This window comes from Polyodon spathula, chromosome 26 (genome assembly GCF_017654505.1).
Source record: "Polyodon spathula isolate WHYD16114869_AA chromosome 26, ASM1765450v1, whole genome shotgun sequence".
Taxonomy (NCBI): Eukaryota; Metazoa; Chordata; class Actinopteri; order Acipenseriformes; family Polyodontidae; genus Polyodon; species Polyodon spathula.
Genome location: NC_054559.1, coordinates 19603136 through 19672908, shown reverse-complemented (window position 1 = coordinate 19672908; position 69773 = coordinate 19603136). Strand labels below are relative to the sequence as shown.

The following is a 69773-nucleotide window of genomic DNA, read 5'->3' as shown; positions in this document are numbered from 1 at the left end:
CAGGTCCTGAACAAGAGCGCATCGGTTTGGTCTTGCTTTTTAATTGTAAATATTTGAAATGTTAAATCATTTCCTTGCTCAGTTGTGCTCATTTTGAGGAATTTATTTCCTGATTTGGATTTATTTTTTAATGTGAGCGGCATTTTGAAACATTATCATCTTTTACTGTTTATTGCATCCAAGGGTTGATTTGTAAACAAAAACAAAATGTACCAGATTTTCTAAATAAGGAAGAGGGATAGCATTTTCGCTTCTAGACCTAATGTGCTAACCTTGATTTACATTAGCTCTCATATATGCATTTTATATTGTGCATGTTATATATATATATATATAATTAAATGCATATGAAAATAAGAATTGTGTCAACAGATGAGTTAATTTCTACGTACCTCCATTAAATGTGAAACAAGTTCCATAGTCAACATTTCAGTGTTGTTTTTGTAGGGCACTTACCCATTGTTTAAACCCTGACCTTGATTCTGGAGTGATAGATTTAAATTGAATACTTAAGGCATTTTCAGCAGCTTGTCAACAGGCGGTTTCTCTCCCTGGAATTAGGCCAATATTTCTGGCCACATAGCCACTCTCTTTCTAAGTTCAGCCCTGCATATTTGAAATGAATAAACTAATGCAATTTTTTCTTTTTTTTTTTTTTCAGTCCTGGTATCTGGGCAACTGAATGCTACGGATAACCCTGAGAGAACGGACACAGATTTGGGATTTTGTTTGAGGGGAAAAAAAAATAAATTGTGAAAGATGCAAGAGGGAATATATTTAAAGATACTTCAACTCGCCTTTAAGAAAAAGAGGAATGACGAAGAAGAGGAAGAACAAGTCTTCAGTCTCAAATCTTCCCTGGGCTGCTTGTATAAGGTGCCACATTGGTCATATATGCAAAATGATAATCCTTTATTTTCTTAAAGTAGAAAAATACTAATGATCGTTTTCAAAGAAGTGTAAAGGTATAGGAACAATATGATACTTTTAATGGGGGGGGGGATAAAAAATGAAATATGATCTAGCCCAAATAGAGAGAAAAAAAGTTATTTTTCATTAGTTTTCTCAGACAATCATGAATATGTTTTTTTTTATTTTTTTTTTTAAGAAATATAACACACAAGAATATTACTTCTTGATTTTACTCGCTGATTAATGAAATGCTGTGGGTTTTGCACAGGAATATTGACTGAATATATTCGATAATATAATGCCTGTGTGTAACGACTTCTAATTGTGGTCTTTATAGATAGTTGGTGCGTGTGCATGATAAATGCATCAGTGGCCTGTATGTACAGTACAAACACAAACAGAGTTCCAACTTTCTAATGCTGTCTTGGTGGCAAAAAAAATTACCTGCGTAAAAATCATGTTTATAACCTGTTCATTTAAAAGCTGCTAAGTGCATTTGTAAATGTACTGTTCTTCAAATTTCCACTGAAAGCACTTACATATCCAAATGCATGTAATTGCAGATCAAATAGTCCAATCTAATGTTCTTTAAAAACACACAGTGTGTGGATGCGATGAGATATCCATGCCAGTTTTGAATCTGTCGTACGATGGGCTGCGCATTAGAGTCAAGGGGTCCGCTAAAAACCTGGCAACCTTGACTAACAACACAAAGATCTAGAGTTGCACACTATTCACAGGTTTCCGGCTGCAGTCGGGGTTACATCTATTGTAGACACAGTCTGCCGTATTGGAAGATTTACAATAATGCAGTAGCAGCTATTAACTGGGGTTATTATACTACTGTGAAGACATGTGAGGTATCACGTTAAAGGACAAAGAAGCACTCCTTTGACTTTCATTTGACCTTTTTGCTGCGATTCTAGCTGGAGCCGTTGAACCCGGTCTCTGATGTGTCAGGGCACTTGGTAGAGCAGAGGAGCAATCCAAGCGCATCAGAGATTTCTAAATCAAGGGGGCTGATCATTTCAGTTGTTCTGGATCCCTGAAAGCCCGTGGTGCACCCAAAAAACACCCAGGCCGCTTCTAAAGAAGCTTAATTGTGTAGGACTGAAGCATCTTCAGCCACTCACGCGGTGGGGAAAATCGCTTAGAAATGTCACCTGCGAGCAAGCTGATTCGTAAGTCTCCCCGGGTTTCAGGGGCTTCAGCAATAGTTAGGAAGAAGTGAGCAAATATAGGGACGTTTAGGACGAAACAATATGCAAACGTGCTTCTTTGTTCTTTAATGTGGGAATGTCGCAAATTCTGGCAGACAACCGCCATGAAAAAAACAATATGGGGGCCAGCTATACTAGCCCCAGCTGCATGCAGGTTTGACTGTTGCTATAGGAACTTGCAATCTGGTCCCCTGCCATCATGTAACCAGATTATAGTCAGCTGGGGGTGGTAGAACCTCACGCAGTCAATATCAATACCATTGAGCAGTAATATTGATATGGTTTAATAAGGGCTAGTGTTATAATATTAGGGTCCTCTTCACAAAGCCTGTGTGTTATTGGGAACAGGGCCCAGTATTTCAGTCAGATGTTTTTACTTTTAAATCATCATATAACCAACCCCCTTCCAAGGGTTATAAAGCAGAAAAGAACTAGCCAGGGGTTATTCTTTACAGTACATTTCAAAGAGAGGTGTCGTTTTATCCCTCTGTTGCTTAGAATACTGTTACATTTATGTTGTTGATGCAGAGTATAAAGACATACACAGCTGACTAATTTTATCAAGGCAGTCTCCCACCACGCTCTGTCAAAATATCAGAGCTGTCCAGCCATCACGAACCACACCAGTGACCCTGCAAAAACACAAAACTGCAGCATTGCAGTGGAATGAAATCAGATGCAAACATTTACACATGCAGACTGTAAAACCTGAACGCGACCCGAAGCAGCAAAACTGAAAAACAGATGACGCACACAGCAGGCTTTTATAATGGCTGTTTCCATAGAACTCATAAACTTGCTTTGTGCACTGCAGTGGTATTAATAGGAGGATCAATAAATCACACCAGCAGATAATAAAAGGTGTGTTTGCAGGTATTAAGTTCACACACCTTGATTCCCTATTAGCACCTCCTGGTTTATTTCACCAGTGAGCTTGTAACCTTAAGAATCCTTATTTATATTGTTTTTTTAAAAAAATCCCGGTTTTAAAAGCCCCCCCCCCCCCCCCCCCCCCCCCGAGAAGTGTAGCAGGTTTTGCATGACAGTAGCTACTCGGCTCATAGTGAAACCTGTGTATAATGGTGCAAGATCGCGAGTTGCTGCAGTGTTAGGGGTAAAGAAAAGAATGTTCTTTTCATTTTTTTTTTAAATGTAGTATACATTTCTTTGAAAATGAAAATCATTGCACTACTATTTACATTACTTTTAGCAGCTACATAATCAGAGTAGACTTTTTAGATTTTATTTTTTTCTTTTGACGGGGGTGGGGGGTGGGGGATGTTATGATATTATAATGTTCATTTTCCTAAGCTATACAAGGTCGGAAATGTTTTTCACGTGCCCTTACGTTTTAGATACAGAGCAGTAGATCTAGATATTAAATATCTATGCATACAAGCTAGTTTCCAGGACACAGAACCGCACCGGATTTGGAAGTGTAGGACCCCGCGGATTGCCGGCCGCTTTGGTTAGTCGAGTTGTTTTTTATTTTTATTTTTGTAATATACTTTCCAGTTCAATGTGTATCAAAAGTTGTGGAAGCCAATGAGCCAAGTTCAATCGGAAGAATCGGCTATTTTATAGGAGGTCCACTAACCCCAGGACAGTAATTGCAGGGGTATTTTAACTTGTATTTGATTTTTCGCAAAGCGATTATTTCGTTTAGAGTAAGTGTCTCCCCTCTCCTTTGTGTAAGAACAGAACACAGATGCCTTACTTAAGAACGACATTGTTCTTCGTTATTAATGTCGCTCTGGTTTAGATTAAGCCTGTTTTGCCGTACAGTGTGTGTATTTTTGTTTTGTTTTTAAAGCGAGAATATTCAATATTAACTATCTAGAACAAAATAACGCAGTGATGCTTATAAAGGCTGCATGCGCTATCTCACACACAGGGTGAATTCCTCTTTCTGTGCGCTGGCGTGTTTAAAAGTTGTTAATGACAGTAGGGGGCGCCATTGGGGCCCGTGGTAGTACATACTCAAGACTAGATACCCAACCCAATCGTTAGCCAGGAAAAGTGCCTATGAAACAGCGACATTATTTTTTAAAGCTGGCAGTTCATTAGCCCCATATTGACAAATACTACATTAACCCATTAAGCACCATTGTCCTCGTTTGAGGGCAAGCTACTTTGTAATCTTTCGGAGGATTTTTAATTGACAATCTACCTGTTGTTTTATTTTTTCTCTTTAACTATACTGTTATGAGAACTTACTCCGACTGTGTTCATTCTAACCCTAAAGTACCAAATGCCAGAAATACAGCTTGTGTTCTCATTTGGTACTTAACGGGTTAATGGAGCAGTCAGTCAAACATTGGTCTCCTCCACAACTAGACTGGAGAAGTGGACACCTTTGTTGCTTAAAAAACAAACAAACAAACAAACAAACAAAAAAAAAAAAAAAACAGTGAATAACATTTGGAAACATGGGGTTAACATTGACAGCAACGAAAGGGGGATGAAAAAGAGAAAAGGTGTGGAGCGCACGAATCACACTCTGTTAGGCTGAATCTTTTATACCCTTTTTATAACAGGAGTCTCACTCGGACATTTAAAATTGCAAAAACACGACAAGCAGTAAACTGTGCCCTGTACTCGTGCTTTTAGCGCTAACATAATAAAACTGACACATATCATTTAAACAAGTACCTTAGTCCACGCAGGTTATTTTTTGATAACCTACCGCTTTGCTACTACAGATTTTAATCAGCAAGGACTACTGCACCCTAAACTTGTATTTATTAATAGAATACAAATTCTCATTGCAAAGATGCCGAGAATAAATAATAATGCATGTTGCTTTCAGCAAGAAACCATGTCATTCAGATAAATCTGGTTACTTGCCGGTGTGTGTGTGTGTGTGCATGGCAGATTTGTCCTTCAGCCGACTACCGCACACCGGGCTTCCTTATCAAAAGTCCGGTTTTAGTTTTTTTTTAGTTTCCTGTTGTTTTACTTTCCCCAGTTTTGCACGAGATTTTCTATACCACATTACGTGCCTTGCCTTTGAACAGAAATAAAAAAAACTTTCTTGAAATTGAGATCACTGAACAAACAGATGGGAAAAATGTGTTATTGCACGTCATTTAACAGAAATTTCCATTTATATATATATATATATATATATATATATATATATATGACATGGGGCGATATATTATATTTATTATAATATATATATATTATAATATATATATATATAGAATAATAAGGGGGGGTTAATTTCATAGGATATCTTAGTGGCATACCGATATCAGTATTGGGACAGGGTTTTGTTTTGTTTTGTTTTTTAAATCTATTTGTTTTGCCATTCTATAGAATCAGTACTTCATTGTGAAATCAATTGTTATTTTTAAGTTGATTTCCCCGTACGTGTCTTCCAGCTTATATATTGTAATAATATATGAAAATATGCAATACCAGTTTTGTCTATACTCATAGAAGCATTTATCTATGGTAAATTGTTTTTTGTTTGTTTGTTTGTTTTTTTTAGCTAATACACAGTAACTAGAAAAGCATGTTTTATTTTTAGTTGGAATTGACCAAACTGGGCCCTCTATGCAGTTAGAAAGGTCCTTACCCTAAAAAAGATAGAAGTTTGATTTTTATTATTTTTTGTATTGTGAGAGGGCAAATTTGATACAGTTCAAAGGCCAAGGGTTAATAATTGAGGGTGGGAAGGGTAGACGTTTCTAGGGAGAGTCTGTGAGGCACTGTGCTGGTCCAATCAATACTGAGAGCTCCTTTTTTAATTTTAATTTTCCAAACACATTGTCGTTCCTTTCTATTTCTTTCAAACAATAGCAAAAATGCTACAGAGAGATAACCAGCAGAGCAAACTGGAGTACAAGACGTCCTTGCTTGGTCACGTCTTCATGTGTTACTTTGATTGTGTCTCTGCTCTTGAGCTCTGGAAAGGAAGTTTTTGTCGATGACCACCTCTCAGAGTTGAACCCGTGTTATACTGGATTTACTGGAAACCAGTGAGCATAAGCTGCATTCAGGAGAACTGATACCTTCACTTGTGTCAGCCTTGTTTTAGAAAAACGACTTTGCTGGGTGTGAATGAGTTCTAATGCTAGATCTCGGTTTCCTGTCAGCATTCCTGGGTTGTATGTAATAGCGCCCCACTTACTAAGGCTGGTTCGTACTTCCAGCTTTTGACGTTGTGCGACGCGACCAGCTGGAGCTGAGGAAAATTCAACTTTGGAGACCAGCTTTGCTTGAAGCGCCAACGACTAGAGGGAGTAGAAATCTTCCACTGCACAGTGGAAGTAGTCTTAAGAGCCTCCTGCAACTCAGGAACTGAATAAACAGAAAAACTGAGTTCCGCCTTCAGACCTGTGGGTTTGTGGTTCAATAGCTTCACCCATGTCAAAAGAGGAAAGAATGAGGAGCAAAAATGTGTCAATAAATCTGCATGGATTTGATCTGGGGGCTTTAGCATTTTGGCAACAGCTTCTGGGCTTCTAAAATGTGGGGTCTTTTGGCCCGTTCTTACATAGATTTACGGTCAAATTTAGATTTTTAGTTGGGATTGAGTTTTTTATTTTTTTTTTTCTTGTCGTCGTTGTTTTTGATTGTGATAGAGTTAAAAACACATATCCCCCAGCTAACGCTGACACAGGCCTTGTATTGTTTTTTTAATTTTTTTAAAAAATGTTTATGATTAACTTGATATGCAGATCTTTTATTGTGCACTATGAGTGGTAGAAAATCCAGGTCATGAGACAAATTCTTTCCCAAGAACGCAACCTCTTCAGTTCCAATTGCACTATTACCAACCAGACAGAAGTGCTTCACAACTCGCAGGCTTGTTTTTATTGTTGGCTTGAGCTGTTTATCAAAGAAGCTTGTTTTTTTTTCCTGCTTTTTCTTTGACAGTTCTTTTCAGATTGTACATAGAGGATTAAAAAAAAAAAAAACAACTAGAGAGTTTAACAAAGCAATAGATTCAGGGGGTTTGGCAAGGCAGCGTGGCTGAATGCTTCTTGTGCCTGGGGAGGGCAGTAGTGAGGGGGTGGGGGGGGGGTGACATTACTCCAAGCTCTTTTCTATGTTGTGTGAAAGGCCCTCCAACTAGGGAGGGGTGTAGGGATTGGGATAGGATATGTTATTTGTAAGATGTATAGTTTTGTTAAATACAATTTACCTAATCTTCCCTGTTTGTAAGATGAAAAAAAATACAAAAAAAAAAAGTTCTATTACACTGGCTTACAGGATTGTTAAGGGTTATGTACCATTTTTAGACTTTCTTGGTGAAATCAGTGGGTTCTGGAGTTTAAAGCGCACCAGCTTTCCACATGTAATCCAAACTACAAAAAAAAAAAACGGAATTATGGTTTTGCATAGTCAGTATAGGGTATTAATGCAAGAGCCAAGTGTACACAGAGAACAAAGCAAAATGCAGGAGAAAAGCTGTATTTATCTTCATAAGAAAAACGAACAGGTGTTTTAATGAGTGTTTTACCTACAAGCAATTTAAATAAATAAAAAAAAAATTAAAAAAAAACACAAGAAAAAAAATTAGCAACTAGTTGATTTGTAAGCGCTTAGCATGACGAGAGTTTGAGAAAGGGGGTGTTTTTTGCGTACTTTGTTGTAGGGCTGAGAGAAAAGGCCATGTGAGCTGTTATTATGCAATGTACAGTCTTGTTTCTGCAGTTGACAATGCGATGCTCTATAGATGTTGTTTACTTGCCTGTCTTAAGACTTGCCGATGACGGCTCCCACGCTCCACTGCCGCCCCTCTCGACATGACAGGCGGCCTTTTTAAGAAGGCGTTCCTGACAACCCATCAGCCAATCAAACAAGAGAAAATGCTGCCCGTACTCAGCAAGCAACTTTGATATTGTTATACAGGGCGTGAGGTGAGGGAGGGGTCTGCTGGCGGGCCACTAAGCCGTTTTACTTTGTTCTTGTTCTCGCTGACAAGTAAGAACGGTTTAAACCAGGCAGCGATTAGTAGCCTTTCACATCAGCAGATTACATCGAACTGGTTTCCACCGCTGTATTGTTTACACAGTTAAATTATTCCCTCAAGAAGGCCTCCTCGCCTGTAGGTGGCGATGTTGGCTGCCTCATTAATCCAGATGTCCCTGAGGCCATGCAACGTAAGACATTTCCATGAGCATGAACCTAAATATAATTCCCATTCCACCAAGACATTAATATTAGCCATCTAATATGTTATAAATGCCTTCAGAAGACCCCAGATCTTTTTATATAGTTTTAAGACTTTATGCACTAAGAAAAAAAAAAAAACTCAATATGACAGTCTTATATTAAAAAAGGTAATAAATAAATAAATCAGTCAATAAACTATATGGGATGTAGGATAACATTGAGGAAAACACTACATTAAATCTGGATCAAGCACGGTAGAATTCCTGGTTCTGTGATTTAAGTGGAAAGGCTTTCAGGTCCTGTCACGCTCACCCACAAACTTCGTCCCCCACCTCAAGCCCTGTGAAAATTTGCACTGTTCCACACTTCCATCTTCGATAACAATAACGCCTCACAGGGGCGGCCCCCTGGTGGAGAAGTGGGATGCTTGCCATCGTCAAGCGCCACAGCATTAGTGAAGACAACACAGTTCATTAGTTCGAAGTGCAAGTTTTATTGTCATTTGCACAACTTGAGACATACTAAGAACAAGAAATCAACACGGGATTCCACAGACCCCTATTCCAAGCTGTGTCAGTTGCTACAGTTAGCCTGAAGGGAATATGCAAATCCCATCACCATTTCTCCATTATCATTATCTTTTTCTGCTGTGTGATTTTTTTTTTTTTTTTTTTTTTTACAATGCAAGGCATGTCATGGCCATGTACACTTGCAGATTGCACTAGATATACTGGTATTGATGTTTCATGCCACAAATCTTCACTCAAGTTGTGAATCTCCAGAAATATCTTTAAAATGTATACCTTGAGCAGAGAGCGAGAGAGACAGAGGGAGGGGAGGGGAGGGGCGGGGAGGGGGAGAGGTAAACAGAGAATTCAAGCAGTTTTTTTTTTTAATAGGATGGTAACAGGACTACCGGAGCGAGGTAGTCTCTTTTATTTTTTTTGCAGGCTGTTATGCTGATGCAGATTTTGTTTTCGTTTATCGGGCTGGGCTGGCAAATGCAAATTTGCTTGTATCAATCTTTGACAATCATCACAGCCGTCACGTTTACATGAACGTGGCAGCGCTGCGTCTAGCCCCGTTCATTTGCTGATGCTGCGTTCTAACAGCTGTTGCAGAGATGGCAGAGAGTCAAAGCCCTTTGAAATGGGCTTAAACCATCACTTTCTTCAATGCACATTCACCTTGAGATGTATTCCATCTGTGGGAATGTTTATAAGTAGAGAAACATTTATTGGGAAAAAATTTTCCATGCCTGTCACTAAAAAAAAGAAAAAAAGTAGTTTATGATGAATTGGTAAAAAAAAAAAAATCTGAAACATAATGCGGAAACTGGTAATTTACAACTAAATTTATTTTAAATGTTGACTTACAACTTTGAATGCCTAAAAGGTCATTCAGGTTTATTTCTAAATCTCCACATTCAGCCTAATCTTCAATAATTTGGACTGGCAATTAGTTGCAGGAATGCGTTTCTTTTGGTTATTTTTTCAAAGTGTAAAATAAAGAGTGACTATGCAAGTGAAGATGTAACCAGAAGCCTGTTCGAGAAGCTAATCATGGTTCAAAGTACAGAGTGCGTTTCCTAAATGCGAGCTTCGAAGAAGGTTTTTTGAAATGGTCCTCCAGTCTCAAGGGCTATATACCCAGTCTCTTCACAATAACTCTTTTTTTTTGCCTCAAAAAGCCGTGGCTCTTAAGGGGGGTGTAAACAGAAGCGAATTCCAGGCTACTTGTTTTCTGGTGACTGTCGAAGCAACTTTCTCAAAGCCATTCTAGCCTGGCGCAGCAATCAAACAATGTGGTTAAGCCAGTTCCTTGAACAGTTGCCAGAACAGGTTGCGTTAACATTGCCTTTGCTGCATTGCTGTTTGGAGATGGCAGTGAGGTACAGCTTGGGCAGGTGGCTATACAATGTCAACCCAGGTCACAAACTGAGAGGCAGATCTAGGCCTTGTCTTCTTACCAAGCCAGAAGGTAGATATCAGAATGCTGCACACTTCTATCTGTTCTGGTGTATTTGGGGCTATAGGGAGATTTTCTTCTGGGGTCATTGTCAAAGGCAGTCTAATGCTACCCTGAAAATACATGTATACAAAACTAAAACCATGACAAATAATTGCCGCGTGATTTATATAAGAATTATTTTCAGACAAACACACATTGTAATGAGTTATTCATCCAGACTTCCAGCACGTGGGTTTATTAAATAACTCTTTGTTGTTCTTTTTAGGATGGATTTAAACTTAATATTGAGGAAAACATGGCCCCCCCCCCCCCCCCCTCCATCCATTTCTCATTTGGTTGGGGTAGCATTAGATTCCACTAGGCCCTGTTGTCGTGGCAACTACAACCAACCATTTCAAGAAGCAATCCTTTGTGCCCAGGTTCCATTTCAGAGCCCGAGTCTCTCTATAAAATCTGCTTTATGGAGTGGCGATATGCTCAGCAGCTGAAAAGCTGAAAAGAAGAAAAAACTATTTTTTTTATTATTCCAGCAGGATATAATATATATATATATATATATATATATATATATATATATATATATATATATAATATATATATATATATATAAAAAGAAATACCAAAAAATAATTTCAACAAGCAGTGCCTATCATTTTACTGCTGGTTCCTGTTCTTTATCTATCCAGGGATTCACCCTGTTGCGTGGTATTTCATTCTCTGTTTCTTCAGCCCTGTGAACTTGTGTTGTGATGATATGTCCTGTCAACAAAAGCTTGGAGACACAACAAGCTAATTCAGTTGCCTTTTCTGTCTTGTACCTTGGAGGCCTGGGCTCGAAGCCAGCTCAATTAAAATTGTGTTCAAGATTTTTATTTGTTTTTAATTTTTTTTTAAACAAACTCTGAAATGACCTAAAGAAGTTTGTTTAAACTACGCTGTCAATCTCTGGAACTCACAAGTAATTCAGAATGACTCCCTATCATAACAATACAAGTGTTTTATTTTTAAAGCATGCTGTTTTTATTTCTTGAAGTGTTTTCAGAACATGAACTGTTTGAAAGGGAGGAAAGGTCGCAGGGAGGTTTTCGAGATATTTCTCAGAGAACAATGATACAGTGTTAACTTTTAGGGTTTTTTGTTTTTTCTCATTATACTTTTACAACTATTACCATAGTAGTGTATCATTTATCGCTTGCTTGCTGCACAGACATACACACTACATGCCAGTGAACAACATGTGGCTTTTTAGTTTGCACGTTGCAGAAAATAAATCTGGTTGATATAACTGTATAAAACATTTCTTTAAATTAATTTTTTTTGTTGCAATAATGCTAAACTTTTAGAAATCAATTTAAAAGCTCTGCATTGCTGACTTCCAGTGGCAAGAGCCTTTTTTTTCTTCCTGTTGTCAGTTGGTGAGTCTTTGCATGAACTAAATTACCACTTGTTTTCAACTGGTGTGCAAAAAATACAAAAAAAAAAAAACAAAAAAAAAACAAACAGCTTTGACAATATTTGATTATATCATTGTATTCAGCCATTATGCTCATAACTACATACAATTACTGGAAGTGACTATGTTTCCCTATGCAAAAAAAAAAAAAAAAAAAAATGTGTACAAAAATAAACAAGCTATGCTACAACTCAGAACCAAAAGTCTCCCTGTGTTTTTTGAGTTTTGATCTACAGGCAATTCAAATTCGAATCAGGCGTTTTTGTTCTGCAACAGCGCTGATTTTAGGTGGTATTCATACAAAAAGCATCCTTCCATCACACATTCTGTGGAGTTTCAGAAGTTGACCTGCCATAACTTGGCAGCACCATGTTACTCTCTAATAAAGCTTGTTTTTAAAAGTCAGCCGTTTTCATGATTAAAAAGCCCTGTAACCTCCACAAGGTTATGACACAGGTGATCCCAACGATGATAATAAAAAGCAATCCACAGTTCTGTCTTTTGCACCCTTTAAGGTGCAAGAGACATAAGTATCCCACAAAAAAAAAAAAATTGCAATGAGGTGCACGAAACAGGGTTTAAAATGCAATGACAGGTTGGATTATCGAAATTGTCAGTTTCTTCCTCGTGATACTCGGGTCCCTCTCCAGTGCATGATAAGAAGAACTCGTTTGAACAACCGTTCCATTCCTTGTGGACGTTAAGGGGTTAACCATGCAGGTGTCAGTCAGCAAGTGAAAATGGAACACTGCTGACCCAGAGGTAAGAGAGTTAAAAGCGACACTTTTCACTGACTCCATTAATAGAATACCGCATGATACTCAGCCCCCTTGTCAAAGTTCCAGCTTCCCATTCTTTTACCAAGCAAGCCTCACATTTTGCTGACTTGTGATCTTGTCTATTTTTATCCATTATTTCTAATTAATCTAATTTTTTCTAATTTTCATTATTATTTAACATTCCCGTTACATTCCTGAGCTCCCTTGGTAATTGTGAAGTTTTGGGGAATGTAAAAGAATATCTGCAAGTTTTAGATATCCTTCAAGGGCCAATGGCAAAGACCAGACAGTGCTTAAAGGACATTTTAGGTTGATGCTGCAGATATCTAAAGTTGCAATATAACCAGATGCTGGGGATGGTTCAAGTGTTAAGTAGCAAAACAGCTAGCGTTCTCATCAGTGCAATGACCTTCAACCTTCAAATAAAGCCTTTTCACAATACTAGGGTTACATCTGAACTATGGATGTCCTTACAGGCACTTTTAGAAAAGACCAAATAAGACACATTAAAATAGCTGAATATTTAACGCTAACACTCCAAGAAAACAACATCAGTTATCTTTATCACAGCCATTTGTTTTGTTGCTTGATCCCTTTTTATAAAGGCAGCATCATTCAAAGGACAAAGGTCTATAAGATGCCTAAAAGGTGAAGCAACTTCCAATAACATACCGCTGTTGTCACAGTTGCCCCCAATGTGTATTTTATCCTACAAATGCCAACTTGTGCACTTTTGCTTGTTTTAAGGTCCATTTTCATAGCTTGCATTGGTTTTTTTAAATATTCTTTTCACATCTCGTAATGTTGATCGTTCAAAGCTGGCACATGCCAACTTTCATAGAGTTGATTAACACGGACAACACAAGACTGTGGCACTAGACTGCTTCATTTCTGCACTGTACCCCCATGGCAGTTCTGTTAAAGGTGAACCAACAACTTCCAAAATCATTTGTATGTTTTTTGGCTGCCTCTACCTGTCCATTAATCATAACGCCTGTCTCTTCTAAATTGTGACATTTAGTTTCTCTTTCAGAAACTTTCCACTGGAGCAAAAGCTGAATTGAGAGTTAACGTTTCAGGGAAAACTGCCTGTCAGTCACCCAGCAATTGCGAACTGTGAAGTTGTAAATATTCCCTAAGCATGTATAAAGCAGTGAGTAAGCCTGTCATATCAGATCCTGGACCATTAGATCACTGGGCACCCGGTCCCAATGTGTCATAATCGCAGATCTCACAGAGCAGATTAACTCATTTGAGCCACCCTAAGCCTTGCTTGACCCTGGTAATTGATTGGACACATGCTACTCAGAGACTTGGCACCCAGGACCCTGCATTTTAACATGCAGTAACTGCAAAAAAATTGAATTTGCTTGCAAGTCTTTCTGCTGGTTCGCAGCTTCTTTTTTTTTGTTGTTGTTTAAATTCAGGGAAATAATGTGCTGTCAAATATTTGAACACTTTTCTGAGCTCATCAGGGAAAATAAGGTGGGGGATCTGATGTATTCTGGAACTGAATATTCAGCAATACACAGCTGTGCTCTAGATGGCGCTGCTCTTCTACCAAAAAGGGAAAAAATAAACACAACAGTTGAGAAATTGCAGTATTAATGACTCAGAGCATCGTAAATAAAGAGGGACTGTCAAAAAACAAAACTGTTGTAAAATATGATTTAAAGCTGCTTGTTATTTAACAATATAATTATTCTGCATCACTGATCTCAATATTGGACCCAATCTATGTTTTGATTCTTGCACTGGGAAAGGTTTGCAATAAACATCTGGCAGCGAGGCATTGCAGTTAATCAGAAAGAGAGTTTATTGAAAGCATTCGCCAACAAATTGGGCTCTTTGTAACATTTTAACCCCAAAAGGAGGTTTCGGTCTGTTTACTTGATTGCTAAAGCAAGTTGTTTAACGTTTCTGGGCTTGATCGATCCAATAGCAATGCAGGAAACGAACAAACAGCTGCAGGGTTAGTCGCAAAGCTCTTCAGAGGGCGTCAGAATAAACAATTTCAACTTTGCATCAGAGCAATTCAAATCCATTAAGGGCTTGTAAGGAACAGTGTGTAAAGCTTTGGTTTGAAGGTTTTTGTGGTTTTGTGTAATTGCATTGTCAGGTTCCCATAATTGATACCGTCTGTAATCCCAACTTCTAACAGTAGTGTCTTTGATGGAGCCCATAAGGCTGCATTCCCCTAATATCAAGCTTTAGATTCCCGCTCCTTGCGCAATTAGTATGTGAACAAGCTTTAAGCCAATGACTGATGAAAGCTGTAATTACACTGGTATCCAAACCATTTTTTAAAAATATAATTAAAAATAAAAAAAAGAAAGATGTGGTAAAACAATGTGACTTCATTAAGATGGTGGAGGCATAATAAAATATCTGAACTTTGGAATAAGAAGCCATTATAGATGATGCTGTAAGGGGCATCGAATTCAAATTCATCTTCACCCCTATAGGGGAAAATTGTTTTTAAAAAGTATCAAAAAAAAGTGTAAGTGCTTTTCCTCAACTTCTGTTCTTTATTAAGTTTGGCTCAGAGATCACAGCAACTCATTGTAACAATGACGTGCTTACCGCTTACCTATGATATAACTTTTTTTGGATTGTCTTATGGAAAAAATAAGCTCTTATTTGGAAAGGAAGTGCATTTTTTTTTTTTTTTTTTAATTTTTTTATAGGCTACAGCAGTTTCTGCAAGGTAATGGTAAATGTGGCTTGGAGCCCACTTCACTTTCTTTACAAAAACTAAACCGCACGCCCAAACTCAAGATCCTAATCAAAAAGATATTTAACACATGGTCTGCTGAGATTACTGGACAACGCTTGTGTGGAAACAAACAAAATCACATGGTGAACGACCTGGGTTTGAATGGCATTCGTTTCAAACCGAATGATGTAGCAGACTGCGCCAAAGAAAACACACTTAAAATACTGCCTCTAGCACTTTGTGTTATCAAAGCACTGTTCATTACAGAGAGCATCGCTAAGGGAAGGCTCCTGTTAATGCTATGGTAACGCTTAGCTTACAAAAACATGTATCTCTTTGCTGATTGGACATGAAATAGCCAGTACATCTACAGTATCATTGTTACATTAAGTCATTTTGCTGGCTGCTGAGAAGTTGAATAAAAAATACAGAGACCCCACTGGGTTTAGTGAGGGGTCAAACTAACAGAACTGGTTGCCATGGAGATTCACTAACTGGCACGAGGAGGCACAAGAAGAGCAGCTAGGCCGATCTCAGCACTTAATGAAGACAGATTAAACAGATTCTCTTCAGCCTTGAAAAAAGAAAGGAAAGAGGGGGGGCATGATTGAAGTCATTAAAATCTGAATGTAATCTAGTGTATTGTAGCACTGTGGTGCCATTGGTGCCGCTATGACAAAGTGTACAATATATTACAACTGTAGCTGTCATTGTGGCACCAATGCACCATCATTTGAATTGTTGGTCTGTAAATTCCATTGTCTTTAGAACAGTGCGGACTGTACCATCACACCTGTATAGGGTGGTCCCTCCAGGGCTGAAAGCAATTAGAGAAGGATTGGGGGGGACGGGGGGTCCAAAACTGCCCCCACCCTAAACATTCCCAAACTAAATGTAAACAGAGTTTTTGCTTGAACCACCCTGCCCTCTTCTCCTTTTCTAAGACCGTCGCTGAAATATTTAGGTTAGATCTTTTTTTTAATTTTACAGAAACGTATGCTGAACTAATTCTCGATGAAAGAATAACACAGCCCTAGTTAGATTAATGTACAGGAAAATGTGGAGCCTGGACCCAGATGAAACACATTTCACAATGGAGCAGCCGAGCCAGGAAATTGTGAAGCTGATGCCACGGCTAAACAGTTTAACTTTAGACAGAGTATAAACTTCAATTTCCACACTTCATGAAAACATTAGTGCTGAAGAATGAATCCGTGTCTTTGAAGGAATATTCCATAAGTTTTTTCCATTGACATTGAACACCCCACCCAAGGAACAGTGAAATCCATGACAGATGAGTTTTAAAACGTTGCTGGAACAATAGGTATGGGAATTGTGCCATGTAAAAAGCAATCCATATACTTGGCAAAGGCACAGCCCTGTAGTGTGCAGGGTCACTCGTACAGTCTGAGGAGCCCAGGTTTGCTTCCTGGCTGTGTGATCTTCATTGGCTCTGGTGCTACTGCAGGTCAGGTACACAGAATCGGCACAGTCTCTGTAGGCTACAGTGACCCCTATGAGCAGGCGTCTGCAGGGCTGGCCTTATTCCTATTAAGAGCAGTTAGCCTATCTACAATAAATTAATTCAAGAGTAAAGCCTCCCTTTTGAAATCAAATTTCTACAGGGTTTTATTGGCTATTGTTTAAATAGTGTGTTTATTTGTGTACCTCAAAGCTATCATTTTAAGTCTCTAGCATCCTTTGTCCAAGACCCACTCGGCCATCACATATTATAGAAGGAAACTGCACTCTTAAAATCCTGTAACAGTGACACCTAGCGCTCTGGAGGTTCAATTACATTGCAGAACCTGTTTGTTGCTGACAGGCTTGTTTGTGTAGGAGAGCATATTAACTATGCACTTATGAACCTAATAACGCAATTGAAAGACTTGCAAAAACAGTGCGCCAATGGATTCCAGATGTTCAGCAAAGGCCTTCCATCCCCAGAGACTCTTTTTCTGCAACATGATAGCAATTAGGTCACAAAATGATATATAAAGCGTCTGGAAAAATGTAATGCATTAAAAAATGGGACTTTGTGTTTTTAAAGTGAACCTGACAGTAACGCACGGCTCTGTAAAATCTTAAAATAGATTAGAAAACTACCCTGAACATGGAAACAGCAGGAAACCGGCGGGAAACGTGCTGAGGTTACAGTACAGTGCAGTTTTAGCTAAATGTGCAATAAGGTTTATTTTGTATTCAAATAGCAGTGCAAGGCTATAAGTTCAGGGTGTGCCCCCTCAGATACTGTTTTTGCGTTCACACTGCATTTGTTTTTGCATTCTTCGGGAGATACGTGTGACTTCACAAACATGAAAGGAATGGGGCGTGGCCGAGCATTGGAAGTGTAATTTGCAGGCAGGGTGGTGCAGCTAAAGGGTTAATTTGGATGGGTTGCTATGACGTTGTCGCTCCAGAGTCCTGCTGCGTTTCTTGTGAATGTTTTCTCTGGCGGGGCTGTGGCTTCAGTCTCACTTTAGTGCTCTCGGAGGTAACCACTCCACAGAATTATTTTTATGCAAGGGCAGACATGTGATTTATAGCAAATGGCCGCAGAAATTTTTCTTTTTAAAAAAAGGGTTTGGCTCTGCTATTTCCAAACACAAACTTCATCGGCATAGGTCTGCTATTTTTAAACTTGATTTTATTGCTTGTTTTTTCTTTATATTTTAATCTTTAACCACTATGAAAAGGGCACCACCCATTTGCTGTATCTCCAGTGCTTACTAACTAGCTACTGTCTAATTGGTAATAATAAAAAAGGGGCACAAGTACAGATGCCTGTACTGCACTGTTACACTGCATCCTTCCCTTGCCCCAGGTTGCCTGACTGGTTAAACAAATGGAGCTGGTGGGAAAGAATGGCCCCCTTCTGTGTTTTCATGAAGGATAAGTAACCTGTTCTGTACCAGCTGTAAAAACACATGAGAGCCAGTCATGCCTGGAACCTCCCCTGGCCCACTACCTATCATCAGACCTTTTCCTTCCGCAGCTGTAAAAACTAGATTCCCACTGGACATAAAACACCAGTGTTAACCCTCCGAAGTCGAAACTTTTTCAGACATTTCAAAAGGCCAACTCATGATCCCTTTTCAAATATGCTGGTTCATTGGATTAAACACATGTAATGCTTAGATAGATGTTTCTACTGCTTGAAGCGCCTCCCTTCCTCCTCCTAAAACCAGAGGCACCTGGTATCTGCATTGGCGTGGTGCAGAATCCTGGTACTGTTTGAACTTTTTGAACAAGCTTCCCAGTTATCTGAAGTGCAGCAGCCGCTGTGATTGATGCACAAAAGATCCCAGCTGTAGGGAAAATTGTCCACATCAGGTGAGTCCAATCCTGGTCCTGGAGGGCCATTCCACTCCGGGTTTTACAGGTAAAATTAGATGATTTCAGGGTCTGGGTGAAAGTTTAATTGCTTCAATCAAACCATTTAGAACAGGGTTGGAACAAAGACCAGAAGTAGAAGAGCCAGCTTTGGCCTGCCCTGGTCTATGCTGTTTCTCTTGGACAGAGACCTCCACACTCTCTCAAAGGCTTGCAGCTCCATCTCCGAGCATTGGTTAGGATGAGGGGATATCCACATGTCAGGGTTCCCTTACTCAAGCCACTCTTCAGTTTGCAAGTCAGAACCACACATGCGGTATAAAGCTGTCCATGTTTACACTTGCCAAGTCAGTCTTGGCTTTGAAAAGCATCTACACTCAGCAACTGCAGCATCATAGTCTCATTCCCCGTTTATATTTTTCCTAGTTTTTTTTAACACTTTTTTCTTCCAATTTATTTTTTTCTTTTTTTTGCATTTGGTGACAAAGTGCTGCAGACATTTGCGCCAGTTCAAAAGTTTAGTCAGTCTAACCGCCTCGATATTAACTTTTTAAAAGTTGTTAATTTTATGAATCTCTTGTTTCACGTGACTCAGTCGTCAGCTCTGGATACCCTCTTGTGAAATTAATATCTACTGGACAGAGAGGCTCTGGCGCTCATTGCTAGAAAAGCTTTTCCAAATCTGACATTTCAAGTTCCCTTGCCATCGGAGCTCCCGAGAGACTATCTCACAAATCCACGGTCTGAACTAGCTGTTCCTTAACTATTTAATTAGATTTTTTGAACAAAGCAAATTAGGCGCATCAACTACCCTTCCAAACCACGCAGGAACTTTAGGACCATAGCAAGGTAAGATAACCAGGCAAGATTCAACACGAGCAGGGTTCGAACCACAGTCACAGCCCAGCCCGCACGCCACACGGCTGTGCCTTTACCAGGTGAATCACCAAGTTTTTCATTATCCTGTCAAAACATTTAAAATTCCTTGTGTATCGTATTACGGGGTTAATTCTGTGTTACTGATTGGCCAACCCTAGTCACATTAGTTAAGGCTAATTTCTCGCATATTCGTTAACACCTTAATTTGAAAAACATATAGTTGTAGAACTGGGTGAAAGATTGCGTTCAGGGAGTACAGACAACTAGTAAAGTCAATAGCTTCTCACAATACTCATTTGCTGAACGACGGAAGGCTATATGTTGGTATAATGGCTTTCCTGCTCTTTTCTTCCTGGGGCACCCAGCGAGTGAACTCTGGCCATCGCCAGCTTCTTGGAATGCGCGATCCGTCTTTTCAGCCACTGAAGTTGGCATAGAGTGGGGCTCTGGCTGACTGTCTGGTATCTAATTGTGTGTAGACAGATCTTAGCTCTGTTGCCAGGTGGACAGACTACATTGCTCCAGGAATGTGAGGAAACTTCCTTTTCAAAAGAATCCAACAGTGAGATAGAGGGAGGGGGGAGAAGGGAGAGAGGCAGGAGGAGGGGGGGAGTGAGTGAGAAGGGAGCCCCTATTGCTTTATTTGCTGTGAGTTGTTACACAAGGCCTTTGCCAGCAGGTTGCTTGCTAACAGCGGTGGCTAAAACTGATTGGCACAAGCAGAAAAGGCTTCCAAATAGTTTTCGTGCTGTCTGTTTCACCCAAAACTTATACAAACGTACAAAAACGGTTCAGTGGTGAAAATACTGTCTGTGACTGTATGTGATGTGTGCTAAATAGCTCCGTCTACCTGGCTGTTTCTACCTGTTTCTGAAGAACATTGTATATGATTATTAAAGTAGTTCGTTTTCAGTTTATCACTTACTTTTCTTGTGATTGATGACTATCCTATTGGATCCTGGTTCTCCCTGGATAGAGAGCTGTTTGCTGTAGAGATTATAACACTCCTACAGCTGCAAGTAAGTGTCGGACAGAAAGGTACCTTGCTTGACCAAAAATCCTGGCCACTTAAACATTAGATCTTTATTAGGGCTGACTTCCAATGCATATTAAAAAGATCTTTACAAAGAAGGTGCTTGTGTGAGGATTTGGATAGCGTTGTGGTCGATGGAGTATCTACAGTTTGAAAGGTCTGAGCAGGTCCTGTCACACAAGGTTATAATCTATTTCACAGGAAAAATATAACAGTATAGTGGCTCAAAGAGAAAGGTCTTGGGCGACATCTTGTGGTGTGACAAGGGCGTGCGGTGAGGAAGTTTTAAAAAAATACATAAATTAAATATTATTACAACAACCCATTAAGTAACAAATTATTTTTAATTTGAAAAAAAAACATCAGAAAACAGTCTCATTTATGTAATTTGATACTTTATATTTAGACTTAACTTTCTTAATTAAAAAGAGCATTTTCAATAACCGGTAGATGCTAAAGGCTGGTCACCTTCCTGGCCTCCTCTAACTCCAGGATCAGGTTGTCATGTCCACCATGTATGCTGCTTTCATCATCTCCTTCAGATCTGCAACAACAGAACAGAGATGGGACTCAGCGATCACAGCGATTCACAAATCACACAGCCCCATTATTCACTGCATAATGTACTGCATCTGAAAGGGTTAAAACACATTGCTATGGAACCCATTGCATAGAAATAATCAATAAACACCACGAGGTTCAAGGCGCGAGTGGATCTCAGTACTGGTTGGTTATGACATGAGCCGGAGAGTGAAGTAAAGTACCATACTTCATGTTCACTTTTTTTTTTGGTCTATGATTCCATAGGTCATGCAAGTTTATCAAGTCATCATAAATGTCAGTTTGATTATTAAACATCAGCTGATAAAGTTCAAGGTGCAGTGCTATAAAACATTTGAGCGATTCTGTATGTTATTCATTTAAACCTCTCGTGTACATCTCAATACAACTTTTAATTTATTTATATATAAAGTCTGAATGCATCTTTGTTTAATATTCTTACAGCTTGGTGTTCAAACCTATGATTTAAAGGGCTGCTGGCTTCATTTAAATCTGCCATACTAATTGATGAAGCATGGGGGATTGTCCCTCCTCTCAATCCTGCGTTTCTGAAGCTCATTAACTGTTACAGCACTCAGTGTCACAGCTGCGATCCCTCTGAACTGCTGCGCTGCTTACTTATCTTCCTGGCAGAACAGTCTCCTCACCATCAGCAGGATAAAGACAATGAACAGGAACCCCACCACTGCAGTGAGCCCCACTAACCAGGGCTGCAGAGTCTTTGTGCCTGAAGTGGATTGGCTCACTCTCTCAGCTGAAAGACAGGGGAATGCCATGAGGGTTAGAAGGGTGGCAGTGCAACAGGGGCAACATTGTAACTGTAGCCCAAGGGCAGGAGCCCTGCATGTGTAGACTTGTATAAACAGTATGGCGTGTGGGGCTGGTGATTTCATTCATAAATCTGTGTTGAAGTCACTGTCTGCGCCCCCTCGCCAGACAAGCCAGCCATGCGGGAATGACTGGCCAGTTCGCCAGGACCGCATGTGTAAGGAAGAGCTGCCAGTCCCCAGGTTGGCTCAGTTCAAAAGAACACGCGAATCAGTAAGAGATATGCATTTAAACAGGACACGTTTCGTTAAACATTTACTGAAACACTACTACGCTGTTTGTGATTGTTTTGTTTTCTATTAGATATTTACATTACAGACGGAGTCGTGTACTTTGAAGTCCAAGGCTGTCAATACAGAGTAACAACTGCTGTTGAAAACTCCAGTCTGGACAATGCAAACCACTGAGGCTGCCAGAGCAAAACCTGGGAGGGAGGTCCCGCTGAAAAGCCGCACTTACCTTGCTGGGCTGCAGCCGCTGAAACCACGAGAAGGAAGCAGGCCAGGTGCTGAAGAAGAAGAGACATTTTGCTGCGCGTCTTAAGACATACACTGACAGGCAGGTCTCAGTGTTTTACTACATGATGTCTTCCTAGGTCAAAGTACTACAGAGATAAACTGAGAAGCTGGTGAAAGGTTTGCTTACGTAAGTTTGACTTTCCCTTCTCTACTGCTCCTTGCCGTTAAGGTATCCGTGCTGTGTGCTGTAGTTCACATCTGCTCTGTGTGTGATATATATATATAGGAAATCTTACCAATATAATTCAACCCTAGTGGCAGATACCGGGCCCCGTTCATAAAAATACTTTTTATTTTTTTTTAAGGAATGTTTTTGAACACGCACAGCAGTGGAAATGAACTTCTAACCCCCTCAAAGGGGCAGGTTCATGAATTAGGAACACACCGTCCCACTGTGTTTTGCACTCGGCTCGGACAGCTCTTTTACCCACCTCGTTCCTGTAGGGCTATCTTAATAGTGCGAGTTCACCGATCGAGAGACACTTTGTGGTGCGACTTTTGCCTTAATGTGAGCTGATTTGGGTTTTGAAGAGCGCAGTCTTTTTTTTTTAATAATAAACAAGCACTAGAATTTTTTTTTTTTTTTTTTTTTTTTTTTTTTATGAATATGGCCCAACAAATTTGATCATCCTTGTTATTCGTTTCTTTACTCACACACGCTCGAAGAAGAAGAAATAATCAGGACTGCGAAACAGTATTTCGTTTTCCAAAATGTATTTATTAATATGCAAATAGCTAAGCAATTATAATGTATTAAACCTACACATTTGGTATTTAAAACTTATATTCTGGCTGTTTGTCGTCATGTTTGTTTTTTTTTGGGGGGGGGGGGGGGGGGGGGTGTGATTAATCAGTAATTATTACTTTCCAATAAAATAAGAATAATGTTATTTTATTCTTTATTAAGTGACACTCTACAAACGTTAACATATAGTCATAAAACACCAACATCATGTGACACAATCTCACCATATTCCAGGTTACATCAATATAGTGTCATATATATATATATATATATATATATAATATATTATATATAGTAATAGACGTGGACTGTAAATGCACCTGACAACTTGAAGCATTAATAATATTTTAGGTAGAACACAGATGAATTTTCCACAGGCTTCCGGCTAGTTACAGCTTCCCAAACACCACCTGCGGACTGGATTGCGAAGGCCGTGGCTCCATATCTTCATATGTCACCCGGATAATCGGGAGTTCCATATTCCTCTCAAAGAACAAACGCACATCATCGGTGCCATCCTCGTCATTGCTTTTCAACATCCACTCCTGCCCGAACCTGTCACTGTTTCTTCTCATCGGTGTCTTTATGTGATCTGGGTCCGGTCCAAACAGAGTGTCTGTGGAACACATGAAAAAACAAGACAGCATGCCTGTATTTATTGGTCTTTTTTTACAAAGTCAACCATAAAATCCACAGATCTCGGACCGATAATGTGCTTTATCCCGCTGCAGCCTGGCCCTTGCTTACTGTACAATTCTCCTTCTTGGAACTGATGAGTAAACAACTCTGATATGAGTTTGTAAGACCAGCAGGTATCTCATCCAGAGAGAGAGAGAGAGAGCTCTAGGGTTGAATGGTAAGATGTGTTTTCAGAGGTTTGTTTGACATGTCTATGTCAAGGGAACATGTGCTTGAAAACAAACAGGGGAGGCACCTATAGGCTTTTGCTGTCATGGTAACAACACTCACTTATTTCTGTTTAAATCTGTGAATGTGTTTGTGATGTTCTTCGTTGAAGTAATCTCTTTGAAAGTATGCTGCTCTGTGTTGAAAGGAATGCGTTCTGTCATTGTGTACCAGTGTTATTGGCATACCGGCTCAGCTTAGCTTCTCGTTGCTGCTAATGGTCTCAAATCCAATCCACTTCAATGTGGCTCTTCTAATCCACCGAGAGACTCTTTTAATCTGGTTAAAGCAACCTGTGCAGTAAGGACATGTGTATGAAGAAAGCCAAGCCTACTGATGGTGTCCAGCGCAACAATACTGGCAAACCCAGCAACCCTGAAACGCATACTTCCTCTGTAGATTATAATTCATTCTGCTCAGTCATCTTTTCCTAAAACTGTAAACTTAATTTAATACAGTTCAGTAAAACAATTTGTGTTAGTAAATTCCACAGGTGGTTAAATTTATTTTTTTTTAAAATCCCATAATGCATTTACCCATTCCCAGACAGCCAGACCGCGACACTGTGGGAGAGGGAGTCTCTTATTGTTTAAGACATGTCCCCTTGTGCAGGTTGAGGGAGTGCAAAGCAGAGCTGTAAATGATTTCTGTTAGAACAGGAGGAATTCTCCACCTGAAAAATCACAAAAGCGCTGATTGGACTCCCAGACTACTATTAAACATAAAGACTGTTTAATTACCTTGAAGTGCAATGGGTTCCATGCACAGTGACATCCATACAGCATTGTGAGACCCTCCTAACCATCATAAAAAAGCATAGCACAGCCTAGCAAACTGAAGAGCAGTGTAGCCTCTGAGGTGGCAGCCAGCTAGCAGTTCACTCACTCAGACATACCTGTTAAATCGTGTATAAGATCCTTGATTAGATGGCCGATAATAGCATACAGCACAGTAACAACAATCGCCGCGGCGATCACCAGGTACATGATATAACCTGGCAGGTAGATTGCATCCCGAGAGGGGGGCTTGTAATCTTCAAACACCACCCTGTACTCTTCCGCTTCAGGGTCTAGTTCTTCGTCCATTCTTTATAAAAGACAGCTCAGATTTTCTGAGGAGTCTCTGTAAGGCTTACACGTGGCTCGGATGTTTCCCTTTTAAGATTTTTTTTTCAGTTGATTTTCCAAATGAAGGATGCCTAATATAAAAGAATCCTTTTTGTCAGCTTTGAAATTATTATTATTATTATTATTATTATTATTATTATTATTGCTGGTCTAGCTGGTTTCACAAGCTGATCCTAGGATCTTGCTTCTGAAAATTGTGACAGCTTGCTGAACTAAAGCCACAGAAGGTCAAGCGTCTTATCCAAGGAGAACCAGGATTGAAACCGCAGTTATCTTAAGTCTCTATCCTCTGCTTTTACCACAGCAAGACCAACAGTAGATATATTGACAAATTTACCCCCCTGTCACCCCCTTAAGCCCTCATGAAACATACTCCACTCCTTCCTAGCACACCTGTTTATCACCACTTTGAACTGTTCCAGACAGACCCTGAGTCCCCGATACCCCTTGGAATGGAGTTCCACAGACTAGGTGATAAGGTCCAGAGGTCAACGTGCATTTGGCGGTACAGTATTGAAATGTTCTGACATAGAGTATAAAGTAACACAGTATAGCACATGTGCGTGTTTACAGCTTTCTTAAACATTACAATGTGTTATGCATGCGCAGTGTATCCACAGACTGTCAGTGTTGAAAAGAAATGTTTTTACTGGAATTAAAGCAATACCTACAGCGATGGCCAAAAGGTTTGCATCACCCAGAATTTTAGCATTGAGACGTAATTAAAACTAATTAAAAAAAAAAATAAAACCCTATGAACATCATTTAGGTCTTTTATTTAACATTGTGTAGTCAAAAAAAAAAAGTACAACATGATATTGAAAAAGTCTACTGGAAGCACAGTATTTTGAAATGTCAAATTTTTCCATTTTGTCAGGTTTTATTTTGTTATGGAAAACTACAAAGCGGTACGTCATTTAATATGTTAACGTAACATTATTCAGCAGGTTTCTCTCGACTTTATGAAGCAATGTTAATTCTACAGGGTGATGCAAAACCTTTTAAGCAGAGCTGTTGTGGTGTATTTGAGGTCCGCAGCAAAACACCTTTGTTTTATCAACTCGTATTATTTTGCACTATGCAGTGAAGACAGACACTCAAAACATCCTGCTTTAGTGAAGCCTTAATGCAACTAAACATACATGTTTCTGCTGCTGCCTGTACATATAACTGGACATATTATTCCAGAATTTAAACTGTATAAAATGTCTTTGGTAGTCATCAGAACCAAGCAGCAATCCATAACAGCTTGCTGTGCGCCATACCGGGTTTCATAAAAAAAAAAAAAAGTGTTACTGTAAATTGAAAGGCATGATACAGATACTGTAGTATTTCTTACTCTGTGCAGAACATCAACTTCATAGAAAACTATTAAACATGACTCGGCATTACAGTTCATTCTGATTGAAGAAATGCAGTGTTCAAATGGAGGCCTTGAAAAATAACTACTACGATATACCCTAAACATCACTTTTTTTCCCCCCACACTTGCCAATACCCTAAAAGACACGTTACCTTCAAATTGTGGAAGCATCACTTTACCTTCGGAAGAATTCTGCCGTACTTGAAGCCAACAGCAACCAGTTTTTGATCCACGCTGTTTCCTTTCCTCACCTTGATTTTCCAGATTGATCAGAGGATAGAACGTTCAATTTTGATCTTTCATAAGGTTAGCCTGCCACCCCCACCCCCAAAAAAAACAGCTGTAAATAGTGCCTGCTAAACTAACAAGCTAAGAGAGAACTGAAGAGCAATTAAACTAGTTCTTGACATCACAGTTTTTAGAATAGATTAGGCAGGATTGACTGTTGACGGCTCTGGCTTTTTTAGAATGATCCCCACTATGAATTTCCAATATATCAGGGTCATTGTGGTGTTGAGAACACAGATCGACAGCATAGCTAACTCCACTCCTTCCATTGCTGCTGCCAGGTGAGTTTTGCTTGAGGCACCTGCTCCCTCCTGCAGATTAATCAGACTCTTCAAAGCCCAAACTCCTAAAGAATTATAGTGATCGTCGTGTTGCTGACCGGTCTGCTCCTAATCTTCCTCGGGACTCGGGCATCACCCTGTCTTCAACATTTATACAGAACATATACACGTGTCATATAAAGATGTAATTCATATTAAGATTGTCCTACAGAAGGAAAAGATGGTCATTTGAGGTGAAGGCTATCGCTTAAACCAGCAATGTATTGAGGTTGATGGGGAATTCTAATTTTTAGGTGACAGTCTAAGCCTGTCTAAGTCTAAGTTAAAGGTGTCCCTTGTATAGGTTTACTACAGTCAATTTATATGTTAATTTTGCAGTTTTCCAATGCTTTTCCCAGTTAGACTATGCACTTACCCTAGTCTGTCATGGTTTGCCATGTTTTATGTTTAATATGCCATACCTCTCTGCGCTTTACAATGCTTACCTATGCTGTACCATGCATTCACAATGTTTTATTACACTGCACATTTATATACGGGACAGTACAATACAATTTAGTTTGTGACAAACTTTTTTTTTTTTTTTTTAATTTGCATATAGTATAGAATTTTAAAGTAAAACATGATGCTTTTTTCTAGTCTACTAGCTGAAAGATTTTTCAACTTATTGTCTTTTAGTTTTACCCGAGGCAGTATGTACTGCCCTGTCACTTCACTACAAATTCCCGCACAAAGTGGAATGATACTTGTCAATCCATATTTAAAAAATAATAACAAGAGAATCTGAATCCAGGGATGTTACATAAAAAATAATACACCCAGAAACTGTAGCATTGTCTTCTATAACGACATATTCTAAAAACGATCAAGTATAAAATACAAGCAAAGAGCCCCCAGGTCTTTCACAGAGGGCAGGAGTTGTCCAGTGATTTCTATTAAGATTTGAGAGCACTGATTAGCACTCTTTTAATACATGGCTTGAGCCTGAGATTGGACTTGCACGACAACACCGCCGATTTCTATCGCTGAGGTCATTGCGTAAGACCTTAGGGGTTTATAGTGTAAGAGGATAGGGTTTCAAACAAGGATGACAACGTCTTTGTTTTTTTCTGAGGTTACACAAACAGCAACAGCAAGGCAGATGTGCTAGTCATGTATCTGTCAGCTTAATCCATTTATAGTCCCGATTGGAGAGATCTTACCAGAAGATCTGCAGTTGGAATGGTGATGCATTACGGGGCAATGGTAGCACAAGGGCAGCTACAGCGAGTCCCTGATAGGTGGCTGCCCCCACAGTGATACATCTGAATAGACTACACAGTGAACCGACACACACAGGTAACCTATTTAATTACCAGAGCACTATGTCCTACCTCTTATAGGGACCTCTGTGCAGTATTTCTTCCAGATTGATTGTGTTTCCTTTGCTTGTAAGGTATTGGAAAGCTAACATTTATGTACCTGGCTTTCTTTCGAAGCTACGGTGAAGGTTGCAGGTGACGTTTTATAACCTCCCACTGCTGCAGGTAGTAGCAGGATCAGATCTGCTTGTTTTTCCTGAATGGGAAGAAGGCCTCAAGGTGGACACGAGGTTGCCTTTTAAAAACGATGCCATCACTTTCTATTTATTTACAATGTGGTTTCATATAGTAAACAGTGCCACCTAGGGAGCACATGCCATAACTGTGGCAAGGATCAGCATGTCCTGAACAACTGCTACAGCTACAGCTGTACACGTGAACAATAAGTGCAGTAACAGTGAAGTTGTGCTGCATATATATAGTATTATAATAGAGTTTGTACATTCACTGTCCTGAAACACTGGTAAAGACAATGATAGTTTAGGTTAGTCTACAGCAGCACTGCAAGGTAATGGTTTCAGCCCTCTTTTGTACTGTACATTAAAGCAATAGGTGATCAAAAGAAACTCAGAACAACATTTAGTTCCAAACTACATTTATGAGAATGCCGATCAAACTGTTTCTATAACAAACATAATGTACTAAATTTTTCAAATGTTTCCATATTACTGCTAAATATTAAAATGAATGTACTCCAAGTAGACCTGCATATTGTCTTCAGAATACAGCGAGGACCTTATATACACAGATTTCCTTTTATAACTGTATAATGCGAATTACAGAAATTAAATGAATACCTTGTAATACAAAATGCTGGACTCTGTTCATTTGCAAGAGGAAGGAATTCAGCAGGTGTCCATGAAGTTTGTTGAAATGTACTTTTAAAGTTGGACTTACAATGTGCATTACTCTGTTTGTTTTTTTTTTATTTCTAAGTGTATAATTATCCATGCCTGACTGTTGTGGACAGGACACTCTCTTCCACAAACAGTCCACATGTGCAGAACTTTGTTCCATCAAAACCAATCCTTCCCCTTTCTTTATTCTAATTTTAAAATGCTGATTCTTTTAAATTTTAAAGTGTTGTTTTTTCACATCAGCATCCCTTGACGTGACATAGAAATAATGAGAGAATGACCCCGGTCTTCAGATTCAAGCAACAAGTGCTCAGTATACAGTACAGACACAGCTCAGTGGACTATAGTTCATTACACAATGGTATATACAGTATATTCACCTCAAGTACACCAGCAATATACACTACTGCAATTAGCCTCTAAGACAAGGTTACAAGACTACTGAGGGCTTAAACACATTACACACTGACAAAAATGAATTCTGGTGCAAAATTAAATATGATTTTGAGACACAAACAGCAGCTTTAATGTATAACCATAAATCTACAAAAACTACATTAGAAGCTACCACATTCTTTTAGTTTTTTAGAATGCGTTCTTAGTTTAAATGGTTTTAACGGCATCATTGAACCCCCGGGCCCATTCTCTGTTTCCCCAGCTCACAGAAGGATGCCGGTCTTTATTTTCTGGGACAGCACAGGTCTCCAGCATGTCCTCCTTCCTCTCCAGAGCCACGTCTTCCTCTTCAAGCTCTTGTCCATCCTCCTGGTGAGTCTCGGGTATCTTACTTTTCTCTACCCTCTTCTCAAATGTCATAGAATTTATTATTTTAATATTGAAAATAGCAACCTTTGCCGAGTCCAGAAACACTTTACCTTCTAACTGCTGAACACTGAAGAACAGGGTGTGCTTGATTCCAAACGCAGACCTTTCTGTGATCCATCCAGCTTTCTCTATCTCAGTTTTCCCAGTCTTTAAATCTTCTGGATAGACAACCACCGCCAAATAAAAAATAAAAACACGAAGTGGGTGCAATTGCTCAAAGGCCAATACTTTGGATTACTGGACATCCATTACGATCAAGACAAAAAAAAAAAAAGCAAGAAAAAATGGTGAAAGATTCTAATAAAATACCCCCAGTTCTCTTCTAGGGGCTGCTATCAGCAGGGAGCCCACACATTAACTGCAGCAGCTGTGGACTTTACATAACTAGTTAGAAGCACTGAACTCAAAGCTTGCTTGTCTAGTGGGATATTTCTTTTTTTTTTTTTAAGCTGGGTTAGGTTTTCTCTCCTCCTCAACCTTCCCTCCTTTCGAAATTACTTCCGCCAGGACGAATGACCAGTACGTGATGGTCAGAGTTATGTTTACCACGCAAATCCCAATCATGATAGGATGCATTATTCTGTAGGTTGATAAATTATGTTTTCAGGTCCGCTGCTCACTCTCTCGCTCTCTCTCTCAGTAGAGGTTTGTTGAATGTTGCTTATTCGTAGACTTCTCATTGTCGTTAATACTTTCTGCTTATGATCCTCTATCCCTCCCTGTTCCTAATCCCGCTCTGGCCCTCTCATTTAGTCTGTTGGCTGGCTGACTGTTTCTATTTATTAAATGCATTGCTGATATGGTGATAACACAGGCAAAGGGAAATGTTTGTATCCTTAAGGCCTGGCCACACAAGCAACTTCTGTTGATGGCAGCAAGAGCGTGACCACGGTGGTCAGCTTGCTGTGAACATTTCAACAGGAACTTTCAGATCCCACAATCCGTGGCCGAACCCAAAACTTTGCTCCGAATTTAGGAAGCCATATAGAATTCACTAAAAATGACCAGCTGATTTATAGACATGTTTGGAAGCCGCAGTGATGCTCATCATAGCTAAGGAAGTGCATTGATTAAGCAGCATACACCCTTATTTGTAGAACAGATTTGTTCTGATCATCTGTTTCTTTATTTCACTCCTTGTTAATAATCTCCTCCTCTCCCACTGACAGTCACTGATGGTGAGAATAGCCCAACACAGCAGTCATACAGATTAACACTTTTCGCGATCGCTCATGCAATCTCACAAGCCTGTTATCACCGATCTGGCTTGCCTGATTTAGGATTTAATCATTTCAACACAAAACCCTTGATCTGTAATTTTCGATTCTGTGCATGGCATGCATCATGATGGTTTGGCAAGTGCCTGTGTAAGTGTATTTGGCTGTGAAGATGCCACCCATGAATGGGTTTTGTGCCCCTGTGAAAATGTTATCTTGATGAGGGAAGAGATAAATGGTGACATTACTTGACAAGGTTGCAGCTATTCTTTTTTCCTCTCCCCTTCTACAGCTCCCTTTCAGTGGTCGATTGGCCCCATAGCCCTGCCTGTGAGAAATGACTCCTACCGAGAAAGCTCTCTTCAGGTTAAGATACTTTATCCCATAGATGATATTCTACATAAATCACTGTCATGCTTGTTACTGCTGTTGCTGTACATAACGAACAAGCAGTTAAAGCAGCGAGTAGGAGTCTGATGTCACATGGTGCCTCCTCCTTCCTGTAACTGCTCTGCTGTAAACGTTGCCTCTCCCACAGCAGCACTGCAAAGTGTAACCAACCCGTACAAAAGTAGGTAATCTAATCTTAGAAATAAAAAATGCACTGCCCAACATTTTCATTCTAAATGCACTGATGACTCACAAACTCATTTCTAGTGCCGTCTCCTCCTCTTAGCGCAGGGCTTAATGAATTAACAGGGAGACAGGTTAATGGCGTCACACGCTAACGCTGAAGAAGAAACGTTCACCACACACCATCTTTTATTTAACACTGGCTTAATCCTATATGCAGTACATGTGCCTTCAAGGTGCAATCAGTTCTGGTGGTCAGGTGGGCATTAACAGATAGAGCTATGATGTATAATGAACTACTAGAAAGCATGGAAAAAGAGATACAGCACATCAAGGATACATATATGCCTTTTTTTTTTTATCCCCACCACTTCTTTTTAACATAGAATCAACAACAGTTAGATTTCATCTGTAACAACAGACCTGCTGTTTCACAGTATAATGATATACCTTGATTTTACTATCTGCTGCATATGGCAAATGCACCCAAACTATAAACAAATTACACTCGTTTTTTAAACGTAAAAAACTGATGACAGAATGAAAAAAAAAAAAAAAAAGGCAAAAAGAATTTGGGCCTCCATAGCTGTAGTGCGAAGCCGTGTTAGCTAGACTGAAACTGTTATGGAACAGGACTCAGTTTGCAAGCAAAAACTTCAGTGTCAGTCAGTTCATTATTGCGCCCCCTGCAGTTTGAGTATCCCGTCTGCATACTGGAACTGGTCACTGTTCTCATACTCATGCATGTCGAGTGCCACCTCACAGCTCTCCTGCACCACCCTCTCCTCGTCACCCAGGAAGGTGCGCAGTGCCTGCAGACAGGACTCCTTTCCGATGGAGCCCAGCGCCTCCGCGCACTCGTGCCTCACCATTGTGTTCTCCTCCTGCCTGGCCAGAGCCGCGCTCAGCTGGGGCACACAGGCCTCGTGCTGCATCTGCCCCAGGACATAACCGATCTCGTGGCGGAACAGGGCGCTGCCACACTGCAGACCTTAAAGGAAAAGGTTAAAACATGAACTTGTGTGTCTTCCACTGTTCGATCACTGATTTGTAGTGGAATTGAATCCCTGTCCTATATCCTCTTAGACACAGACTGCATCTCCCTGGCTTGTTTCAGTCACAATGGGCAAGACAGCACAGCGGACAGACTTTGATAAGAGGGCTAACAGTAGGCACTTGTTTTTGCATTTGTGTGTTGAATTACACGCTTACACTTCTTAAAAAGAAGCTATTGCTATTACAGCCTGTGTTCTTTTCAAGCAAAAAAAATGAAACAGAAAAGTGATCCAACACAACAAAAAAAAAAAATTAATTTGTAAAAAAAAAAAAAAAAAAAAAAGGTAACATTAATCACTGCCACACTTTGCTTCTGTTGAATATCTTTTGGCTTTACCGTCTGCCAGGGAGAGCACAGCCTCCTCTGTGCCCAGGTTCCGGAGGGCGAACATGGCGCGGTATCGCTCAAACAGAGGCAGGGCCTCGCTCAGGAGCCTGGCTCTCAGTTTCTGGACGTCCTTCTCCTGGGCCGGCGGTGCGGGGTCCACAGACGAATACGGGTTCTCATCTCCACACTGCTCCGAAGCGCTGTTCAGCCACTCAATTCTACTCAGCGCCAACTGACAGGTCTCAGCAACCTCAAGGGAGGAACAACAACTCTTCAGCACCTTCAACTACAAGCACTTCAGATCACAAACCGTCCCTTTTCTACGCTGCTATTCAAAACGATAATTAGACTAAGTTAACGAAACCTGTTAAAAGGGATTGAAAAGAACACTTTCTTGAAATGCTCTTTAAACTTCTAGACGTCCTGAATACACTGCACTGATAACAAAAAAAAACCCATAATTGAATATAGACTGTATCTCTGATAGATATGTAGCCCCTTCCGAATCCTAGCAAGAGTATGAAATAAGCAATCTCCTAACCTCTATCACCGGATCCTCAGAGTAACGCTTCAGTACATCCAGCACTCTGGAGTTTCCAATGGCTCCTAATGCCTCCCCTAAAAGAACAGACACATTTTCAAGTTACAAATACACTGTCACTGGCTTCCTTGGTTTCCAGTTGAATGCTGACGGCTGTTTTAACAGGGTTGTCTGTCTAAAACCAAGCAACAATTATCAGCAAAGCCTCCAGCAACTACACAGAAGAATAAGTGGCGTGGAGATTAATGATGGCATGCAATAAAGTTACAAGGGCCAGTGTGTTGGAAACTAACAGTTCCTGCTGCAGGGGAAGAAGCAAAAGTAAGAATAAAGTCGAGGGAACACAAAGTCACTTTGTGGCTTGGGACGTGGAGTCTAGGTTTCACACCACTGGAGACTTTGGGTTTGATAAAGCAAAGTTACCTGAGACTAGGTCTCCTGGTGGTCTCCTGGAACGTTCCTGAAAAACTGGCTTTGTGTTCCCTCAGCTTTAGTCCAAGAGGTTATAGAGCTACACGCACCTGCTTCGTGTCTAACCATTGGCTCTTGGTTTGTATCTTCAAGCACTTTGATCAGCACTGGAATTGCATACTCATCCTGCATCTGCCCCAAGCAGAAAGCCAGCTCATGTTTCAGGAGAGCCGAGTCGTCACTGAACGCCTGGCTTATCCAGTCTATGGCTGCCTTGCCCCCGAGGTTCCTCAGGGTGAAGAGCGCCCGAAAACGAGCTTTCAGACACTGCTTCGTGTCCACCAGCGTTTTGCCAACGGCCTCAATGTCCTTGTCACTAGTCATTGCGTAACTATGTTGTGCGGTTCGTTTAACTCCTCTCAACCATTTGGTAACTTTTTAAAATGAAAACAGGAGCAGATATTCAGTCTGCAAAGGAAGCAAAAGACATTTAGCACCACAGACATTTTAAAAGGAGGCACAAGTAATTGTGGGGGTTGATAAATGCGTTTTTATTGAAAAACTAACTTGGTGTTACTGTTCGGTTTGGAGACTGTCCCTAGTACTCTCCTAAGAATGGAAACACTGGCACGTATGTCGGATATGTTTCTCAAAGTCATGTAAATTATTTAAATACACAAATCTTTCACTGGTTGGGCTAGCCCAACATTGCTCGATATCTAAATCAAGTTTATAGTCGGGTGTGCATATTAATTAATTTCCCATTTAGGGTACTGGAAGATATTATTAGATTTACAGTAAGTCATTTGTATCACTGAAATTGTAAATCACTTTTATATTACTGGGTGGTCATTTCGTTAAGATAGTAATTTATCTTTTCCAGCTAAACATATGCAGCTAAAAAATATTTCGCATGCACATTTTATTTTGCTTGATGTGGGTATCACCATCTCATTCAATGGTCGGTTTTATAATCTTTGATAGGTGAAATGGTTTCAGATGTGTATACAAGAAGTGAATAAGTACTATACAGCAGTTGTTAAAAGCGAAATATAAATTCAACTCGCAGCCATCTTCACTCACACGCAGCCGGCACAACCATTCCACGAGGAGGGGGAAACAGAGACAAATCACCGTTTTGGTTTTATTTGAAAGCCACCTCAGAAACGTGTATGTATCTGTGCATACACTACACACACAACATAGATCATTGTAGATTATATTGCTGATTGTGTTTTTTTGGTTGATGAAATACCTATTCCCCCCCCCCTCCCCGCATTTGGTTTAGTCTCATGAGAGGTTCTACGTAATCATACTATACTTTCCATCGTGACGTAAACTAACATTGCAATAACTGAAATAAAAAAATAATAAATAAATAAAACAGCAGACCGTAAACAAAATGTTTTTTTTTTTTTTTTTTCTTATCCTTTTCTTTATACCAGGTGTTAAATTAAATTGTAATCTCTGTATCACCACTGCTGCTGTGATCCCGGTTCAGCACTGACTCACTCTCTGTGTGTCACAGCGAGTGAGCCACTTACAATAGGACCTCGGTTTAACGTGTCCCCCGAAGGACGGAGTGAGTTAGTGGCTGAGCCGGGATTGAACCTGTCCTGGTGACAATACCGTTTCTTTAACCGCACGTGTGTGTGTGTAGCTGTATTTCTGCTTGGTTTAGGAAGCAATGCAACATTCTACTGCTTTGTGGCTCAGTTAATGCGAATATTATGAGCCCCAGAAAACAATCTGAATGCAAATGTGTGTGTTTCTGCACAATCACACGGCAACGTTACACATGCATAGAACACGTGTTTCAGTTGTAATCCTTGAAAGGCAGGCTCAAACATCAATATTAAAACAGAACGCCATATGTGTTTTAAAACGGATCTTCAAAAGGATTTACCAACCAGCAATCAATTTACAGGCTTATAGCGCTTTTTGCTTCCCGGCAGAGTTTACTAATAAACTGCAGATCCAGCAGTAACTAGACATCCTCTTAATGCTATCAAAAGCTGAATGCTCATCATAATAGAAGCTGAATTTGAATGGGGTCAAGCACTTATGCAAGCGGCAATACCCATAACAATGCTCATGGGATCTCAGGATTTGAACTCACAGCTTCCCGGCTGCAAAGCTACCACTGTACCAGGTGAGCTGAGCTAGCTCCTTCAGCCAGGGTGGTAGGAGTTCTATGTATTAGCCTGGGGATTACTTGGGGGGGGGGGGATAATCCAGAAATAACTACACCAACAATTTAATAGCACTTAATTGAAGATTTATTTAAGGTAAATGATTTACAGTTTAAAGAAAAAAAAAATGTACAAAATGAAGTCGCAGTGAAATTGCAACCATTCAATGGAGTATATACAAAACTAATAGCATTATAAATCACTGCTAGAGTATATACAGCAGTGAAACAAGTTATCTCTAGTTTCATAACACTGACAAAAACTACCCCCACAAGAAAAAGGGCATAAAAAGGGGGCAATGAGGTAAACAGGGAGGCACTGTTCTTTTTTTTCCCATTTTATGAATTGAGAAGCTAGGTCCCAGTGTTGAGAATGGCAGTAAAGCATTCTCAGAGCAGGCTGGTTGAGGTGCCGAGGGTCAAAATCATAATTTTTTTTTCTTTTTATGAAAGCTTTTACTATGGAAACGAGCACGGTGCTCAACAAGAACACACTTGAGAACGGGCAGTGGAGTAGTTTTTGACAGTCTCATTGCTCACTCCCTCCCTACTCTTGCTGCTGCTGGAAATAATCGCATAACAGGGAGCGGACCTCCTCCGCCTCCGGGTGGTCTGTACTCTCTGGGACGATGTCGCAGGGCTGGGGGAAGTCAGCCTGACTGACAGCCTCCAGCCACTCCTCGTTGAAGGTGTCATTGTGCACCTCGCACACATTGTGCAGGATGCAGCAGGCCAGGATCATGGTGGGCACCAGATCCAAGCTGCAGTCGTTGCGCTTGTGCAAGCACTGCCAGCGCGCCTTGAGTCGCAGGAAAGCATTCTCGATCACGCTGCGGGCGCGGTTCAGTCTGTAATTGAACTTCAGCTGCCGGGGTGTCAGGTCTCTGGACTCTGGGTATGACTTGAGCAGCCAGCTTTGGAGAGGGTAAGCCGCATCTCCCAGGAGGAAATACTTCAGGGGCCTGCCCATGAACTGCTTGGGTGGCTCAGGGGACAGGCCCCCCTCGGAGGCAGTGCCCCACAAAGTGGAGTTTTGGAGGATTGTGACGTCTTCGGTGCTGCCTGGCATACCCGCACAGACGTCCCAGAACTGGCCCAGCCCGTTGACCACCCCTTGGAGCACGACTGAGTGCCAGCACTTGCTGTTCCAGTAGTCAACGGTGTACTGTGAAGGAGCGATGATGGAGAGGTGGAGGCTGTCAACAGCTCCCACGCAGTGAGGGAACCCCCAGCGATTATTGAAAAGGCGGGCCATGTCTTCAAACTCATGCTCGCTGGGCTCCTGCAGGTAGAGGGGCTTCAGAAGGGACACAATGGCGTGACACACGTCTCGGACACACTTACAAACCGTGGAGCGCCCCACCCCGAACAGAACACTGATGGTTCGGTACTCAACGTTGGTGGCAAGACGCCACAGAGCCACGGCCACGCGCTTCTCCAGGGGCAGTGCAGGGCGGAAGTGGGTATCCTGCCGGGCCAGTTTGGGCTTCAGCTTGTTACAGATGAAGAAGAAGGTGTCCTTGGACATGCGGAACTTCTCCAGCCAATCGCAGGGCTCAAACTCGTTCATCACCACCCGCTCCCACCAATCAGTGCTCTGGATGTTGGTCCAAGCTCGCGTCCGGCAGCAACAGGTGCACCTACTGCTGCGGGCAATCAGCATCTGAAATCAGCCAAGAAAATAATACAGGGAAGGCATTGCAATACATGTATCCTGCCCCATTTTTGTCTTGTATAGAAACAATAATATTAGCAGGACAGGTTAATCAGCACTTAAGAGACATAATAAAAGCTGTCCCAACAGTGACTGTTCAAATAAAAAAGGGAACTGCAGGAAACAAAACCAAGCCGGTACACAAAGAAATGCTGCTGATAATGTGTGCTACATACAACCTGTACCAGGCCTGCCTTTCTATTGAACTAAAGAGAATAGGCTCATTCCCCATTAGTCTATAACTAATGCTAAGCATAAATTCAGTGTTGTCTCTGGGAGTGTTTTTTTTTTTTTCCGGGACAGGCACATGCAGATTATAATTGTAAATTCACAGAGATTTGTCGCGTTGATCAGCCACGCGTGACCAAAGGAGAAATGTATGGTGTTAACATTTACCGATATTTCGTACTGAACAAAAAACAATATAGGAAAATTACAATACGGCTACGTGAACTAACCCGGTGGTATTTTGCTTGGCATTTTTAGCTAAACAAATCGGGAAAACAAAACATTACTGACTCTTCAGCACTCTGGAGCCGCTTGACATTTGCAAAGTAGTGATTGTTTTTTTTTCTATTAATGAATGCACAGCCTTTGTGTTGATGTTAGCACTGATGTACACGGTGCTGTTTATTTATTGTTCAAATGATAATAGTTACCATAAATATTCTCCTTTGCCTCTGAAAGAAGTACTGTCTGTGCCTCACTCGCCTTTGTATTTCGTTGCGCCTCTGAACGTTAGCATTGTTAACATCACTCCTTCGTTTCATCAGCATGTACAACAGCATGAACATTGCAGGCTGCAAAGCCTCTTCACCGGCCATTTTCTGGAAAAACTTCAATACACTCAGAGAAGCGCCGGATCCCACGGGAAGTCAATCGAGTCCAGAGACGCAGCAAAACATTATGCCCGGCTTGAGGCCTGAAAGGACAAAGTCATGCCAGAAGGGATCCCTCTAGCGATCGTACTCGTTTACATGCTTTCCAAACGCTGTTTTTTTTTTGTTTTTTTTGTGTGTTTGTTTTTTTAAGATGCAGAATTTGGTCTTGGGAATGCTTTACATATATTTAGCTTGCATTGTACGCATTTTGCAAGTGCTGCTAACGCGTGCTTGGGAGCCACGGAGACGATTTTAATTTCAAAACAAACAAAAATTAGCTCAGATTTAAAACTTGATTAACGCCCATCTCGGTTTCCGTGACAACGTCCCTTTTTTTATTTTTGTATTGATTCGAAAAGTTCGACGTCACTTCTGCCTCCCACAGTGCAGCGCGTTGGACGGGGGGGTATTATAAATCTTCTCTCGCTGTCAGCCATATTAGGAGAGGTTGAGAAGTCAGATTTGTTTAAAACGCAAACTGGAGTTTAACAGAGGTCCTGAAGGCATGTTTGTGTATTTATTTATTTATCTATTTAACTGTGACGCGCAATAGCGAGAGTAAACAGTGTGAAACTTTAGAGATCTGAGAAGTCACACCGCCCCACCCCCTCTGCTACTGGTTTTGCACAGGGGCATTGCGTTTATTTTTTTAAACTGGTACGTATTTATTTCACAGTGAATTTATATATATATATATATATATATATATATATATATATATATATATATATATATATATAATATATATAATAAGCTTGTTTCGACGTTGCGGTAATTGATTTGGTTCACACTAGATGGGAATGTATTTGTGATGTTTGTGGTGGGCTGTGTATCCTAAGATGACAGGTAGTTTAGACTAGAGATTAATCAGGGCGAGTATTTGCAGACCCCAACGATATCTTGACACTTGCAGACGCGTAGCAGCATATTGCTGACAGCTGGCTCCTTCCTGACGGGTTACCAGGGCTGCCACTGCTGTAGCTTTTGTGTAGAAAGCTGCTTATTTCAATCAGTGAAGGACAACAACAACAACAACAAAAAAGACTTCCAGCAGCATTTGGCAGTGTTGCATAATATTAAAGTGCTCAAAGCCACTAACACTGTCATTGTAAGTCAAAAAAATAGATCGGGTACTGCTTTAGTGTGTATGGAGAGAAATAACCAGTTTGTTCAGAAAAGCAAATTTGGTTAACACAAAGAAAACACAAAGCTTAAACATTTAGTGTTAACCTGTTTTAACCAGCTGGATAAAAACGGTCAAAAGCCGTGCTAGTGTAAAATTCGAGATCTCTTCTACCAAGTCTGAACAATTCCAGAGCTGCTTTGAACTGGTAATACGTTGGCATGTGTTTGCATACATTAGGATAAGCGCTTAGATTGTGATGGTCTGTTTGCAAAGACAGCCAGGGCAACAGCAGTGATGCTTCAGGTTATATAGCTGAGCAGGCTCCTTTAACCCCACTACGTGAAGGTTGACTGAACAATGTGAATAGAGTCTTTAAGTCGACTGCATTTTATTTTATTTATTTATTTTCATTTTTACAAAATAGTGCAATCAAGAAAAATGGGTGAAGAAAGAAGGTAAGTTTATCAGACTGGTGTCAGGAGATACAAATCAGTTGCTTGTATGAAAGCAGAGGGCCAGAGGCTAGGTCAGGGTCAGGGTCAGGGTCATAACAGGAGCTCAGGGGCCAGGACTATCAGTAGGATGGGTATTTGAGTTGCACCTGCGTTCTGGGGACAATACTATTATAGTTGAATTCCTCTGTGGTATGAGAGATTTCAGTGTTGTTCCTTCAGACGTAATCAGATTGTCAAGCTGTAGTTTGTTATGGTTTTGAATTTATTATTTTTACAGTTGAAACAAAAGCTAAATTCTAATGGAATGAGATGTAGAGTAAACCTTTGTGTAAAAATCAAATACTTTTGTGCTGATTGGGAGAACTTAACTTTTTTTTTATGATCTGTTATATTTCAGGTAACCTCTTGTTGCTGGACCAATAGCATTCTTCCTCTTCTCTCCCAGGATGGACCAGGACTATGAGCGACGTCTCCTTCAACAGATTAACATTCACAATGAGAACGCCAGCCCCTCTGTAAGTGTGCTGGGGTTTATTATGTAATATGCATTAATACACTCTCAGTATGAGTCTGCAAGGCAATGCTGTGTAGAGAGATGTGACTTGCTTAATGACTGTCACCTTCAGAGAAGTCTGTTCCTGCTTGTAGTTATGACACTGTTCCTCTGGAAGCATCCATAACTTGTCTTGAAAACAAAAACCCCAGCGAAAAGGAACAGATGAAGACTGCATTGAGTGTGCAAGGAGATACGTTGTCAAGGATTCTTGATTAGTAACTTAGGACACTTGGTCCGATTTCTCCCAAGTACACTAGATGCATCCTGTAGATAGGTATTTTGTTAATTCCTGGATTTAAATCTTAAAGTTTAGTTATGTCCGGCTCCTGTTTTCCAAGTGCATCAGTCATTTAGTTCTGTGTCACTGCTTTGTTTCCACGTGCTTTTAGACTCCAGAAGTCAGACGGACCCTGACCCCCATGAACTCGCCCATGTCCTCCCCCAGTAAACACGGAGACAGATTCATCCCATCCAGGGCAGGGGCGAACTGGAGCATCAACTTCCACAGAATAAATGTGAGTGGCAATCGAGCGAGAAAAAACAAACAGCGTGGAGAGCCTGACCCACATTCCCACGCGCCGTAGGAAACTAGCACAGGAACCCTATTGTTTACTTTGCTGGAGTAAAGCAATAGGGTCTTTTCAAACAACTTTAAAACAACTCTGCGTTTTAGTTTTTTGGTTTAGTTAGCCTGTGCTAAGCGTAGCCCTTCTGACAGTATCTGGGTTTTGTGTTTAGGAAAATGAGAAGTCCCCCAGTCAAAACAGAAAAACAAAGGATGCAACAGCTGATAACAGCAAAGGTAATTATCATTCCTTCCAACTGACACCTTGGGCTGTTAAATGCTCTTTCAGATGGAAAGCTGAGGGAACACAAAGCCACTTTTTCAGAAACCGTCTTGAAACCTGGTCCCGGGAGACTTAGTTTGAGGCAACTTTGCTGTATCAAATCCCAAGTCTCCACTGCTGTGCCATGCACTGAGCTGAAACCAAGTTCCAAGCCACAACGTGAAAATAGCCAATATGTTGTTTTTTTTTCCCTCAGCGGATGGTCTTGCCTATTCTGCCTTGTTAAAGAACGAGTTGCTGGGGGCTGGGATCGAGAAGGTGCAAGACCCCCAGACAGAAGACAGGAGGTTACAGCCCTCCACCCCAGAGAAGAGAAGCCTTTTCAGTGTAAGTATTTCGAGTTTCATTTAATCGGTCTTCTCGTTTGCAACAAACGATGCAGGTACAGCAAGATGAAAGAAGGCGGTGGTGATTCTTAAACCTGTTTTGAAGCGCTCACGTAACATCTGTATTGCATCACTTCATTCTTATGGGACCATGATGACCTGATGCAGGCTGCAGTTCCCAACCTGAATTAATTCTGCAGGAAATAACATCCTGTGTTTTTTCTTTTGTGTTGTCCAGTACTCCCTCAGTGCCAAGCGTGCCAGTCCGGATGATGGAAATGACGTGTCACCCTATTCATTATCCCCTGTTAGCAGTAAGAGGTAAGACGTGTAGAGAGTAACCCTGCCTGGGAGTGAACTCCTCCTTGTAGGTAGTTCAACCTCAATGCATTACTAAACTGTGGCACCCGATTGGGTGAAACACCTACCTGTATGACCAAAGCACTCCCCACCCATGTTTTATTTAAATGTCATGGGGGTTTACAGCATTTGTGTGTCCCTTTAGTATTATCAGGTTAACTGAACTGAGTGATAGAAATAAACCGGTTTTCAGCCTAACAAGGTCCTCTTTTGAATCGTAAACGTCATCACATCCAACATTTGGGTTGATGTATAAGTGGGGGACATATAAACTCTGCCTCGTTTGATTGCAAAAATACAATAAAGTGGTACAGAATAGTTGTATGTTTTTAAATATACACTGTATTGCTTACGTATTTTAAATGTATGTTTTAACAGCCAGAAACTGTTAAGGTCCCCGCGAAAGCCAACGCGGAAGATTTCTAAGATCCCGTTTAAAGTGCTTGATGCCCCAGAGCTCCAGGACGACTTCTATCTAAACCTGGTGGACTGGTCATCTCTCAACGTGCTCAGTGTGGGGCTGGGCACCTGCGTCTACCTGTGGAGTGCTTGCACCAGCCAGGTGAGATCTCCCTGACTAGATCTAACTAGTGGCTGGTTTTGATTGGCTTGTGAAGTCACTTGGTGTAGATGTCGATGTCTTTAACGTGAGACCTGTGGTGTTTTTCAGGTGACCCGTCTTTGTGACCTGTCAGTGGAAGGAGATTCTGTTACGTCTGTTGGCTGGTCGGAAAGAGTAAGTGGAATACTTTACAGCGGAGAGATAGATAGTTTTTTCGAAAGCAAATTGCATGTAATTCCATTTGTTTCCTTGACCTAGTGGCATTGATTTGATGGTAATGTAAGTGCCTAATCGTAATGTTTAGAGAACGCTAAGCTGACTTTAACGGTGAGTGTTTGTTTCTTGCAGGGGAATCTGGTTGCTGTTGGAACCCACAAGGGCTTTGTACAGATCTGGGACGCAGCAGCTGGGAAGAAGACCTCAACGTTGGAAGGGCACACTGCTCGAGTGGGTGAGTTCACCTGGAATCTGTCCGGTGAATCAATCAGTCGCCCTAGACGTATTGGTGGTCAGCTTCATTTCCTCTCTCTCTCCTCTCCCCAGGTGCTCTGGCCTGGAACGCGGACCAGCTCTCCTCTGGCAGTCGGGACCGCATGATTCTGCAGCGGGATATCCGTACGCCTCCACTGCAGTCAGAGCGCCGGCTGCAGGGACACAGGCAGGAGGTGTGCGGCTTGAAGTGGAGCACCGACCACCAGCTGCTTGCCTCTGGAGGCAATGACAACAAGGTGGGGCTCTTCTGCTTGCTTTTGTAAACCTTGAGCGTTCAAGTTCAAACTCTCTATAGTGGTCTATCTGCAATCCCATCACGTCACTTTACAGAAAAGATGCAGCAGGGGGAACAGCAATAACTAAAGATCAAATATATTGGTTATTGGTTGTGGAGTGTTTTTTTAATGTAAATGGTCTGCTTTTAGAAAGCTGATGTTGAATGCTGACTGTCCGCTGTCTGTTTCCATTGTCCAGTTGCTAGTGTGGAACCACTCCAGCACGATCCCGGTGCAGCAGTACACAGAGCACCTGGCTGCAGTGAAGGCTATCGCGTGGTCCCCACACCAGCACGGGCTCCTGGCCTCTGGCGGGGGCACTGCTGATCGCTGCATCCGCTTCTGGAACACCCTGACTGGGCAGCCCCTGCAGTGCATAGACACGGGCTCCCAGGTCTGCAACCTAGCCTGGTCCAAACACGCCAACGAACTGGTGCGTACACACCCTCCCTCGGAGACCATCCTCGCAACAGGCATAGGCGCTTGTGTAAACGATTCCCAATAGAAGTACCAGCTCTGGGCAAAAGTTTAGCATCACCTGGAATTTTAGGATTAATCCTCAAAAGTCTACAGAAAGCCAGAATACTAGTACAGTATTTCATGTTAGATTTTGACATGTAACATATTTTTAAATTTGTCTATTTTTTTTTTTTTTTCATTAAGTAAATGGGAAAACTACAAAATATGTTAACGTAACATTATCCAACAGGTTTCATTCGACTTTAGTTTTATAGGGTGATGCAACTCTTTGGAGAGACACACTTTTTTTGTTTAGTTTATTGCTCGATCGGGTGGTTATTTCCTTTTTACCCTGACCCATTTTCTTTCCTTATCCTGTCTGTTTCCTTATGCAGGTGAGCACACATGGCTATTCTCAAAACCAGATCCTGGTGTGGAAATACCCTTCGTTAACACAGGCTGCCAAGCTCACCGGGCACTCGTACAGAGTCCTGTACCTGGTAAGAGCTGCTTCTGTGCACATTGCGGATTTGTCTCTCCCCTCTGGTTCTTGTATTGGGGATCTTTTATGTAGAATTTGGGGTATCGGACCCTAAAGTTATTGTAACATGTAATGCATAATATCTGCCTTGATGATTTTTTATTTTTTTTTCTTGCCAATATTTAAGCTGTAACTTGCACCTTTCTTATTTCCCAGGCAATGTCTCCAGATGGAGAAGCAATAGTAACGGGAGCAGGGGATGAAACGCTGAGGTTTTGGAATGTATTTAGCAAAACACGCTCAACAAAGGTATGGAAATATCACAAGAGGTGGTCACTGAGTGAGTGCCGTCCATGTTTATTGATTGAGTGCTTTTCATGAAGTCTGTTATCACATTGTGTGGTTTTGAGAATCCCGGAGAGAGTACAGGGAGTTTTGAATGGGGTGTCTGAGAGGGTCAATGAGAATGAAGTGCATCTAATTTGACAGAATCGGGGGGCTGCATTTTCAGTGGACTGGAATTGCTGTTTAAATAAACTTGCAAAGCCTTAACTTTTTTTTTTTTGTATTGGCAGGAATCTGTATCTGTTTTAAACCTCTTCACTAGAATACGATAAAACTGGACCGAACAATTCAGAAGATTTTACTGGGAATACAACAGGGGGGGAAACCCACATGCATGATGCGCTCTCTCTGTATTTCTTTTGAAAAAAAGAAAAAGCCAGTCAAGGACTTTGTTTCATCTGTGTTTTGTTTGTTTACAAAAAGACTGTTTCAGGACCGGGGTTTAAATCAGGTTCGGGATGAAAATTAATAATAAGACATCATTATAGTTTTTATAATTTGCAAAGTGTGCAAAAAGTATTGATTCTCTTAAAATCAAGGAGAAAATGTGTAATTATATTGCTGGCTATTCTCAATGTCAAAGTACGTCATGGATAGACGATCCAATGATTTGCTTTTTTTTTTTTAAAAAACATAAAAAGGGTTTTTAAGTTCAAACTATGAACCTGACGTTTCTTAGTACTTTTTTTTTGTTTAGCATTCCCAGTTTTGAAGCCTGTGATAAATCATTTTCAGTGGAGGATTCCGTTAACAGAAAAGCACTTGTTATTAAAAGATGGGGACGGTACTATTTGGTCATCAGTGTCTTGATAATGTAGTGAATGCACCTTCCGTTGCTCGCTCTGCTGTAAGTGTGCTCTTTGTCTAGTCTCTCTTGTCCAGGACAGTTTTGAGTTGGTGTTTGTAAATATAGTTGATATTGGTGAATTTAAGAAGGCACAGCTATCAGGTTTCAGATACACAAGATAAGTATTCAGAACTGAAGACCCGGTGAAGGTCCAATTTGAGTTTTACTTTGTGGTTTATTTTTTGGTAAACCGTCAAGTGCAAGGCTGTCTCCTAGATTTCATATTTTCTTTGAAATCGCATTTCTATACACAAGCACTGGTCTAACAACCTATACAGCACTCAAAACAAAGCCACCCCAAAAAACTGTTTTGGTTCGAAGAATCCCTATTTTGTGGTCCAGAGAACATTGCTGCAGTCGGCAAATACCAAAACGTTTGCGTTTGTGTTAATAAATAAATAAATAAATAAATAAATAAATAAAATGTAATTGAAACAGAAGTTGTAAGAATTAGTTTGTTCTAAAAGCAGTCATTTTTTTGAATATTGTGTTTTAGTATTTGAAAAGTGATTTGAAATCTGAGGTGCAAAGCCAAAACTGATTTTCAATAATGCATGCAAATGTTCAAGTCAAGATTTGTTCTGAAATGCAGACTTTGCGTGTGGACATATTTGAATACACGTTTTGTGGTCATAAGACCCCGCAGAAATAGTGCTGATTTCAAAACATCCCGTTTTTAACACCTATTGCATGATTCAAGTTCTTAAAATCTTATAATGGGCCATATAATGGTGGTGGTGTTTTATTATTCTGACTATTGGAGTGAGTGCTGTATTTATTGGTGTAGTTGAAGTCTTTCAACAGAGTAACTGAGTGTGATACCAATCGATTTTTTTGGTAGAGAAAAAAAATATATTCAAACCTGTGAGTGATGAGGTGCGAGTCTGCGGTCTGCACTTCTGTTTCGTTTCATCTACATTAAGCAAAACTGCCAACTTGTACAGCTTTAAAGAATGTTTGAAACTGAATATTCAGAGAGTTTAACAATCTAGATTGTGACCTGGTGGACTACGTCCGCTGTGTAAAAGTTGTAAATAAGTGCAGTAAAAAAAAAAAAAAAAAATTGTAAAAGAGTATAAAGACATTAAAACTGTTTTACCAACTTATTTTGTGTCTTGTGTTTTTATATCTGTCACACGACTCCATGGCGTGAGCGTCTACAAAGGCAGATTGTGCCCTAGGTATTGTGTTTTTCTTTTTTGTTTTTTTTTGCCTGCTGCGTAGCTGTTGAACAGATCTGATCTTAGATTCTATTATAACATTTACCTTTCAGTAAAGCCCAGCGTATTTGTTTTCCACTAAAGAATCTAGGTGATGTAGGGACTTTTATATAAGGTGTGGCAAAATGTCCTGCATATTTTATAAAAAGGTTATTGCCTTTTTCATCTGTGTATGTTGCTCTGTTAAGTGTAATCTGGTATTCTTTTTGAATGTTCAGATCTGTCAGTTTGTCAAGTAGCCCAGAAGATGATGCACAAGAGCAGATCTTGCTTTAATCTATGGGCCAGGCAATAATAAGTAGTTTGAAGTGTAGGGAGAAACCACTAAATTTAACCACTAGAGGGTGTACAACACAAAGGATAAAATGTTTTTAACTAAGCAGTTGCAATTGACTGTGTTAATTAGGTCATTTTTATAATTGTAGTCTTTTACCTTGTAAATTGTAAAGTAAACTCTTCTATTAGTAACCACTGTGTTGGTCCTTTTTAAATTCTGCATTGGGACTCTTCTCCTTAGTCCCCCTGGGTGGTTGTAATCATACTGTGTGTCTCACAGAAAGCTTCGAGCATCTGATAGCATTTTTCATACCAGGAGTTTTATTATGTTGGCAATCCGTCTTTAAAAAAAACACAAAACATTAGAACCGTGTAGCTTTCCACCGGCACACGCATCCTCTTCGATTACTACACTAGGAACGAGGAAACGGATCAGTCTGCAAGGATTCTGCAAGACAGTGGCAGAAAAACCCTGTAAGAAAGCTATGGGTGAAAACAAAACAGTAACAGTGCATTTGAAGCTAATAGTAAATTAAGACTTTTTTTTTCTTTAAACCATTAAAATGCATCACTTTCAGAATGATGCAATTTGCAAGTGGACCAAATAATACATTTGTTTTAATGCTGCATTTGCCAATATTTTTCTCTAGCTGCAGCTTCTATTTGATGGATGGTCTTTAAACAATGGCAAAATGGAAGATTTTTAATACAGGTTGTTTTGCTTATCCAACTCCACAAATTAGAAGATGCAGTCCATCTAAACATGTTGTAGCGTGACTGTAGGCTGTAAGGCATAGAGAAACTCCTAACGGCTTGAATTTCCAGTTATTGGTTTGCCTGCCTGTCCCTAAGGCAACTTGGTGGTGTCCCGCTTGATATCCCTCCTGCTGGGTGCTGTTGCCCAGAGTGGAGTTTTGACTTTTTTTCTCTGCTGTAAACGCGAGTCCCACCTGCTCTCTCTCTCTCTGTGTCGGTCTGTGTGAAGAGTCACATGGGCACATGGTTTGAATGGAACAGGGAAGGGCATTCAGCCCTGGCATTTAATTGCTCAATAAGAAGCTACATGACTGAAAGATTGCAAACAGGATGTTACAAAGCAATTCAAGTGAAGTGAAGTGTTGCTGCTTGAATATTTCGTGATGCTTTTGCAAAGGAAGTATGTTAACCACAGTGCCCAGGGCAGATTCTAATGCATTGTGTGTCTGAAAATGTTTTAGCGAAGTTCGTTTAATTATTAATTTCTGTTTAAATTGCCAATCTTGCTAATTTAAACATTTCTGAATTTAAAACACGTCCCAGTAAAAAAATGAAAAAGTCAACCAACTCAATAACCAATACAATTAAACATTTATTGGCAAAGAAACGCACATAAATACACAAAGAAACGCACATAAATACACAAACACACAATAAATCAACCGTTCAAAAAGACCAACAAAAATACAGAAAAAAAAAAAAGAAATTGTGCAAAAATGCAAATTAACTCTTCATTTAGGTTACTTTCGATTAGAAAAAGTTTGCAGCATCAAAGATATTTAAATAACACGTTATCCAGTAGAAATTCATACAAAAAAAAAAAAAAAGCCTTGTGTTTAGAGTGTAAATAGGCAACACCGAACTTGTTGTGCTTGTCTTTATGATAACTGGATGTGCCACTAAGCAGTGGTGACAATTCATCATGGTGTACGATGGGGAATGGTAGCACGAGGACAGCTGCCGTTGATAAAACACTACCCCAGTGGTACCATGTTCATATTGGCATACTGATAACACAGGTCTATATAAAACCATTGCGGCGTCCCACTCGGCATCTCTTGCAAATCCACTGTGTTGCCATTGCTGACAGTCAATTGCCAAGTCTTACAATTCCATGCAGTAATACATTCCTGAGGAACTCCATTAAAAAAAAAACCCTTTAGGGGGGTGTGCTGCATCCCAACACCATGTAGAAGTTCAATAACACGGCTCTGTAGACGAGCTCGGCTTTCACGACGTTTTCCTTTCCACCAAAAAGCCCCAACAGTTAAAGCACTGCTTGATTGACACGTAGAACAAAGCTAATTTTGTTGAGGTATGTTGCAAAGTTAATACTGAGTTTAAAATACATACAGGTGCAGTCTTTAAAAACTATACATATAAGGATATATGGGTTTGCATATGCATGCACAATTTTTTCCCTTATTGCAACCTCCATTTCAAAAAGCTCTAATGGCTATATTAAAGTTTAAAGCAAGAAAAATAAACACGGAGGGGAAGAGATACTGTAAATCAATTTGTACACAAGATCTAAAAACCAGATGTCTGTTGTTGCGATCCTGCTGTGCACGTTGCTGGTTCTGCATTTAAACGTAGATTATGATAACTAGCTGACATTACGTTTTATTATTATTTTTAAAACGGCTTGCTGTCAGATCCTGGACTCGCTGTTCTGGTTTAGGATGAGCTGTCTTGTACTTAAATCATTTGCGGATTTTTTTTTTTTTTTTTTTTTTTTTTTGTTTCTTGTTCAGTGAACTTGTAATGCCTCTTTCACCCTGTAGGGTTCACTGCTTGGTATAGAATTGCCTTAGTGAGCATCTCAGAGCTAATTTGCAATGACAATATTTTGCTTTGTGACACCAATTCATGTGCTAGGGGCAGTTTCTTTACTGTATCCTAAGAGGTTAACAGAATATTCTTTCAGAATAAACCATTCAATAGATCCAAGATCCAAAAAAATAAGCTATAATGTACATTCCCCTGGCACTTCGTATACAAGTAAAAAGGGCAGAGTTGGGCTGATCAATCAGGTGTCACAATATATAGAACCTGTACTTTAAACAAAGTACCGGTTTACTGATGTAAGCAGTGCTGATACACATTTAAACACTGTTCCTGCTGTAAAAAAACTACAAAGTACAGAATGCTAGAAATACACAGGAAAATACCGTTAAGACCCAAGGAAGTCCTGATGTAGTAGGAATATTGCACTGTTAATTCAGTTCGTAAACCTGCCATCAGCAGGGTTAGCTTTCCCAATGTACAGTAATGCTGTAAAAGTGGATCGGTTAGGATGCATTGAAAAGGTTTCTTCAAAATACGCCTTTCCGATCATTCACAGGAGCACTTCAATGTACTTTAGATTGTCGGGTCATCTTTTCCAGCAGTTTTGGCTTTTAGGTTTTTGCACTGGCCTAAAAGGATACCTGATAGCTAGCAATCCGCTTCTTCAGGTGCTGGTAGGTAGTGCAAACAATGCCTGCTGTGTGGCTTGCACCTCTGCCTCTCCACCGTTAACTGTCATTCAAATTACAAGATGCGTGGAGACTATAACACTGAGGATTCATTCTCCTCCGTCGCAGTCTGACCAGCAGAGTTTCATTCGCATCTCCCTGAGAGGGCTTGAGCCAGCGAGGGCTTTGATCAATCCAGGCGACAGGACGTCTGCAAAACGAAGGGGTTAGGCTTCCTTGTACCTGCAGCCAGGAGGAAAGACTTGTAGTTATTCACTGCGTTATTCAGTAGACCAGTTCACATTTCTTCTAAAGTTAAACAGTAGTGTCTATATTGAGTTCGACAGTGCCCTTCCTCTGACAGGAATTGAAAAACAAAAATAATAATAGACGTATTTTTGATTCTCGTGGGTGTGTTTTGCGCTGCCGCTGAAATGACTTGGCACAGTTTTGCCATATAAAGAAAGCTAGGGGACTAGAGATCGGTTAAAATAAGCTCTCATTCACACACCAAACCTACTGATACTGAACTGAAACTCTGTAATGGAGTGAAGCTCCATTATCAAGGTGTGGAGCCGGGTTTACTGATTAACGAAGCATGTAGGCTCCTGGTCCCAGCTAACCAGCATGTCAATACTGGGTGTCTGCTTTATTGGATTAATTTTTTTGATCTAAAGGAAGGACCAGTAAAGAAGGTCCCTTTCGTAAACGCTTACCCTCTGTGCACAGAGACGTCAGGCCAGGCGCCCATGGAAGTCAATTGCTGCTCCAGAGCCACGATCCGGAGCCCGATATACCCAGAGGACAGGAGGAGAACAACCACCCTGTGATGAGGAGGCAGAGACAGAGAGATTGAGCCCAGTCTCACCAGTGTATCTGCACAAAAACCAAGTCAATGCTACACGATGTCTTTGTGAAATTGGGGGGGGGGGGGGGGGCTTCTAGATTAAATGTTGGCTTGCTTTAGTTTCTTGTAGTATTTCTTACCCTAGCACTATTGCATGTGAAATAGCACCATCTACTAGGTAACACATTTCAACAAGGCTGTTTTTACACATAGTCGTTTATGTTGGGTGGAGTTCATGCATATATGTTGGGTGGGATAGCAACACCTATAAGAATGGAGACCACTGAGTGCTCTGATGGATCATCCACAACTTGTGAAACTGGGGGATGATAAGTAAACCTCGCTACAGCAATCTCCTTTACACTGACTGTATTGTATGCATTGCAAGCTTCATTCTACATGCCAGTAGGGATTTGTTCTTTATTTCGCAATGTGTGGTCTTGAGGTTTGTCCTGTGTTTTGAGTCTGATGATGCCTACCATGAAGTAAGACCTACTTCGCTCCTCCTTATTTGAAGGGTTCAATATATTGTGTACTTACAGTAGCAGGTAGATGATAAGCAACATGTTGACTGAGGTGGATTCATGCGGCGTGATGTACGAGTTCACTTTCTGAGTGATAGTCCACACCCAGGAATCGCCTACAAACCACACAAAAAAAAAACCCCACATGCATTGGAAAACGCTGAAGAATTTAAATCGCTAACATTCAGCTTGCCATTGCTTGCAGTGTAGCTGTGCATTGTTTAAAAAGCTGATGCATTATATTGCAGATTTAAAACTGCTCATTTATTTAATGACAAGCAATATTTTCTTCATTAAATCAATTCCTTGCAAATAGGGTGGCAAAGATTTAAAAAGTACCTGCTTGCTGTTCCACTGCCCTGTCGATCTGATCTTCCCCCTTGTCCTCACTGTTGGGTTGCGAATGGATTGTATTCAATTGCGGTGACAGAGCTAAAAATCACACCCATTTAATGGTTAATCGTTGAAATGTTTAATGAAGTGGTTACTGCTAGTATCCTGGCCGACAGCTTGGGATGAAAAAAAGCAGTGTCATATCACAGGGCTAAACTTGCTTATCTCTCTCACTCGGTAAAAGTTCACCTGTCAGTTTTGCATAATGATATTGTGCCAAAGCTTGGTGTGACCGTGAACCTGTACTGGCGCCTGATAATTACTGATAAAGGTAAAGCTGGCAGCCATATACATGCAAACCCAAGACAATGCTTACCAGCCAACCCAGTCGCTGTGAATATAGGAAAACAAGTAAGTAAAGCTGCTGAATAAAAGTGTGGCAGTCATTTGGCAGGGAGAGACATAGCAAACAGTGTTGAGGATAAAAGCTATTTTGGTAGACCGATATTATTTAATTTCACTTTCTAAATGTAATTATATTATTGTTTTTTATTTTTTTAAATCACCTTTGCTGTGTTTCGGAGTCCCTGGAGAATCTGGCTGAGTTTCCTGCTCCTGGTCCAGGCTAGACTGACTGGAGTTCTGTGATGAAGAGGTTTCATTTAGAAAACAGATACACAGTACAACTTGTGTTTACACTAACTCAAGTTAGATTTTACAGAAAACGCTGGTAACATTTCTAACATGGGCTTTTTACAGTGGCTTCCAACTGGCTGAAATCGGGAAACCAACAATCTGTTTGAGGCCTGTGTGTTTTTCTTTACCAAGTGTTTCCCTGGAGTGTCAAAACTTGTCTCTGCAGAGGAAAACACTGGGCTGCTGTTTGCGCTGGCATTCTGCAATAGAAGAATGGAACCAGGTATTAATTTGCGTTTGTTAACAAACATTTACATTGTAGATAAAACACAGCTGTGAGTGGGTCATGGGGTCTTTTTTTTTTTTATATAGAGAGACTTTGACTCCAGTCTTACCTCTGAGGGATTGCAGACTGACTTCAGGAGCTTGAACGTTATGTCTCGTGTTCGCAAAGACACAAAAATAAACTGTGAAGAACAGAGACAGAACCGTTAGTATGAACAGTATATAGTTAAATCGAACCAGCCTGAATGAAGATTCCTATTAATATAATGTGCAGTGTGTGTAGAAAAAGCCCATATTCCCTACGGTCATTGCGAGTATTGTCGTACCATGTTAAGTTTCCTATCTGTGCAGACAGGGCATCTTCTCGTGCCCCATAGAGTCAGCATACATTTAGAACTGGGCACCCAAGTTATAAAAGAGAAATGTATATAGGATGTATCAATTATATATCACAGTACGGGTATCTATAATGCGTTCACCTGCTTCGGTCAAGACTTTAAAATGTCTCTTTTTTTTTTTTTTTTTTTTTTTTTTTTAAAACCGTTTGTGTGAACTCTGGAGTTTGAGAAGTTGCCCTGCCAAAACTTTGAAAACAAAAACATACATGAATTATAAAATAGATACATAGATAGGAAACTTAATATGGTACAGCTATATACACAGGGACTGAAGGGGATATTTTATATATATATATATATATATATATATATATATATATATATATATATATATATATATATATATATATGGCTACTGATTTTACTGAATCCTAATACATCTGGCTAGTACAATTCCAGAAGCGATTTTTTTTTAAATTCATAAGAACATAAGAACATAAGAAAGTTTACAAACGAGAGGAGGCCAATCTTGCTCGTTTGGTTGTTAGTAGCTTATTGAATCTCATCAAGCAGCTTCTTGAAGGATCCCTCTCAACAACATTACTTTACCAGGTTGAATGAAGGCATTCGAAATGCCTTGCACTTAGTAATACAAGCCTTGCCTTTTCTCCATCGCTGGTGCGGATGGACAGTGCGTTGGGCACCAGGAGGGCTGTGTTCTGTTTCTTCAGGAGAGCTACAGATGACACCGGGATCATAACCTGGAAAACAGCGGGTGTGTGTGTTAGCCCAAGTGGGAGGGAGATCACGGTGAAGAACAGCAATGCGCTCTTTTCCCAGTACAGGCCGCGTAACTGGGCACCCACCTTGGTTTCTCTGAGGAGCACGGAGGAATAGAAGCAGATGTAGTTTTTGGACACATACATCTTGCCTTGGTACAGGACCTCCTTCTGCAGAGCGCAGGTGAAACCTAGACAGGCAGAGATAAGGGTTAGAAATGATTTCTCATCGACCTTATAGTTACTGTCCCTGTGGCAGACGGCAAGTTTCGCTTTAGTGGCGTCCTGCTGTAGTCAAAAGGTAACAGACACCTGTTGTTTGATCATTTTGCTGGAGCAGACAGGATTTCAATTATCCTTGCAGTTTTCACACACAGGTATTCATGTGTACATCTAATCTGGTGTTTACAGTAAAGTAGCCATTTCAGTTTGCAAGGCTACACAGTGCTAAATAACGTCCTATCAGACGAGTAACAGGCATACAAAGTCGATCCCCTTTCTACTGTATATAAAAGGGGGGTATAGAATGGGACTGTAGAATCTGAATATGTAACTCTGCTGTTTGCTTGGTGTGAATGTGCGTAGGTGTAGCGAGTGGGTTTGTGGTAATCTTACAGTGCAAGTGAGAAGGAACAGAACCAGCAGGTCCTTCTAATCTCTAACCGTTTGTCTGCAATTGCAGTATCTCAATGGGTAAATAAATTCTTTTAAAATAATGCTATGTATATATTTTTTTAACACAATAAATCCTGCAGATCTAACATTTTTGTTTCAAATCTTGTAATACATAAATAAGGAAAAAGCCAACGTACTGTTGATTAGTGCCTCCTCTTCAGCAATGTCTTTGAACAGCTTGTGGAAGGATTTATTGTGCTTTGAATAACTCTGCTGCAAAATAACAAGGAGAATATTTTAATGTGTGGGACAGGAAGGTGTACAAATTGAAAAAATGTGACAGTTTGAAATTGAACATGAACTAGTGTACTGCTATTCCAGTAAACTTTTCTCATTTTGTAGTTTCTTTGAATTCGTGATATTAAATAAATCAAAAGGTAAAGCTTCTGTTCATATGTAAATCATGTCTCGGTCTCTAGCCAATAGCTGTAGCTGGTTTGTTCCTTAATTAAAAGCAGAAGTTAAGTATTAAACCCCTCAGTGTTGGGAGGTTTGAGACATTATACTTACACTGCTTTTACTCGAACTGCTGGTGAGGGAACCCCTCCTATCCAGGCTTTTCTCTTGCTCGTTATTTTTCGTAGGCGCTACATCGAAGGTCTGAGATCTGTGAGAAGACAAAGCCAGATATGCACGCTTACCCCCCTCTTCTGTCCTGGGACCATCATGGTATATCGAACTTGCATGTCATAGTTCATGTGGTTAAAGCTGGTTATTTGAAGTCAAGAATGGAGTCTCTTGATTTTCATCCACAACACACACATACTCACATGTAAAAAGCTGTAAGTGCACCAGAAGACTTTGGTATCGGTTTATATCTTGGTAGTCCAGTGGTTAAAGGAAGGGGCTTGTACCAGGAGGATGTCATTCAATCTTAGCCCTACCTCACTGTGTGTGACCCTGAGCAAGTCACTTAACCTCCTTGTGCTTCGTCCTTGGAATGAGACGTAAAACAACCGAGGTCCTATTGCAAGTGACTCTGCAGCAGCAGCTGTGATGCACAGTGCTCTAGTCTCTATGCTGCTTTGGATAAAAGCGTCTGCTAAACGACTAAATAATGGTACCTGATAAGGGGCTGGTGCTTGTCTCTGTGCTGGATTGCCAGCTGGGCTTCTTCCAGGCTGTATGATTTCTTCTGCAGACCCATCTTCTTCTTATCCTTCTTGAGTTTCTCAGAGTTCACTTCGCTTTCTACCTGAGAGCTAGGAGATAAAGAACAACAATTGAATACTATAGAGCAACGTAGGGCTGGAGTTCTGGATGGGGAAAGGTTTGCTTGATGTCCTCAAGTTCTAACATAACATTTATTATGTTGACAACCTTTTACATGAAGCCGTATTTTCAAGAAGGCCTGTAAAGGGACGAAGGTCCACGTATTAAAACAGAGTAACAGGAAGTACATTTTAAATAACTGAAGCACTTTTTTTACGATATACTGGTTTTGACCTGATTTTTAAATCCAAGTAAACAACTGTATCTGTTAATAATCAGACTCTTGTTGAACTATGGACTTCTATGGCTTGCAATCGTTTTGCGATTCCAGTGTATCTTGTGGGGCATTATTAAAGAAATAAAATTGCAGGAAAGTGCTGACCGCAAGTGGAATTTAATTTCAATCAGTCCGCTCCAGTCCGTTCCAACATTAAAGAATATATCTTTCATTTTATAATCACCCCCCCCCCCCCCCCTCCCCCCACAATATTTGCATTAAAACGATCCTTTTTTTTCAATCTGTTCCATAAGACTTATTATTAATTCCTGAAGATCGGGTCTTACAGTGCAGTAAAACAAATATCTATCTATCAATCTGTCTATCTAGATCTATCTATAAATAAAAATATATAAATATAGACGTCAATGGTGTCCTAAATCTAGTTTGAATCATATAAAGACGTCTTTTTGATAATGAATATTTGGTTCCTGTTTCAAACGCAAGGACTGTTATAAGCCTTTGCAACAATAAAAATGTCAGGGTTATTTTAGTTGTGCTAATCAGATGCTTTTGTATAGCACTCCTACACACAGCAATACTGTAGGCTTGAGTAGGCAGTTAACTGAACTGCAATTCTAGGTCTTTATGAAATAAAACCAAACTCCGACTCCCCTATGGGTTTCATATAACAGTGAAACCAAGAAATGACTTGCTTCATTACATATGCACTTACAACTTCAAAAAGGTCTTCAAAGCTAGTGTTTGTACATGAAAATGAGTCGAATACAAATCTCACAATTACCTTGATTTAACACAGAAAAAAAAAAAAAAAATCTCTTAACAATACAACTTCTGCACAAGTATTCCATTGTAAGATGATCTGATTATTAATGGCTGGGTTATTTTTGTTAACAGGTGAAACTTTAATGGTACAAGTGTGTATTAAAAACCACCACTGCGAATCACGTACTGTATATTCATTTTTCAAGACCCATTCGTTAGACTGCAAGCTGACATGCAGTGCCTTTGATTGTGAGGAAGGAGACAGAAGCTCTATACAACACACACAGCATCATGTAGAGCAGGGGGGCTACCTGCATGCCTGCCAGCTCTATAATAATCCTATGATAATGTGAACCAACTCAGCTGACCCAGTCTGCTTTGCAGTGAATACAGGACCAGGCTGTATATCGTAGTTGATACTAGCATCACTGTTATTATAATAGGAACATTTACCATAATGGTCTAGTGAAATATTACAGATTGTGGTGTCGGTTTCAAGATATAAATATAATTATACAATTGTTCCTCTCCTATTCGCTTTGAGGTAGGATATCATTTGAGAGCAATTTGCTGCGAGCTGTTTCTCTGTCTCAGTTTTTACTGCGGTGGAAATAAGCAGTGAGATCTTTTAAACCCCCGCTAGATGTGACCAGACGTGTTTAATCGAGTGTGGTCACAGAGGAAGAGGCACCAGTAGTTGGGCTCATCCTTTTGCTCCACAGCTGTGATTGTTTCATTACAAGAACAATGACTGTGCTTCAGTTACATAACACAGAACCACTGCACATTCTACTGTGTCTCTACTACAACTCTGACAGTACCAGGTTACAGTATTAATAACAGCTTTCTATGTACCTACATCAACAGCGACTGGTTACAGTTGATAAGGCTCAGTCATTGAAATATGTGTAAACTAAACCTGTGGATTTCTGTTGAGTGCCATGCACAGTGTACATGTGTTGAGTTTGGTTATGTGGTGTGCAATACGAACTAAACAGCATCCTAAACCAGCAAGTATTTTAACGTGACCCACAACTGTACATAACTCCTTACAAGTGAAAACAGATAATACTGTATAAACTAACTTGCTAAATATTCAACTTGTAGCTTTCATATCAAATAAGAGAATTCTATAGGGATCAAAGCAAACTCCTGTATATTTACCTCAAATCGTCATAAATGTGTTTCTGCTGTCCAGGTAGCCTCTCTGTATCTGACTTCACTTCCCTTTGGAGTTTTTCTTACAGTTTTCTTATGCTGTAATCAATAGGCTGTCTTTGAGAGGGGCGGGGCTTTCAATTCACACCGCACCAATCAGGTTTGAGGGAAGCTTTTGGGCCAAGTTCAAGATTTGAAAACTCACCCCACTGGTTTCAGTCCCCCTCCCCCAGGTTTGTATTTTGATACTTGTGAGGTACAGCATTGACCCTGGAACAATGAATTCAAAAGTCGTGCTAAACTAATTACAGATCTGCAATACATGTTAAAAAAAAAAAAAAAAAAAAAAAAAAAACTATATCATTTTGTGTTTTACTGCAATCTGCAACACACTGTAACCACTTACAGTGGATTACAGAGGTGGAAATAAGACATAGCAGTTCAATCCAGTCCTGGTTTTTACTATGAGTTTAATAAGACATACCTGAGCTTGTTACCTAGACACTGGGGCTAATCAAGCTTGTATTAAAACCTGGAATGGGGTCTTATTTCCATCCCTGGATTAGAACCAGTGGTATGTGTTTAGAATAAATATTTTTTAGATTCAAAATTCTACGTTACAGCTCAGCTGCAGTGTGACAATACAATACTGCTTCGGACTGCGCAGCAAGCAAACAAAACATGTTTAACGCATCTTGTACACCACACCTACACAAATGATCACCTAACAGCACAGCTTCCACGCTACAATGACGGGACACAAATTGCTTTGATTGTTTTTCAACGAGACAGACGACGACTGTCGTTTTGACAGAACACTGCTTTTTTAAAAATGTATTTTATTTAAAAGTGTCCTCTCTACCTTCAATAAATAAATTCGCGAAACTGTATTCCTCATGTGAGCTTCTTTACCAAAGCCACTTAAACTGTTGTTCTTGAACCCTAAGCAACCAGAGCGCTTGCCTGTGTTTACCATAACCCAGCTGTCTCTGATCATGTCTGGATCAAACCGGTTTAGTGTTGTGACAGAACAGACATGACTGCTTTAGAGAGACGTGAACCTTTAATGCCTGAAGCATAAAATGCCTTTAAATGATAATAACCCTACATACTGGAAAGCCAGCAAGTTTTAAAACTACCAAATATTTGGCACTTTTAACTTAATTCTGCTTTACCTGCATTGAGACTATTACTGTAGCCTTATTATTGAGGGTCAAAACACTCAGGAAAAGAACAGAAAGCCACTGTGGTTTAGAAATCTGAGTGTTCAGCGTCAAACGACGGTTCCAGTGTTGAGCTTTCCCACTTGAGCAAAGCTGCAGTATATTTTGCTCCAGAACAGGAAACACAAACTGTTTGTGAATGCAATTAGAAACAACTAAAGAGTACGAAGGAGTCCAGCGATTCATATTTAGAAAGTTATTTTCATCTTTGGTATCGTTTAACAGCATTTTCTTTATACAAAGTTGTTTTTTAAAACACAAAAATGTTAAGACAAGTATACACTAGTACAACTGCACAGTTGTCTCCTGTAATTACTAGTGATACATCTTTATAGATACTACTTGCATTTACAAGATTTACATGGACTTTTGCAGTGTATATATGACCTCCAACTCTACTGTGATTTGCAATAACTGAGGAATATGATCACTCTATTATTCAGGATACATTAACAGCAGGATCATGTGAAGTAAATGTTTGCCAATGGCATATGAAGGAATCTCGGCAAAACCTTTGTTAATAAATTCACTCAGTTTATTGGAAACGCGTGTAGCATGCTAACACATCAGTTCCCATAGTTCAACCGGAACTAGATGTCTGTAGTCTTATCACTTGAGGTTTTTACCTCCAGCTACGGTAGCTTTTCTCATTGTACTCAAAGCTTGGTGGTTTCTGATTTCTCAAAATACAAGCCTCTGCAATGAAAAACTGCGAGTCAACAAGTAAAATAGAACCGCTGCCACATCCCCAGGATGCTGCTGTTGGCTAAAATCGCTTATTCTCTTGAAATGCTTGTAGGACTTCCAGACGTCATGAAGGGAACTCCCTCACGTTAGCGTGCAAGGTACTCGCAGGAAACAAAATCCTGCAGCTTCTTAACCATGTGCAATCCAGTACACTGATTGGGGGACACTTTTTTGATCAGCAATTTAAACATAATGTTTGTTCTGTTTTCACTTCCGTTTCTGTAGAATTTCATGACTGTGTCCACTCTGCTGGGCACTTCAATGGAATAGTGAAGTGATCCAATTAATTAAGGAGTTAGCATTGCAACTGATTTAGCAGAGAAATTCCTTTGGTGAGCTCAGTGTAGTCTTTGATGGTAATGCAAACCACAGGTTCGACTGACAGTCTAAGAGGGAGGTCCCCCAGGGGCAGGTAAAAGCATGAATGAAGTTAAATTCATTTGTCACTGCTTCTAAACTCTGGTCCTATTGTAAGGAGTCCAGACAGGTTTTTGTTTGCATGCTACCCACGTCATTTTACATCACTTCTTTATTTAAGCAGACTCGGCAACTGCCTCCAGCTATGTCTTATTGAAACAGTGCACTGAATGTTTTTTTTTGTTTTGGGGATAAGGTCATCACGTTATTGCCAACGTCATCCCCGAGTGAGAAAAATTAGGTCAGAGATCCCCAATCTTAGGCATTTTCACCACCTTGGACCACATTCAAAGCTTGTAGGGCATGAGTTTCATGGCTCTTCTGTATTCACACAGCACTGTTATCTCAATCACAGGTGGTCTATCACCCACCACAAATAGATCAGGATTTGATCTACTTGACACGACCCTTGTCTATGGCGTTTTTGTTAGTTATGGATGGATTTTCTGGTACTAATCTGGGATGCGATTAACAATGTGCATTGCTTCTTTCCATTGGCAGGTCTAAAGCCACAGTGGTGCCATTCTACCAATGTGGCATTGCAGTGGCTCTTGTGCTTCCATCGCCAGGCAGTACAAAACCACTGAAGATCATTTTGGTAAAAAGGTGGCTGTGGAGTATATCTTTGTCAGTGCGGTCGAGTTCATCCATAACTTGCAACACGCAATTGTGAAAAAGCTGCAAATATAAATAGGAAGAAGCAGGATCATAATGTTAAAAAGGGAGAAAAGAAAAGTCGTCTTGATTAGAGCTCAAGGCCGCGACAGGTTCAATTGAATTTACGTGGTAATCCACATAGCCCAGCCATTACAAGAGCAAAGAGCAAGGTCAACATCATATCGAACAACCTTGTCTATTATGATAGTGCATTCCTAGCCTTGCAGGTAAGAGGCAATTATGTCACACTCACAGATTCAACTGATAAAAAGGTCAAGGTAGAATCATGTCACATAACAGAATCACATCCTTGACTGTCTGTACTTCGGAGCAATGGTGGAACAGCTATTCTGTCAGAGCTTCTGATTGAATGGTTTGACGGGGGTCTTATTTTTACACAACAATGGTAGGCACCTTTGTAGAGCCACCGATGACTGTTACTCTTTTATGACTGTAAGTGTGCAGACTGACAAAGGCCTTTAGGGTGGCTATGAGACAGAAGTTGATAATTCAGAATCGGTTGCTGGTCGAGCAGGATGGATCACATATGGAAGTTTTACTGTTTTATTAACAGCTGTGTCGCTGGACAGCAAACACTAGATTGATATGCTTTTTTTTTTTCTAAAGCTGTGTTAATTCCCCACTTAATCAATTAGCATTGTTTTCTCTTTCTTTTTCTTACGTGCATAAGACTAGATTATAATTGTAACTTTGAGAACGTACATTTTTAAGTGACTCTCTGTAGTGTATGGCGTTTGGTGTAATGCGTTTAGACTGTTACTTTGTGTGTTATATGTTGGTTATCACAATGCCATTAACATATTTTATAGTCAAAATAAATATTCTTTCAGCCACTGCCACTCTAAAGCAAACAGATGATAAATGACTGTTCTTTTACAGGCATTGCTACATTATTTGCTTAATAGGTAATAATGCTATCAGCTTCCTCAAAACAGCTGACCTATATAGAAAGTGTTACATGAAACATACTATATATATATATATATATATATATATATAAAAACACACACACACACACACACACACACACACACACAAGATATCAAATATATCACAATGTTTTGACACACAGAGCCTAATTTATCAATTTATTACCGTACGGATCTTTCAATTTTCCAAAACATTTCTCTCCAGATAAAGTTGAATGAATGTAGCTCGTAGGACCTTAAACTTGAGGACCAGCGAATTACTTTTATAATAACTGAAAAAAAGCATTTATTCAATTAATTATTATTGTAGCTTCCCCCACCCCCCACTCAATCTGATTAACAAAACTGACCAAACCTGATAAATAAATATCCTAGCTGTTCACTGTTTTGTTACTTGTTTAAACAAACGTCCCAGCAAAAGGACAGGCAAGAAAAAAAACTAAATACTTACTGCTCTGCAGTTTCATCCAACTCCTCGACTAAAACAGAGCGTGGGATATCCAAAGAGCTGTACCGAAACCTTCGGAATGTGCCCTTAGCCATGTTGCTAACATCAGGACTGACACAGGAGCAATGAGAGAGGCGAGCGAGGATCGCAAACATCTTTACACTCTGCAGCGGGCTGGGATCAAAGGTCTGCCAAAGACTGAAACAATACTCTGCCTCCTCAGGACACGCTTGTGTAAGCATGGGCCATTAAACACTTTCCTGGTGTGACGCAAGAGCCGGTTACTATAGAAACAGCAGCTCTTTTTAAACGACTTGCTGCGTTTCTGTGTGTGCTTCTGCAGAAAACAGGGACCAATGACCTGTATTAAAAATGTGAGGTGTGGAAAAGACTGAGAGATAAAAAAACAACGTACTGTTGGTAACCGCGGGGTCGCAATTTGAGGAGCAAATCTGAAAACGAACAGTGAAAAATGACCACTTGATAGCTTGATATTGGGGATGGTGTTTATATGGTTTTTAAAAGTGTGACGTGGTTAGCAATTTTCCTTCTTGTTTACCATTGTCAGGATGTCAGATATGGAGGTGAGCTGTAGTGTTTATACCGCATGCAGTGCACGGTGTAAAGCTGAGGGAACACAGAGGTACTTTTTCAGGAGCGGAGGCTTGAAACCTGGTTTCAGGAAGTGAAATGGCGTACGGGATAGCAGCCCACACATTTATGTTAAGTCGATAGGCAAACACATTTTGCAGCTATAGTTACAGTGAGGCACAAGGTGAATGACTTGAAACTAAACCCAGAATACAACCAGCCTTCCCTGCAAATGAAACTGAAGCTGTGAAACTAAGTGCGTACATTACGCACTAAATACTTCTGACACTTCAGGGATGTATTTTACAAGCATTATCTAATCATTTAGAATAAATAATCTTATTTTTTTTGCTGGTCAAGGAGTACACAAATGCTGCAATAACTACCAAAGTCCATCTAAAACTGACAGTCAGCTTTTCAGTGCAAAATATGAATTGTGAATGCACAGTGCAGAACAGAGAAAGGAGTAAGATGTTGCATGGTAAAAACTGAATCACCTATACCAGGGGTCCCCAACCCTCGTCCTGGAGAGCCCCAATCCTGCAGGTTTTCTAGGTGTCTTTACATCATCAGTGGCTAAAGATCTGAAACACCCGTTAATCTGGACTAATTAAGACAGTAATTGGTTCATTTAAGTAACTGGGAGATTGGCTGAAAAGAACACCAGCAGCCACAGCAGCTTTCCAGGACCAGGGTTGGAGACCCCTGACCTATACATTATAGGAGGTAGATTTTATTTATATAATTGGGTGACAGTGTCCTTGTACAGGTAGTTTTACTGGATTTGTTTTCCATGATGAGTTACAAAGGGAATGATGTCACTTACCAGAATACCTGCTCTTTTCCTGCTAGATGCGCACAGGCGAGCCCAAACACGGGGAAAAGATTGACTCATAAAGTCATAATAAATGCGCCATTCTTTTATTAAGTCAACTTTATTGATCACGTGGATCACCACCATTTAGATTACAGGCCCTTTGTGATGAACCATAATAAAAGCAAAGCTAGTAAAACATACCCTATTTCGCGAGCTTCAAACATTCATTGATCAATCAATCAATTAGGGGTTCAGTTAAGTAACTGCGAGCTCAGTTGGAATGAAAACCAGCCGACACAGGGGGGGTCCCCAGGACCGGGTTTGAGAAGCCCTGGTGTAGATTACTGCCTTTCAGATATTCAATAATAAACTGGTTGCTTAGGCAAAAACAATAATCCACATGCATTGAAGTACGCCCAATTCTAAAGGATTTAAACAGTTCTTTATAAGCCTCTGCTGTTTAAAAAGGAGCTCTTGCAACAAGACATATACATTTAAAACAGGGTATCCCGGTAGCAACAGTCTACCCAAGAAAGGACTTTCTAATAGAGCAGCAACTGGAAGGACTGCAGTCTCACAGAACGAAGCAGAGCTAATTTATAAACGCGTGACAAAAGTTGGAAACAACATTGCCGTAGGATGACATCTGAGAATCTGAAGCTCTTGTGTGGTGATGGAACGACAACTGTATTTTTAAAGGTATTCACATTCAGACTGGGGGTTAACTGTTCTTGGAATACAGACTAAAATATATGAACTATACATTCGAGAGAGAGAGAGAGAGAGAGAGTAAGAGAGAGTCAGTTAATAACACATTTACAAGTTAGCAAAACATTAAATTAGTTACATCGGTCTAGCCAACTCCACAGCATTGAAAGAGAGATTTTTTAAACAGCTGGATATTAAAATGAGTTTATCCCACATTCCGAACGGGCTTACAAACGCACAGGAAACCGTACTGGTGTCATGCAGCGTAGCCCTGCCATTTCTCTGGTAATATAAGGGAGAGCGTGGCACAAAGGCACCTGCAGTGGCATGAGCTCCTGACTGACTCACAGACAGTAAATCGGTCGAACAGCAGATTAACGTGTAAACCTGCTGATGGTGGTTCTTCCTGGTATAATTTTCATTCCCTTAGCTTTCAGTTGTACTGTGCACGCCCACTTCTTGGAAGCCGAGATGGTTGTGATTTTGTGTCATGGAAATATTAGTAACTTGCACCTACGCCTCGAGTATACAGGTGTTGGAAATGCAAGGCATAGCATTCACAATGCAGGTGGAGGGGCAGCTTGAGCAGTCCTGATGACACTGATTCGGTGCATTGGCCCTGCATCCTGTCCTGGGGTTTTGGTAGATTAAACTAGATTCTGAAGGATCAAGCTCTTGGTAACGTGTGTTACAAATGCATTCTAGAAGATGACCAACACCCATAGGATAGCATTGTGCATCCAGAGGCATAAGCCAAAGATGGTAACGAATAGATGTACAGTAAATTCCCTTTTGGTCACAGGTTTTTGAAATTAAAACAGTTTGTGCGAACCCTATGGACTTCGAGAAGTTGCCCTTAACTGAAAAAACAAAACAAAACATGCATGCATTATAAAATAAGATGCACTGATAGGAAACTTAACATGTGTGTCGACTTTTCCTGCAAACATAAAAAGACACAATGGTAAAGCCGGCCCCCTGCAGCATTGCTTGCCATTTAAGTTGCTCAAACAGTGCCCCCTACAGTTCGAAAGAAGCAAAACTCAATTTCAGACTAGTGGAATCCAGCCTTGCGAATAGTGCCCTCGGTACCGCATCTCTCCCAAGACAAACCCATGATATCAAAAGGTTTTTCACACTTGTAAACTCAATAGCACCGAGCCCTAGTAAAACACACTGAGGAAAAAACACAGAATTTATGCTGCGGGAAATCTGTACATAGCTTGTGCCACATCAGCTAAATTCTCTATAATGCGTTTGGCAGATTACCCCTTCATTACAGCAACTGTAGTCCCACACAGCTGTTTTTAAGAACTCTGAATTGCACACATCAGTACTTAGGTTTGTCTGAACACAGTGGCGCACAGAAATAACTATCTTAAGAGTGAAAAACAGCCCTTTGCAACCCCATCCCACTTCTTCAACCTGGTCTGCTGCAATGTTTTTTTTTTGTTTTTGTTTTTAATCCATTGTGCAGTTGATAATCATGGTTCAGTTGAGTCCACAGCTTGACTTGGAATATTTGTATTTACATGTTGCTTTTTTGCAGTAAAACACACTGAGGAAAAAACACAGAATTTATGCTGCGGGAAATCTGTACATAGCTTGTGCCACATCAGCTAAATGCTCTATAATGCGTTTGGCAGATTACCCCTTCATTACAGCAACCCCACACCCCCACATCAGTACTTAGGTTTGTCTGAACACAGTGGTGCACAACTATCTTAAGAAAATTGTGCAGTTGATAATCATGGTTAGATTTGGAGTACAGCTACTTTATCTGGAGAAAATGCAACATTCCCCCCCCCCCCCCAAAAAAAGAGATGCAGTTATTTGCAAATGCAGTTAAAAGGTGACTATCCTTTGACAAGCTTCAACAAGACCGGCCAGCTCAGCTGTACCTGGGGAAAGGCCAGGTAACCTTGCAGACTTGTGTTGTCACTATGGGTAACGCTGAAACAGACATACTCTGCAAAGACAGACAGACTATATCCGTTATAACTGATTATTACCCACAGCAAACAAAAACAAAAAATCAAAAAATAACAGTACAATTTCTAATCATAAGCTACAATTGGCAATAGCGTAATGAACAACATGTTGATAGATTGTTTATAATCACTTATAACGGCTGCATAAACTAAACTGTTACCAACAGTTCTATGCAATAACAATACAGTGACTCAATTTTAAAGACACGCACATTGGGTGTGCAGCAGATCTACACAATCAGTGTAATATGACTAGGTTAGGTATCGATGCACTAAACATCGTTGTGTAGTGTTAATGGTCATAAGCGTTTTCAATTAAGCGATGTATGAATCATATATGGAATTTACCTTAAATTCCCAGGAAATCGCATTCTAGTTGACATACAAATGCAACAAGCACAAAAACACACGACCTTGTACAGAATTGTTGTTCTGTCTATTGAATAGTTTGCAATTGCAACACAAAAATGATTTACCACCACACAAAAAATAAATAAAAATAACACACAAACAACAACTGGAAAATAACGGAACTGATAGCTATTTTCCGATGATTCCCCGTCATTTTACGCACTGTCCCTATTGCAACGGTATGGAAGCAGTAATAAATATTCAGGCTGTACCTTTCATAAAGGAGGTGTTTGATTTTGTGTGCTGCTTTAGCGTCTATTTTCCTGAGGAGTAACTTGAACGTTTGTTTCCTGCTCTCAAACATCCTTCTCGGGTGGTTATTTTACGCGAAGTGGCCGCTCAGGGTTAGCTCGGCTCCTACTCCCACGTTCAGTTTTTTTTTTTTTTTTTTTTTTCATTGAAGCTAAATATGGAAATCAGCTTGAATCGGACCAATGGAAACTACCAATAGCAGGAAACGTTGCGTGTAGAAAGAGTCACGCCACAGCCAGGGAAAATCCGCCCTGCCACGCCTACGTGTAGTTTTAAAGAGAACACAGCCTGAAGTTTTGCGTTCGGTTTTCACTGTGCAACGTATTTAAGCCTCAGTAAGGATACTTTGTGTATGCAATATTTGTTGTCCTTATCCGTTAAACATTTATCAAACCACCAAATACTGTATTTAACTTGTGTTTATTATTTTTTAAACACTGCTTACTTGCACAGGAAATTAACACACAGAACACAGTAGTCTTTTATATAGTGCCCAACAAGTGGGAAGCAGGACTATAGAAAGTGTGTCATGAGATTCTGCGTGGGTTATCCAGAATGCATGACAAGACCTTGCAGACTTGACTTCCACAGGAATCTGCAGATGAGAAGCCCAGTATAATGAATCAAGTCTCAAGTGCAGATTTTCGGGGAGTTGGCGTTGGTGAGGTTGACTGTGGAACGAGAGCCCTTCGTTCAGTCAGGCCATCTCCTACGATACTGAAAAAAAAAAACATTTTATTCAAGATTTAAAACAGTTGATGTAAGCAGTTATCACAAGAAATAAATAAATAAATAAATAAATAAATACATTTTGACTTGCTTGGTTTTATGCTGGGCCTTGCCTTCAGTATGTTTAGCGTTATGAAATGTGATGAATCTTTTCAATTTGTACAAATGGGGATGGGGAAATATGACCGTGGCAATAAATCAGTTCCGTTAAAGATGAAACAGCTTTAATTTTGTCTGTTACCTGTAGACAGGGATGAAAATAAGACTCTTATTGCATAGCAGTTTCATCCATTCCAGGTTTTGCTACAAGCTTGATCAGCCACAGTGTGTACAGTAGGTAAGCCCAGGGGTGTCTTATACATCTAGTAAAACCAGGAATGTAGCAGACTGCTATGCAATGGGAGTCTTATTCCCATCTCTGTGTAAGTAAAAAGCAAGAAGACGCATGCAAATGAAAAGGAACAAAGCCTATGAAAATTAATTTAGAGCACCGTTAACATCAGCCTTCAGCTCAAAAGCAGTCAGTTAGGTTTTGCTTGGACTGCCGATCAAAAAGATAGCAGAGATAAAAACCACGGTGTAAAGTTACCACTTTCTAATCTGTCATGCTGCCCGTAAACTGTGGCGGCAGGTTAGTTTTCAAGCAGGCTGTAAAAGTGGAAATAACTATGTTGCAGGCCAGAGCTTTATCACAGTAACGCAGGGGTCGTCTCAGTGGGTGAAGCACGTCCATAGGGAATAGCACAGGCATTCACTTGGTATTTACTCAAGAGACAGCGAGCATCCGATCTGGAGAGCGATCGGCGGCGCCAGAGTCATGATGTGGATGTCCTGTTGCAATGGTTTCAGATTATATCATCTTGGAATCATGCCTGAAAGAACTAAGCAATCTTCCTCTGTCAGAAGAGCTTTATTTCGTGGAGTTGATTATCTGGAAAGCCTGTTAACCAGTAGCTTTGGTTTGAATAAAACATGCAAGAAGGTTCATAAAAAGGTGCTTGTGTAACAACGTGACATAATAAATTGATGTATTTGATATTTCATTTTTAAATAAAGTGTGTTTGGAAGTACAAAATCTTTTGTACCGGTGTGGAAAGGCAACTGGTAAATTCTTTAACATATTTGAATATTCCCAATGGAGTAGTTGGACTATACAAATGATGCGTTTAAAAACCTTTGACATTTTATTGTCTGTTTTTAAGTGG

At 40.3% G+C, this 69773-nt stretch overlaps 6 protein-coding genes across 17 annotated transcripts in view; 2 read left to right on the top strand and 4 right to left on the bottom strand.

Moving 5' to 3' along the window:
• LOC121301086 (nuclear factor 1 C-type) overlaps window positions 1-2831 on the top strand; it is an 87115-nt gene extending 84284 nt beyond the window's left edge. For 5 of the 6 annotated variants that reach the window (XM_041230204.1, XM_041230201.1, XM_041230205.1 and 2 more), the window contains one exon: window positions 662-736. In XM_041230204.1, coding sequence (XP_041086138.1) covers window positions 662-682 — 21 coding nt within the window. In that variant the 3' untranslated portion in view covers window positions 683-736. Of the gene's footprint in view, window positions 1-661 lie in introns of all 6 variants that reach the window. The other variant, XM_041230202.1, reaches the window with a different exon arrangement.
• Window positions 2832-20796: 17965 nt separating this feature from the next.
• Window positions 20797-22890, bottom strand: LOC121301034 (small integral membrane protein 24-like). The gene is made up of 3 exons (XM_041230119.1): window positions 22274-22890; window positions 21605-21740; window positions 20797-20969 (listed from the first exon to the last, which is right to left on the bottom strand). Exons 1-3 carry the CDS (start codon window positions 22338-22340, stop codon window positions 20879-20881), a joined length of 294 nt encoding a protein of 97 aa, XP_041086053.1. The 5' UTR covers window positions 22341-22890; the 3' UTR covers window positions 20797-20878.
• Window positions 22891-29951: 7061 nt separating this feature from the next.
• LOC121300751 (fizzy-related protein homolog) lies at window positions 29952-46351 on the top strand. 4 transcript variants are annotated; one of them, XM_041229535.1, is made up of 15 exons: window positions 39422-39654; window positions 40548-40578; window positions 40976-41093; window positions 41524-41649; window positions 41873-41936; window positions 42179-42309; window positions 42547-42629; window positions 43047-43230; window positions 43339-43404; window positions 43579-43681; window positions 43774-43958; window positions 44197-44430; window positions 44852-44956; window positions 45154-45246; window positions 45513-46351. In XM_041229535.1, exons 3-15 carry the CDS (start codon window positions 41025-41027, stop codon window positions 45552-45554), a joined length of 1485 nt encoding a protein of 494 aa, XP_041085469.1. In that variant the 5' UTR covers window positions 39422-39654; window positions 40548-40578; window positions 40976-41024; the 3' UTR covers window positions 45555-46351. The 4 variants fall into 4 exon arrangements, with proteins under 4 accessions (XP_041085471.1, XP_041085470.1, XP_041085469.1 ...); XM_041229537.1 differs by lacking the exons at window positions 39422-39654; window positions 40548-40578 and adding an exon at window positions 29952-30028; XM_041229536.1 differs by lacking the exon at window positions 40548-40578 and having other exon boundaries at window positions 39418-39500.
• LOC121300754 (deoxyhypusine hydroxylase-like) lies at window positions 32451-34706 on the bottom strand. The gene is made up of 4 exons (XM_041229540.1): window positions 34322-34706; window positions 33801-33877; window positions 33269-33509; window positions 32451-32866 (listed from the first exon to the last, which is right to left on the bottom strand). Exons 1-4 carry the CDS (start codon window positions 34593-34595, stop codon window positions 32550-32552), a joined length of 909 nt encoding a protein of 302 aa, XP_041085474.1. The 5' UTR covers window positions 34596-34706; the 3' UTR covers window positions 32451-32549.
• Window positions 36463-39362, bottom strand: LOC121300753 (protein ANTAGONIST OF LIKE HETEROCHROMATIN PROTEIN 1-like). 2 transcript variants are annotated; one of them, XM_041229538.1, is made up of 2 exons: window positions 38776-39362; window positions 36463-38065 (listed from the first exon to the last, which is right to left on the bottom strand). In XM_041229538.1, the coding sequence occupies exons 1-2, from the start codon at window positions 38938-38940 to the stop codon at window positions 36950-36952; spliced, it is 1281 nt and encodes a 426-aa protein (XP_041085472.1). In that variant the 5' UTR covers window positions 38941-39362; the 3' UTR covers window positions 36463-36949. The 2 variants fall into 2 exon arrangements, with proteins under 2 accessions (XP_041085472.1, XP_041085473.1); XM_041229539.1 differs by having other exon boundaries at window positions 36463-38048; window positions 38776-38858.
• Window positions 46352-49044: 2693 nt separating the features above from the next.
• LOC121300931 (GRAM domain-containing protein 2B-like) lies at window positions 49045-67980 on the bottom strand. 3 transcript variants are annotated; one of them, XM_041229923.1, is made up of 13 exons: window positions 67800-67980; window positions 56319-56456; window positions 55765-55861; window positions 55392-55467; window positions 54667-54770; window positions 54463-54561; window positions 53573-53644; window positions 53366-53437; window positions 53108-53183; window positions 52548-52640; window positions 52225-52324; window positions 51554-51661; window positions 49045-51080 (listed from the first exon to the last, which is right to left on the bottom strand). In XM_041229923.1, the coding sequence occupies exons 1-13, from the start codon at window positions 67889-67891 to the stop codon at window positions 51065-51067; spliced, it is 1143 nt and encodes a 380-aa protein (XP_041085857.1). In that variant the 5' UTR covers window positions 67892-67980; the 3' UTR covers window positions 49045-51064. The 3 variants fall into 3 exon arrangements, with proteins under 3 accessions (XP_041085857.1, XP_041085856.1, XP_041085858.1); XM_041229922.1 differs by lacking the exon at window positions 67800-67980 and adding an exon at window positions 63073-63250; XM_041229924.1 differs by lacking the exon at window positions 67800-67980 and adding an exon at window positions 58634-58725 and having other exon boundaries at window positions 49046-51080.
• Window positions 67981-69773: the final 1793 nt, after the last annotated feature.

What these genes read in the sequence shown, in the direction of transcription:
- LOC121300931 (XM_041229922.1), bottom strand. Translation starts at nt 63,224, where the DNA reads ATGTTTGCGATCCTCGCTCGCCTCTCTCATTGCTCCTGTGTCAGTCCT. An exon ending in AGAGGAGGCACTAATCAACA is followed by an intron (nt 54,771 to 55,391) that starts GTACGTTGGCTT and finishes CTGCCTGTCTAG; the next exon opens with GTTTCACCTGCGCTCTGCAG. An exon ending in TGCTCCTCAGAGAAACCAAG is followed by an intron (nt 54,562 to 54,666) that starts GTGGGTGCCCAG and finishes GCTGTTTTCCAG; the next exon opens with GTTATGATCCCGGTGTCATC.
- LOC121301034 (XM_041230119.1), bottom strand. Translation starts at nt 22,340, where the DNA reads ATGTCTCTTCTTCTTCAGCACCTGGCCTGCTTCCTTCTCGTGGTTTCA. An exon ending in AGCGGCTGCAGCCCAGCAAG is followed by an intron (nt 21,741 to 22,273) that starts GTAAGTGCGGCT and finishes CCTGTCTTTCAG; the next exon opens with CTGAGAGAGTGAGCCAATCC. An exon ending in CTGTTCTGCCAGGAAGATAA is followed by an intron (nt 20,970 to 21,604) that starts GTAAGCAGCGCA and finishes CTGTTGTTGCAG; the next exon opens with ATCTGAAGGAGATGATGAAA.
- LOC121300754 (XM_041229540.1), bottom strand. Translation starts at nt 34,595, where the DNA reads ATGACTAGTGACAAGGACATTGAGGCCGTTGGCAAAACGCTGGTGGAC. An exon ending in AATGGTTAGACACGAAGCAG is followed by an intron (nt 33,878 to 34,321) that starts GTGCGTGTAGCT and finishes CTGTTCTTTTAG; the next exon opens with GGGAGGCATTAGGAGCCATT. An exon ending in CTGAGGATCCGGTGATAGAG is followed by an intron (nt 33,510 to 33,800) that starts GTTAGGAGATTG and finishes TCCTCCCTTGAG; the next exon opens with GTTGCTGAGACCTGTCAGTT.
- LOC121300751 (XM_041229537.1), top strand. Translation starts at nt 41,025, where the DNA reads ATGGACCAGGACTATGAGCGACGTCTCCTTCAACAGATTAACATTCAC. An exon ending in ATGAGAACGCCAGCCCCTCT is followed by an intron (nt 41,094 to 41,523) that starts GTAAGTGTGCTG and finishes ACGTGCTTTTAG; the next exon opens with ACTCCAGAAGTCAGACGGAC. An exon ending in CTGGAGGCAATGACAACAAG is followed by an intron (nt 43,959 to 44,196) that starts GTGGGGCTCTTC and finishes TCCATTGTCCAG; the next exon opens with TTGCTAGTGTGGAACCACTC.
- LOC121300753 (XM_041229538.1), bottom strand. Translation starts at nt 38,940, where the DNA reads ATGGCCGGTGAAGAGGCTTTGCAGCCTGCAATGTTCATGCTGTTGTAC. An exon ending in GGCAAAGGAGAATATTTATG is followed by an intron (nt 38,066 to 38,775) that starts GTAACTATTATC and finishes GGCTGATTTCAG; the next exon opens with ATGCTGATTGCCCGCAGCAG.